At 36.0% G+C, this 72,089-nt stretch overlaps 4 protein-coding genes and 1 long non-coding RNA gene across 5 annotated transcripts; all 5 read left to right on the top strand.

The window, feature by feature from the left end:
• Positions 1-16,985: 16,985 nt before the first annotated feature.
• LOC139125206 (uncharacterized) lies at positions 16,986-18,732 on the top strand. Its single transcript, XR_011550157.1, has 5 exons — positions 16,986-17,130; positions 17,495-17,590; positions 17,906-18,067; positions 18,272-18,394; positions 18,626-18,732. It is a non-coding gene; the product is annotated as an uncharacterized lncRNA (long non-coding RNA).
• Positions 18,733-34,044: 15,312 nt separating this feature from the next.
• Positions 34,045-44,148, top strand: LOC139125502 (kin of IRRE-like protein 1). Its single transcript, XM_070691569.1, has 5 exons — positions 34,045-34,118; positions 35,576-35,938; positions 37,294-37,612; positions 38,339-38,590; positions 43,448-44,148. The coding sequence occupies exons 3-5, from the start codon at positions 37,318-37,320 to the stop codon at positions 43,501-43,503; spliced, it is 603 nt and encodes a 200-aa protein (XP_070547670.1). The 5' UTR covers positions 34,045-34,118; positions 35,576-35,938; positions 37,294-37,317; the 3' UTR covers positions 43,504-44,148.
• A 1,008-nt stretch (positions 44,149-45,156) lies between these two features.
• On the top strand, positions 45,157-50,276 carry LOC139125501 (tyrosine kinase receptor Cad96Ca-like). The gene is made up of 7 exons (XM_070691568.1): positions 45,157-45,408; positions 45,588-45,683; positions 45,959-46,110; positions 46,569-46,691; positions 48,766-48,877; positions 49,293-49,389; positions 49,666-50,276. Exons 1-7 carry the CDS (start codon positions 45,195-45,197, stop codon positions 49,790-49,792), a joined length of 921 nt encoding a protein of 306 aa, XP_070547669.1. The 5' UTR covers positions 45,157-45,194; the 3' UTR covers positions 49,793-50,276.
• A 4,063-nt stretch (positions 50,277-54,339) lies between these two features.
• LOC139125405 (uveal autoantigen with coiled-coil domains and ankyrin repeats protein-like) lies at positions 54,340-66,398 on the top strand. Its single transcript, XM_070691491.1, has 8 exons — positions 54,340-54,464; positions 55,347-55,424; positions 56,802-56,917; positions 58,514-58,565; positions 59,348-59,482; positions 60,832-60,927; positions 62,514-62,807; positions 65,578-66,398. Exons 1-8 carry the CDS (start codon positions 54,407-54,409, stop codon positions 66,123-66,125), a joined length of 1,377 nt encoding a protein of 458 aa, XP_070547592.1. The 5' UTR covers positions 54,340-54,406; the 3' UTR covers positions 66,126-66,398.
• LOC139125403 (uncharacterized) lies at positions 66,182-67,166 on the top strand. Its single transcript, XM_070691490.1, has 2 exons — positions 66,182-66,743; positions 67,069-67,166. The coding sequence occupies exons 1-2, from the start codon at positions 66,182-66,184 to the stop codon at positions 67,164-67,166; spliced, it is 660 nt and encodes a 219-aa protein (XP_070547591.1).
• Positions 67,167-72,089: the final 4,923 nt, after the last annotated feature.

Below are 72,089 nucleotides of genomic sequence, written 5' to 3'. Positions count from 1 at the left end.
CTTACACTCGTGTGTGTGAGATTATCAAAGCACAATTTCGATTCTGCCGAAAGTTCGCATTCGTAAGTAAAGTTTAGGCGGTTCGAAGGACGAGGACAAGATCCCTGTTATCCTACAAGGGTGTCTATCTACTAAACCTGAGAGTTACTGTTCCTGACCTCCGGTCCGGTAGCGCGGCGTAGCGTTGAAGGTGCACAGAAGTTCCATATAGGCTGGTGAGTTCCCATTCGCGCCCAAGCTTCCGGCCTGTCCTTTCACTCGTAGCTACGTCACTCGCCCACACGTGGTCGGGGCTCGATGGATCGTTCTGTCAGAAAATGTCTCTCTTACCACATATGAATGCTCACTAAATGTTCTTGAGTCTCGCCCACACTAAAAGGTTTGATATTGAGTCGGTTCAGACGTTCACAACGTCTGAACGAAAAGCTTGAAAATCAACTGCACTCAAGCCGTGTGCGGCCATGCGGCCCCATGCCGTCTTCTAGCTTCTTCTACGTCACCAGACATGTGACATGTACGTCATAGCCGGCCAATCATTGGCGCATAGCAGCTCAACTTTCTAGGCTAGTGTTCTGTTTGCTGGCTACTGCAAGCCCAGCAATAAGTTCTCGAATTCACCATCTCCATCCAAACGTATGAAGATTTATAGAGTCTGTATCTCCAACATCGCGTATCTTCCGAACAGTCTGATTATTATTGTGTAAGTGTACTGAGTGCACAAAACACATTCACTCAATCATACGTGTAGAAGCCGTCTGACAACATATGAAAGTTACTTTCTCTATTGATAATAAAAATGAGTGAAATCACACATGTGATACATATATAAATATGATTATCATAAATTGATTGCCAAAGTTAAAATCCCGCAAATTAACCATTTAGAACGCATGATGAAAATAATTCAGTACAATTGTTAAAACTTCCTGGGAGGAGAATAGAACCAACCTTTCAGTTGCAGTGTACAGGAAGTTTGTTAATTCTTTTCTTCCATGTTGATGTGCTAGTGATAGATCTGAGAAAAAAATCGCGGAAATTTGAAGCCTTTGCCTGAGTCGCGATCGCCTGTTCGTCACTATTCGACGTCTAGCAAGAACATACAATCATACTGTAAGTCTGTTTACTTAAGTTACCCTGTTTTTAATGATGTTTGTCTGTAACGACTACGCATTTCGCATGAACATTTAAGTCAATATTTACGTCTGCCATTGCGGTAGATCACCGGCCAGATTACAAATCTCGGCTTTCGTTGTTTATTGAATAACACACTTGTTTAGGAAGTTATAAACCAATAATACAAAAGACATAGTGTCGTGTATAGTACATTGGGAGTCTTCGATATAAACTGAGTCCAGAAAGACAATGATTGTCGTCAACTTAACGTACAACGTTTTGTAAATCAATATTTATTTCACTGTAAGATATACCATATTCATGTAGGTTTTGTAGAAGTTTTGCTATACTCTCTATACAACACAGAAAGTTGAAGCCTTAACAAGTGGGGACGTCACCATACCCTGACAGAGAATTAACAAATAGTTTTTGAATTTATCCTGCAGCTGCTGGAAATGCGACATTTTACTATCTTTACTTTTTGTGTGTTAAGTTTATACTTTACTTTTAGTCAAGCATACTTATGCGGTCATCATGGCCTATTATCATGGAAGCGTACATATCGCGGATCCTGCATTTTGTACTTTAACATAGAGAATATCTTGTTAAGATTGAAGTGAACATGTTTTATCAGACAGGATGCAGTGGTTTCATGTTCCAGAGTGTACAGTCACTGATAAGAAATTGCACACACACTGCTCTTTTACTTTCAATAGGTGTATTGTGTAAAGGTTATATGTGTAGGGGTTAAAGGAAATCTTAACAAAAGTTGACATCGCACTGGGAAGTCATGTGTAATACAATAACGTCATACGAGTAATACGACAATAGAGAGAAGATAAAAGTGAGACTCATTGACCTAAGACCAAAGCTCTTTGATGTTGAATAAAGATAAAACATACACAAAATTGAATTTATTTTACAACTATTTAAGCCTGACCATTAATGTGATAATCCTTTTACAATTTTCACCAGCAAACAAACACAATAACTCACTTCAGTATTTTAACGGGAAATTCCTTTGCAAAAGGAAAGGGGTCTTCCAGTACCTTCCCTGGACCATTGTATGGTTTGTTAACACTGTCAATGAACAAGCCGACAATTAGATCACTTCATAACCCGGGTTGAGATTTTATTCCGTCCAGGCCTAATTTTTTGGTCGTCGGTAGCTGACTGCCTGACAAAGTGTCACATTTGGTGCTTTTGGAAGAAGAAAGTACGTGATTAAGTGGATAGCCTGTCATTGTATAAGAGGTCCAAGATATCCATACAAGCTGATTTTGGTTTTCAGTAATCGAGAACTTACAATTATATATCTCCTATTCTTCCTGTACTCGTGTGAGTTTAGCTTGGACATGGTAGCGACTGACTATTCATACTTTTCCAGATCAGTCGATAAATGAGCGGAATGAATATCGGTGAGTTATTGGCCTCGTGTTTGCTCCCACTAATGGGTAAGTTACGATTAACATTGATATCTTGGCTATATTACTGGGTGCCGTACGTTATGAGTGCGAATCTCATCTAGATTTTACTGAATTGACATCGATGGCGTAGTTTCCTCTATCTGTATCATATCTCATTCAGGGTAGTATGCAGGGTTGTAAACATGCATTGAATTGTATTTTATCTCAACAAAGGCTAAGTGTGCTCCAATCAAGCTGCATTCTTCACATCCGTATTAATACGAAAATGGACGGCCCGAAGCCCGACATGATTTTGGCATCTTTTAATTTGTCATCATGCAGCATGTATTAACTATGGAATTAAAATTCAGGGGAAATGCGATGATTTACCAAGAGCTTTCAATAAAACTATACCAGGCATTGATTTGAGAAAATGTTGCGATATTACCTTTGTTTTCAAACTGCCTATAGCGAGCTAACTACTAGGAATAACGTTGCGTTATAACTATTACAAATGGTCAACTGCCAAAGCTATTCCAATCGATTGACGATTCTGTGTGGTAAGGACATGTATATGATGGTAAAGGAGTGACGAGATTGAGAAGTAAGCCAATGGAAAACGTATTCCACTTCCGTAGATTCATGAAGATAGTGATCCAGTTTGTCAAGTACTTGGTGGCTTTCATCAATTTAAATATATCTTCTTTTTTTTCTATTTGTATATCCCAGTCTGTACAAATGGTAATTTTTGTTTATCTGAAACTTGAATACTTTCCTATTTTAAAACAAATTGCTTCGTGTTTTCAGAAAGGTGACCTGTTGAATACTTGCTATGCTTGTTTGAAACGTAAAAACCAACAGGACAATGTAGCATGTACACTAGTCTATAAAATATTATAATTCAGCCCAGATTTTCCATAGAAGTAAATGAGGAAAGTGCGTGGGTCTGACCTGGGATGGGGCGTGGTTAGTTTGTATTTGCTCACAGGACTGGTTTGTTGTTGTTATCGCAGGACGGAGAAACATCAATTATCGTTACAAATCCAGTGCTCAGTACAAGGAGTCAAAAGTTTAAATGCTCATTCAATGAAATACCACAGCCAAATTATTAAGATAAAATGAACAATGTAAGATAAGTTTATCACTATACTCAGTCTCCTTAAATAGTCTGATAAATTTGATACTCTAAGGCATCAAAACCAGGAGTAGGTTACTAATCTGTGAAAGCTTTCACCTGATTATCTTAGTATTATTTTTTGACAAGGTCAACGACGAACGCCGAGCAAAGTCTTTCTGTTGTATACTCGCAACTACATGACTTCTTGTTGTTACAGTCTTTTCACAGGATGCTCAGTTTATCAGCCATCCTGTTGACACACTTGTAAAAGTCGGGAATGAGGTTATCTTTGACTGTGTGTTGGAAAATGTGGGCGATGGAGCAGTGTCATGGCTCAAAGGCGAAGAAGACCTCTACAGGGGCATAGCAACAACTCCTGACCTATACGAATCTGATGCGTTCAAGGAATGCTGTGAGCTCACTGGAGATACAGCAAGCGGTGATTTTTCCATGAAAATCAAAAGCGCAAAATACGAGGACGCTGCTGCTTGGCATTGTAAATACAGTGGTGGTGGAGTTATCTTGGAGGAACACGGCAGCCTTTCTGTGCTTGGTAAGCTGTCACTCCTGTAGTCAATACCATGAAAATGTGATGAAATTTTTTATGCCTTCGTTTGATATGATGCTTTACCTTGGAGTGTAATCAGAGATATTGACATTGAAAGAATGCTGACGAACAGGGTCAGTCTAGTTCAAGTCGAACGTTTTTATCTTTTGTTCAATCTAATGTAGTCCACCACAGACTCAGAAACAGATACTCAGCGACGCGCTGCTTTTTGTAAACTCCCTGGTTTTGATCACTTAATTAAGAGCGAATTACTAAAATTAGATTTACTGAAGAATTGTTTTTGGGGAATCGTATGTCTCTCCCAATTTCTATCTAGATCAACATCTAAATTATGAACAGTGCAGTCTCATTGAAGTCGAAAAAAAGACCCAAAATTTGTCCTTTTTGTATATATCGCCTCCTGTAGCATTCACTTATCTTATCTGAAATAGGTTCCTCCTTTTCACAGATAATACCTATGCTGTTACGACTCAAAATGTTTCTTAATTTTACTGTAAGTGTTTTCAGTAAGTCTTAGACTTCAATTTGTTAACGTTTGACTTGCACGGAAATTCGCTTACTGGACGAGATTGAGTGATCAAGTCATTGGTAACCTTGACAAACAAAGTGGAGCGAAGTATCAAATTCTTTCCATCAATATTAGTTAAAGTTTCAAATCTTGATTAAAATCGACACCTTCGTTCCAGCAATACTAACACACACATTTTTAATACGATATTTCTTGCAATATAATTTTCATTTATAAATTCTAATATGACGTAACTTTCGATTCACTGATTATCAACTCATCGAAACAACAGTAACGGCAGTCCTCGTATCAATTAGTGCTGAAGTACTATGATTCATTATGATAACATCTACAGCATTGAAATCTTGTATACCATTGTCGTCGATATTGAAACCGAGTATATTAGCTGTACAATTATTTCATGTATCCGGCCGTAAGCGGCCACTTTTTCGCTAATGATACTCTCTTGTCAATACCTACCAGCTCATGCTACATCGTTTATTTAATATTCTTGCCCCTGCCAAACAATGGTGCCATTATTTTTATTCGAACAACGACATTAATGTGCCGGCTACCCCAGAACTATAACCACTATGTCTTACATTAGAATTAACTTGAAGATAGTAACTGTGTCACTATGTTGAAATTCATCCTTCCGATCACCCATGCAAGCTCCCCATGTTTTACTCTTTGACAGTACTGTCCTAACGTACAGGGGAAAGGAGCTGGAACTGGCGACGATTGCTGATGTATACGTATGACCGTAACTTATTTATTGAATACGGAACCATGACTGGGCCTACCGGTTCAGCCGCTGATACATGAGTCTTAGTTGGTCCTAGTTCCTTGTTTCGGTCACTCCACTAGAGAGTGACCATGGTCCAAAGTTCTAGTTTCGGTCAAAGTTCTAGTTTCTCAGTTTCTGTGTTGGTTCTCCTTCCTCGTTTCGGTCACTCCACCAGAGAGTGACCGTGGTTATCCGTCCTCCAGTTCTAGTTCTTTCTCTGAGTTAGTGTGTCCATTGATACAGTACTTGGCTATGTCGGATGCCGACGCCAAAAAGAATATAAAAAGACAATACATTGATTTACCGACATTAGGAAAGATTACAAAAGTAGAAATTATCACTTGCCAGTGCGTGCTTGCTTGCTACAATTCTTTTGTTTCAAACCCATGTCATGAATAAATTAAAATGATAGCAACGGCTCAATATTACTATTGGTTGAAACACACTAGAACATGGGGGTACTACGCAGAACCTCCTTGAGAAAATAAGTTACTGGGTAATTTTTTCAAATGTGTAAATGAGCGATATTATGTTGTCGATACTGTGCTGGTATTTCGTGGCTCCAGCATTGTTAGAGTCCAAACAAGTAAAAGTTGCAGCTTGATCAATCGCGTCCAAGAACGCTAATGTATTGTGAGCGTGGAATATTACTATTCTGTGCGCCAATTTGGAAGATTATGACAGTACGGTCGTGTTTTTTACCTTCTACCAGTTGGTATCGTTAACCAAAGAGTATTTGTTGGCTGTGGGTCATAAGTCTATGGTATCGCGAAGGAGATTTATTGTCGTGCAATGCTGTTAGAGTCGACGAATGTTAACGAAACATTAAAATGTGAATTTTTTTCCTGTGAAAATAACAGAAACACACGGTGATTTGGCCTGTTCTGGTAAAGATAAGGGTATGTGTAAACATGCAGAGCAGAGCGTTTACTCCGGTATTCGTGGCCCTTCTATCATTAAACTCCAGCCATTTTGTTCTTGTTATGAGTTTCCGTTCGGTCTGCGACTTATCGGCGATTAATTCTAGAGGATCTTAAGATTTATGGTCGCACTGCTTCAATTACATAATAGACTTCATCTAATAATTAGTTGTTGTAATGGCTGGAGTATAAACGCTTTCAATAAGTGAAACTCATGCCAGGCTGTTGACCATGAGATCTGTTTACAGAGCGGGATCAAAGAAAGTAGCACAAGGTCCCCCAGCTAGAAATTATACAATTCAAATAATTTTAAATCTGCATATTTCAAAGAATAATTCGACTCACAACTTTCTTTAAATACAGATTTTGAATTTTTACTATGTGTAACGACAGGCATATCCTCCATATCCATATTGATATCAGCAAGTTGATCGTGTGAAGTGTCAAATAACACTGTATAGATGTGTGTGATTTACGTTAGCCAAACCAGTTTGCTGATTATAAATTGGTGTTATTGATGGAAATTTAAAAGCTTGAAGGTTACGAACGCGGGAAGCAGACATGATTTAAATCAAACTGTATCATATAATTTTATAAACATAAAATACCAAAAGTGTCAAGCTAAGCCTGAATAAAGTGATTAAAAGTTACTACCAAACAATCACTATAAATGTGCAATGCTTTTCCGAAATGATAACCTCACTTTCTATCGTTCACATATCTCTAATAAAAGATTTACGGTGCTAAATGCAGACGATGTCATTTCTTGAAAACAAAACCAGCTCGTAATTGAGAATTAATATATTTAGGTTTCAGATAAGAAGAATAAGCATTGCATCATATGAGGGATAATGACGTCTGTCAACAAAGACTCAGTTTAGTTATTTCTTTGTCTCCAGACAACCTTGACTGTTCGGTAGAAGATGGCACTAAGAATGAAGGTTTTTATCAAGTTATTGAAGGCAACACCAAGAAACTAAATTGCCTTTCTGACGGAGCTCCACCTGGTTCTCTGACCTGGATCAGAGATGGCGTAGATTCTGAGTCGACGGGGGATTCACCACTTGTATGGGAGCCAACCTTTGCTGATGCAGATTCTAACCTTGTCTACGATTGTGAACTTCGTCACGAGACACTTGCAGAACCGATATCATGTGGAAACGCCATCGCATTTGATGTACAATGTAAGAACAATTTTCGCTAAACTGTCTTTTAATAGGATGATGGCTGCCGCTTTTTCTGGATAATATTCTGAGGGCAATGTTTGAAGATCTAGTTCAGTTTCAACTAGGTGTAAGGCGTGCTTGTATGGATAGATTTTCAGACTCTACTTCTTATTCAAGATATCATAGAAAGTTGGTGTAATATTTCTATGGGGTCAAGTTATTTCTCAGAGCTATAGCCCCTCCCTCCAAAATGATTCTTTTTTGTGATAGGGCAACCTTTTTTTTGTATGTGCACATTACAATGTATCATTTTTTAAACATGGAGCAGACTACTAAATTGCGCTCTCCAAATCACCAAACATTTGGTGAAAAAGCTATTCTCCAATATGTTTCAAGTCTATTCTCATACGCACAACCTAATCTTACTGATTCTAATCGCCATATTTAAACCAAGGAAATTGAATGTAGACTCGGTGCTTGGACTTTGAGAAGGTTGTCAGCTAGACTTTACTACCATTAAAATTGCCACTTTTTCATATTTTTATCACGTGCGCTTTTAATTGTTTGACAGTGTGCTGCTCGAATTTAATAAATTTATTTTAAATTGTCACTTTTTGTAATTGTTTGCACTACCGCAATAGTAATTACAAAGACAGGGGTTATGAAGAATAATGATTGCTTTATCGATTGATTGATTGATTTATACTTCAAAACAACTTTGAGATTTGTTAAACTTTTATGTAGAAAGGGGACCTCTGCTTTTATCATCATTGAGTTGTAACTTGCTGAGTGTCATGTTTTGTCAGAGATCTGAAGTAGGCTTCAGGTAAACTGATATCAGGCGATAAAATTTTTTGTCGAGCTATATACCATCATCTCTAGCTTATGGTGTGTATATTTCACAACTCCTCAGATACAGTAGAGCATGCATTTCATATGAAGACTTTCGAGTTAGACACAGCCTATTAGCTCAAAAGTTAGTGAGGCAAGGATTTTCAGAAAGTAGCTCAGTGAAATCATTTAAGAAGTTCTACGGTAGATACGGAGATATCGTATCAAAATATGACCGGTCTGTTTCTCAATGATGAGTGACAGCATACCAAATTTTGACTCACAAAAGTAATTTGGTGAATTCACCAAATAACAATGGAATTTTCGCTTTGAATCAATCTTGACGGGTGCAGCTAGCTGGCAGGACATCTGGTACCACCACTATTTCGTGGTTTAAGATGACCCCATTGTCTTTGTCATCATCGATATGTTCCTTGAACCTGGTAAATTTCATGGAGTCCTTGAATGATAACGATTATTGGACCTGATTTGATGTCTATTGTAAAGAAAACAATTCTTCTGAAAGGTTTGACGTACAATATTCGTACATCTTTGAAATTTGCATGTCTCAAGTAGAATTACGGATAAGGATGAAAACATGGTTGTTGTAGAGTTCGGAGCCACAGCTGAACTCACTTGCAAGGTTGAAGCCGTACCCAATCCAAACTTCAGCTGGTTCAATGCAACTGGAGCCGAGATTAAAAACGACAAGAGCAAATATACCATTGTACAACAATTTGAAGATGGTGTCTTCATCAACACATTGATGATTAGTGATGTCATTCTGGCAGATATCGCCACGTACATTTGTTATGTTGTAAACGATATCAGAAGAGATCTTTACACGGTACAATTATCTCTGCAAAGTGAGTATTAATATTGATGTCACCTTCTTAAACGTGCTGAAACGTTTGTGAAGTCAAAATAATTTGATAAAACAGCATTGTTAAAGCAAGGCAAAAATGAATAAGACAAGCAAAGAATGATACGTTTAACTTGGAATCACCTCACTTCAATGGAGTGTTTAGATATTATGGCTGCGTGTTGGTCTGCAAGTTCATTAAGCACTTGGCCATAATCACGTGTCCCTCTACCACTATAACATTACCTCCTACCTACCCCTTAAGTATTTATAATTGATAGTTTAAGAGATTCTTTGTGCAGTCTCTGTGAGTTGGGTCAGTCGTGTCTTAGGCACAATATCTCGATTTTTTGTGTACCTCGATGTTCCGTTCTCGGACCAATTTTATTCAGTCTGTACACTGCACCCTTGGAGGATATCATTTTAAACCATAAAGTAGATTACATAATGTATGCCGATGACACGCAATCGTATATAACTTGCGAGGCAGATCGAATTCCGACAACTTCAATTGAGCTATGTGTTATTGAAATCAGGGGATAGATGCGAGACAATATGCTCGCTCTAAATGATGGAAAAACCGAAGTCATTCATTTTCTTTTAAATTTACAAGGCGTAGGCTCGGTTCCTCTTTGTGATATTAAAATAGGTGATGTCATTGTTCACCCATCTGACACTGTTCGCAATCTTGGGATTCTAGTGGCAGTATGTCAGCACATGTTGTCAATGTGTGTAAATCGGCCTCTCATGCTCTTTGGAAGATTGGTAAAATCCGTAATATACTTGATCAGCCATCAACTGAGAAACTCATGCATACTTTTATTACATCTCGCTTCGATTATTGCAACAGTTTACTTTTTTTTTTTTTTTTTTTTTTTTATATTTTGCCATGTTTTATTGGGTGTGCATTAATTATTCACATAACATACATGGAATTGTTTTCTTTTTCTCCGTACAATAAATAAATAGATGTATAAATAAAGTATAAATACAGTATAAAAAGCGACATTTTGCTGGTTAATATAAGTGATGTAGTAAGGGTTGCCACTTTTTCAAATGAGACTGTAATTTGTTATTTTTCTTTGCAATAAAATATTCAATATGATAGATTCTCTTGACAAAGGAAAGTACACCTCTATAATTCGGTTTGCTTCCCTGCATTTTACAATAGTAAATATGTTTTCTAATAAGTAAACAAATAAAGTTGACTAACAATGTTTCATTTGGATCAGATAAAATTTGGCATAGTCTACTTGGTCTACCAGTAAGGTTCAATGGTTGTCCCCAAACAAAAATTATCTCTCTCCATAAAGCTACAGTATAGAAACACTGGTGAAAAAGATGTTCCAGAGTTTCTGGGACGATACCACAAAAAGTACACAACTCAGATGGAAATTTCTGAGTATTTAGTTTGTGAAGTTTTTGATTAGTAAACAAAATGTTATGAAGAATTTTAGACTGAAATTCTCTTAATTTACAATCAACTGACATTTTGTAAATCAACTTGTATAATTTTTCCCACTGTACATTGTTGACATTGAGGACCTCTTCAGTTTTCTTTGACTCACAGGTACAGTAAAGATCCTCTCTATTAACTCGTGTTTTATTTCAGACTTAGAAATTGAATGTAATGGTGTTGGACAACCAGAAAGAGAAAAACTAAATTCATCAATTGTATTTTCCTTATTCTTTAACTCCTCGGGGATGGCCGATAAAATACCCAGCCACTGTAGTCTATGGATTGGTGAAAAATTTTCATGAACAATTGTTGTCCAGGGAATCACTCCATTCTCATCAAATAAGTCTGAAATATTCATAATACCATTATCTGCAAAGTCTTCCAAATACACTGATTTTCCATCAATGAGTACATTTTCATTATTCCAAATAATTTGATCTATGTTACTCTGGTATTTCTTTGTTTCCTCGGCCCAAGTGTCAAAACAATCTGTGACAAAGTCTGTAAAGTGGACAGGTAAAAGTTTAGTTTTAAAATTACAATTGAAAATGATGTAACCTCCTAAAGACTTGAGTCTATATTCTAGAAAGACTTTCCATGGATGTGAAAATTCAGGGTTTAACAAACGTTTAATCCACAAGATTCTCTGTTGTTTTTTCATAATATGTAAGTTGGGCATGTTTAAGCCGCCTTGGCCCACATCTCCTACCATAGTTTTCCTCGCAACTTTATCTTTCCCTTCCCATAGAAAATCATACAGCAATCTGTGAACGTCTTGAATGATGTTCTTATATAGGCATAGTTGCGTTATTGAGAAAGTAACAAAACTGTGAAATACCCAATGTTTTGATAATTTGAACCTTACCAAATAAAGATAAATTCCTACTTTTCCAAAGGTTGAGCATTTTTTTCATATTTTCTACAGAGTTACTGAAGTTTCTTCTCTTGGCTTCTTCTTTATCGTAAGAAAAGTGCATTCCTACGATTTTTATGGGAGATGTGGGCCATTTTACCCCGAACAGTTCATCTTTTCTGTCTTTCCACTTACCGAGCCATTTGGCTTCGGTTTTGTCAAAATTAACTTTTAAACCTGAACAATTCTCAAAACTATTTAAAACAAGAAAAAGTTCGTCAGCAGACTTAGTATTTGAAAGAAAACACGTCATATCGTCTGCAAATGCAGACTCTTTTATCTCTATGTCCATTATGGAGATACCAGATATATTTGTATTTGACCTAATAGCTAGAAGTAAAGTTTCCAGCACCAGAATAAAAAGCATTGGTGACAATGGATCACCTTGGCGAACACCTCTACCTAACTTAAAATAGCCCTGTACTGAAACCATTATTCATTACACAACATTCAATACCATTATAAAGTGTTTTTATCCAATGTTTGAAAATGGGACCAAAATTAAATTTATCTAAAACTTGAAATAAGTAAAACCAGCTAACAGTATCAAAGGCTTTTTCGAAATCAATTGCCATTAAGAAAGCGGGGATGTTTAACTCTCTAGTGTAATGAAAAATTTCATCAATAAGTCTCACATAGTCGCTAATATTACGCCCCTTGACAAAGGCGACTTGAGTTGGGCCAATTAAACTGGGGAGTACTTTCTCCAAACGTTTTGCAAGGCATTTAGAGAAAATTTTAATATCCACATTCATCAAGGAAATTGGTCTCCAATTTTTTAACAACCTACTATCTCGACCAGGCTTCTCAATCAAAGTAAAATACTTTGTTTTTGTGAAATCGAAAATTCACCACAATCAAAAGCTGAATTCATTGAATCCAAAACCAATTTTCCAACTAACGGCCAAAATCTCCTGTAAAATTCAACAGTTAAGCCATCATTTCCTGGACTTTTGTTATCTTTCATAGCAGACAGTGTGCTGAAAAGCTCCCCTAAACTCAAATGCTGGTCAACAATCTGTTGAGAGGAGTCAGAAAGTTTAGGGATAGAAGGATTTTCCAAGAACTGAGTTGTATCTGCACCCTCATTTAAATTTTCAGCGTACAAATTGCGATAAAAATTCTTTATTTCTAAGAGAATATCATTTGGTTGATCAATAATATTTGCATGCTCCCCCCTTTTTAACTGTTTTATACTTGACTTTCTTTTATTTGACTTTTCCAAACCGAGAAAGAACTTGTTGTTTTTTTCCCCCTTTTCATACCAAGTAGCCCTGGAACGAATAATAGAGCCTTCTGTGATATAATCATAATAACTGTCCAATTCTTTGGTAAGGTCATCCAGGAGTGCCTGATTTGCCTCAGTTGGATTTACAGAGTAAATATACTGGCAATGTTTAACCCTATTTTCTAAAGTGAGTAGATTCTGCTTGCGCTCTTTTGCTTTGGCTTTGCTATAGCCAATAGTAAACTCCCTGATTTTATACTTGATAATGTCCAAAGCAGTCTTTTATCATCAATATCGGTCAGCTCCTGAAGCCATTTTGTGATATTTCCATCTAATAACCTGACATAATTACTATCATTAACTAAAGAGGAGTTAAATCGCCAATGAGAAGGGCCGTGCACACCATTATTGTTTGATAAACATAAAACAACAGCGGAGTGATCGGAGCTAACACCTGGAATAATCTCTGTTTTCTTGGCCATATTCTGTAATTGATCTGAAATTATGAAATAATCCAGACGACTTTGTTGGACAAAGGGTCGTCTCCTACGCCAAGTGTAATGTCTTCTGTTTTCATGTTGGACACGCCAAATGTCAACCAGGTTGAACTGGTTAGTAATGTCATTAAAAACCTCTACGGAGCTTTTCCATGGACGACAGTTACTATCCGACCTATCTAAATTATTGTTGATTGAAAAGTTTAAATCTCCGCCCCAAATAATAGTACAAGTTGGGTCTCGACAGTAATCAGTTAAAACACTCTTAACAGCTTCAAGAAAACCTTTGTGGTCAGACCTCTTATTAGGAGCATATGTATTTAAAATAAAGCAAGGGAATTGTCAAACTCTGTCTGAATTACCAATATCCTTCCATCATTATCATGATAAACAATATCAGTGCTTAAACTATTGTTTCTAATAATAATCATAACTCCTCTACTGTTGTTTGTGCCATGAGAAAACCAACATTTTCCCTTAAAGTGAGAAGACCAAAATCGTTCATCCACTTCATTACTGTGAGTTTCCTGTAGGCATACAATATCATTTTTTATCATTCAGCCAATTCGCAATTTTCTTTCTTTTTTTAAAATCTCTAAACCCCCTGACATTAAGTGTCAAAACAGAAAGTTGTGACGTCATCTGAGCGGGAGATTACATGTAAAACAGAGGGAAAACAAGTCGAAAAATTGTACAAGAGAAAAACCACGGAGTTAACACCCAATTATGACTGAAAAAGCAAAACAAAATTGCACAACGAAACAACATGAAAAAAAAACAAAACTAAACTAAACAAAAACAAATGACTCAAAAAACCCCGAAATCTACGGCGAGTGACGGCTACCACCTTTCAAATAACAACAATATCCTGAGAATAAAGTTAATTATTCATAAAGAAAAAAACAACACTACCTTAAGAATGTGAAAGAACCATGAGACACTAGTGTGTCGAAATAGCTTTGAAGGAAAGTCTTGAAACAGGTACACATGAAATTTACAAATACTGTTCTGCAATAGCAGCAAGCATTCAAGCGACAAGGTCTTTCACAGTCATTGACTTCATATTACCATATTGGTCTTCGTATACACATGTTGCAGGCACCTTCCACGCTATGAAACACTTCTTGGTTGGATGGTCGATGAGGAATTTCTTCCGGAATGCTAACAGCCGTTTTCTTTCAGCAGCCACACGTTTGGTTACATCATCAGTGACAAAGATGTATTTTCCTTTCAAAGGGTTTCCTTTCAGGGTTTTAGGGGCTGCAAAAAGTACCATACGTGCAACACTAGCATCTGCAAAAGCTACTTTAATTGACCTAGGCTTGCCCGAAGGCAATGGTTGGGCTGGTACTCTGTGTGCCCACTGTATAGCGACTCCATTTTCGGCCCCTTTTACTTTCATGTGATTTGAAATAAAATGTCGGATGAAGTCCGCACATGTTTTCTCCGCATTTTCGCTGCCTTCGGGACATTCAAGAAATTCAAGTTCGTTCTCCTACTCCTATTTTCTAAATCTTCGTTTTTATCCGTGGCTTCTGTTACTCTAGACTCAAGTGTTTTTATCTTACTTTTTAGTTCATCCATTTCTTTGTTCTTTGTCACCTGTTCCAGTTCTTCGTTTACTTCGTCTATCTGCCCGTACACGTGTTCAAGGGACTGTTCAATATCAGCTATTTTCTTATTCGTTTCGTTGAGTTGCTTCTGTATAGGGTCAATTCTCGCTGTATCAGCCCGAATGGAGAGAAGAAGCTTCATAATGACTTCCATGCGCTCGTCGGCTGACAGGTGCACAAAGTTGTTCAAGTCGCCATCTTGTATTATTTGTTCTTGAAGCTCTGCTCTCTCTTTCCGTTCTCCAAACATCTCGTCAACTCTTCTTTCCTTCGTTCCACCACTGTTGTTCCTACTTTTACTTGTACTAGTTTGTTTCCGTGGCATTGTTTTGGCTCAGGATGGTCCAAAAGTTGCAAATTTTACGGAGCGTTGGCGGAGCCGTCTTACCACGATGTTACTCCATCTGACGCATGCGTTGAAGATGACCAGTTTACTTTTTGGCCTCCCTGATTTTGAAGTACTCAAACTGCAAACAATTCAAAATTCAGCAGCTCGACTTGTTACCAAGAAGAGAAAAAGTGATCACATTACTTCTATTCTTCGTGACCTTCATTGGCTCCCTGTTGAACAACGTATCCAATTTAAAATTATTTGTATTACTTTCAAAGTTCTCTGTAATCGTGTACCATCTTACCTTGATGACCTTTTGATTAGACGCAGTACGAATCATACATCGCGTACATTTTCAAATGGGGAAATTGAGTTACATCAACCTATTGGTCGCACAGTTTACTATATGATGGTAGGGCGTTTCAATATGTTTGCCTCGTTTGTAGAATTCGTTGCCGTCGCACCTTCGGGCATCTCAGTCACTTGATAATTTTAAAGTCGGGTTAAAACGTACCTTTTTAAGTCATTTTATACATGAGTTTTATACCCTTTTAAATGATTTCATACCTGAGTTTTATTTGTTGACCTATTTTAACCATTTCTTGAGTTTTACAAGCAGTTACTTTTATTGAACATTTTAAAATTACTGTTATCATTTGTCACTCTTTTGTTTGTTTTTAATGTAAAGCGCATTAAGTTATTTAAATATGTAAGCGCTATACAAGAAATAAAAATGATGATTATGATTATGATTATTTTTCATCATTGAGCGTGTCTTCATTTGTAGATATCTCTGGCTTAAGTACTGCTGGCATTCTGGGCATCATATTTGGACTTCTTGTCGCTGTCTTACTCGGGAGTATCTCTGTTGCCTTCTGGCGCTTTTGTCGTAACGAAGGCGATGGGAAAGGTAGGTTTTCTCCCCAAATATTTTGATTGTCCCTATTAGTCATTATGCATTAGTTAAAACAATTTAAATATTCCACACTAGGTCACTTACAAATTTACAGTGAAGGGGAGAGCACATATGGAGACCCAAATACAGCGAACCAGAATGCATGCAAGATTTTATCATTTTCTCCTTAAAGGAATATAGTCACATTAATTCAAGGAAGTCGATACATTACACATTTCGAAAATCATTAATGCTAGTAATGATTTGAAACTTTATAGGAATTATATAAATGTAAGGTAAAATTTAAAATCATAACAGTTGCATTAAATCTTTTTGTGACTTCATAGGTACAAGCTACAAGACAAAAAGGTGAGTTTTGTAATTTGCTTCATATCAGCGTTGACAATGGCCTTTCACAGGACATGATCTATTTTAATGCATTAAGGAAATTTTGTTATATATCTTAACATAAAGGAGTCATGCCAACCAGCATATCTCTGGGACCTTGAAATGACACCAGCCAACATCATGTCCGCCGTCTCATCTGGTGATGTTATAAATGCTGACGTGAATGATGACCCTGGCCTCCGTATTAATGAACCACAACATCGTCTCGAAGGTGACATTGCTGTCGTCCGGGAACCACGCGTGGATGGGAACCACGGGAGTAATGCCGATGCTATGCCTGTGAATTCAACAATGGATATTGAATCCTTATATGCAAGTATTGCAGAAGAAGACTTAGAAGATAACGTCTACTTGAAAACCGGACAGGTTGTTTGGGAGTTTCCAAGAGGTAACATCTTTCTGAGGGAAACTCTTTCTGAGGGACGATTCCGTAAAACTGTGAAAGGAGAAGCATGGTATATTGGCGGGAAAGATGGAACAAGTGAAGTCATTATCAAGGTTGCTATAGGTACGATATTGATGTAATTGAACGTTAATACTTGACTTGAGTTATTTATGTACACATGTTCCATTGCAGTACTTTGTGTCTGTACCGAATTTACATAATCTCAAGCTCGTATATAATTTCAGATTCAAACCTATGGATTTATATATTGTGTTTGCTGTCTTCTATACGACGTGTTATATATATATATATATATATATATATATATATATATATATATATATATATATATATATATATTCTATTGTGGTTATATATATATATATATATATATATATATATATATATATATATATATATATATATATATATATATATATATATATATATATATATATATATATATGTTGCTTTTTTCAATCTCCAGCCGATACCGATGACTTTAAACGGGAAATTCAAGCGATGAAAGTGTTGCCAAAACCTATAGGAGTGGTCCAGATGCTCGGTTGTTGTACAGATCAAGGTATATGAAAATTACAATGCATTCATACAATCTATGACTAAATTGTCCAAAGGGATCAAAGTCTAGTGGCTTTTCTGACGTTAAGCAATGAAATTAACAAAGCAAACATGTGATATAAATAAATAGATAGGTTAAATGAATAGATAGTTAAATAGATAATATATGAATAAATTAATAAATGCTAAAATGCGTAAGTAGCACACAATGATCTGTTTCAATAATCTCCCGTCATCCTCTTTGCAAGATTGCTCAAAGACAATTATGTCGAAGCTTAATATGTGACACTGTATTTTCTATAAATGTATTTTTTTACAGAACCAATTTACCTGATAATGAGTACGCATCGAAGGGGACTTTGCTATCTGTTCTGCACGACATGAAACCAAACCCAACCTTCATCGTAAGAGTAGACGTCAGGACCATTTAAACTTTGCCATGGATGTTGCCAATGCAATGTACCATCTTTCAAATATCAAGGTGTTTTATATTATTAATTTCCAGCAGTAAACAACTGTTTCGCTTTAGAAAGCAAAACCGTGTGACATAATTCGTTCGCGTTTTGGAAATTACTCCACGTAAATACGATGGTTTTTTTTATTTAAAACACTCATATTAAAGAAAAAAATCGCCATACAATCTTTGCATTTAAACATTGACAATTTTCGTTAACTCTGTTTTCAGATCATTCACAGAGAGATCATGGCAAAAAATATCGTTGTTGACAGTCAGTGGAAGTGTAAACTCTCTGGTCTTGGTTCGTCAAGTGCTGTTCTTACAGATCTAAGATACAGACAAAAGGTGAAGGTAATGCCAGATCATTAAATAAGGTGTCGTCATTCAGATACTAGAGATAGTGTCATTTTGCCGAAAATTGCTAAATTTTCAATAATGATTGTAATGACAGTGACGACGATGCATTAACAGCTTATGGGGCTTATTAGCAAAGATTGCTGGAAGCCAAAACATGCAGAATGACGTCATAGCTACATAGATCTGTACAACAAATAATACACCAGTCTCTTTCGCACTACACAGGGACACTTACCTATCGGATGGATGGCACCAGAAGTACTTTCAGGTAACGCATACACAACAGGAAGTGACGTATGGTCTTTTGGTGTTCTTCTCTGGGAAATATTTACTTTAGGTAAGACTTGTGTATTTGCTAATACCACAACATATACTCCGACGTACTGAAGACAAACGACAATATAATGCTGATACTGGCTCAGGGATGGCAATAAACTTCAACTTAATTTCTTATTAACTTTGGGTAATCAAAATGTCGTACATTATTCAATTGATATATTTTTACCACTTTTCAAATTCCTTTCTTTTAGGAAGTGAGCCCTACGGGAAAGTCCCTGAGGAGGGTATAAAGAAATTCATTCACTCTGGCGGGACACTGAAGATCCCGAGACAGTGCCCACAGTCTTTGTAAGTCTATATGATATTCTACTACGAGATTTCTGTTAGGTTTTTGACGAATATTGTATACAGGGGTATACGGATTCAAAATGGTTCATATCATTAATATTCGAATTAAGCAAGACTATCAATAAATTATATTATTTGATTTCTGGTCACAACCGGCAATTTTTTCATACCACACCTTGAACTCGTTGTAGTGAAACTATCACCGGGGATAACGACAATACGACAAGCCTGCATGTTAGATGACAAACAGAAAGGGGGTACAGTGATAATGTTCAAATAAGTGACTCATGTTTGAGCTTCAGCCAAAGTCAGATGTCCGAGCTTAAGTTACGATTCAAACCATAGTTAAACGTGCAAACTCTTAGCCAAGTAATGTTTAAAGTAAGAAGACTTTGCCAAACATAATTTTTGTTAAAATTGTAAAATGGCTTGACAAATGACACAACCCTTGACTGTGTCCTCCCACATAAAATTCTACACGGAACTTATTTTTATTGTAAAACAGATAGCATGAAATAGACAGAAATTTATCATGAAACCAAGAATTTCAAAACTAAGTCCACAAACAGTTTCCCCCGATAAATTTACTCACCATACACTAACCCTAGCATTGAGTCACGGAGAAATTCACTTACGAAGCTTTCATTTATTCTTTACAGTCACAAGCTCATGATACTTTGCTGGTCGACGTCCCCGGATGAAAGACCGAACTTCACTGATCTTTCTTATGCCCTGAAGAACATTAAGTCGGGAAACAAAGTAAGTTGCCTTTTTTTCTGAAGTAATCTACCGAACCCTGGTATTGGTCACAGAGTTCATGTCACCAGTTGTTACTACTGCAATCGAGAATTGCATTTCGATAAACTTATCTCACCGAACTATCGATGGTACAGAGTTCAATTTTCGACTTTTCAGAATCACGTTCTTTTCAAAATCGCAGGATGACATATGATTGCTTTGTCTCACCAATTAACCTTACGGGCTTGTCTCTCTTTATTTTTCAGGATTACATGTTGACCACAGACATAAAATAAGGCATAACAGCAATTAACGTTGATTAAAAAAACAAAGACTTTCAGGCAATATGGGAACTGTTTGTGTGCTCTATTTTATTCAATACTCTTCAGCAATATTTTTAAATAACAAACAGCAAGAAATATGAATCATAGGCATAACAAGTTAATTCCGAACTAGTACTTTTCAATACAGTTTGCGTGAATAAATGCTGCTCAATCGCGCATTTTACACAAATTAAAAACATGTTTGTCGATGAGAAGCGTAGCTCTATAAAGTGTAGCCTAATCCTCTTTTGTATAACAATAAAGATTTTTATTTGTGTAAAACGTACAGTGAAAACATGTATGCAGATACGTATTACTTGGACTCTATATGCAACACATGTATTCAGATACGTATTACTTTGACTCTATATGCAACACATGTATTCAGATACGTATTACTTGGACTCTATATGCAACACATGTATTGAGATACGTATTACTTGGACTCTATATGTAACACATGTATTCAGATACGTATTACTTGGACTCTATATGCAACACATGTATTCAGATACGTATTACTTGGACTCTATATGCAACACACGTATACAGATATGTATTACTTGGACTCTATATGTAACACATGTATTCAGATACGTATTACTTGGACTCTATATGCAACACATGTATTCAGATATGTATTACTTGGACTCTATATGCAACACATGTATTCAGATACGTATTACTTGGACTCTATATGTAACACATGTATTCAGATACGTATTACTTGGACTCCATATGCAACACATGTATTGAGATACGTATTACTTGGACTCTATATGCAACACATGTATTCAGATATGTATTACTTGACTCTATATGCAACACATGTATTCAGATACGTATTACTTGGACCATATATGCAACACACGTATACAGATATGTATTACTTGGACTCTATATGTAACACATGTATTCAGATACGTATTACTTGGACTCTATATGCAACACATGTATTCAGATACGTATTACTTGGACTCTATATGCAACACATGTATTCAGATATGTATTACGTGGACTCTATATGCAACACACGTATTCAGATATGTATTACTTTGACTCTATATGCAACACACGTATTCAGATACGTATTACTTTGACTCTATATGCAACACACGTATTCAGATACGTATTACTTGGACTCTATATGCAACACATGTATTCAGATATGTATTACTTGGACTCTATATGCAACACATGTGTTCAGATATGTATTACTTGGACTCTATATGCAACACATGTGTTCAGATATGTATTACTTGGACTCTATATGCAACACATGTATTCAGATACGTATTACTTGGACTCTATATGCAACACATGTATTCAGATACGTATTACTTTGACTCTATATGCAACGCATGTATTAAGATATGTATTACTTGGACTCTATATGCAACACATAAGATACGTATACTTGGACTCTATATGCAACACATGTATTCAGATTCGTATTACTTGGACTCTATATGCAACACATGTATTGAGATACGTATTACTTGGACTCTATGTGCAACACATGTATTCAGATACGTATTACTTGGACTCTATATCACTGTAGGGAAAAAGTGCGTGACTAGAGCGAGAAACTGACGCCTTCTCGCAAACGGTGAGAATCTGTTCTTATTCTCACCGCTGTCGGTGAGAAAATTTTAATCTCTACTGGAGATTGGTGAGAAATGCACTCCTTGGCGAGGATCAAGTGTGAGAACAAATTCTCACCGGTGAGAATGGAAATTCACACTAAGTACAGCGAGAATTGAAATTCACTGGCGAGAATCATCAAGACTTGCCGTTCATTGGCGAGAATCATAAAGACTCCGAACGGCGAGTCTTGATGATTCTTGCCAGTGAATTTCAATTCTCGCTGTACTTAGTGAGAATTTCCATTCTCACCGGTGAGAATTTGTTCTCACACTTGATTCTCGCCAAGGAGTGCATTTCTCACCAATCTCCAGTGGAGATTAAAATTTTCTCACCGACAGCGGTGAGAATAAGAACAGATTCTCACTGATTGCGAGAAAGCGTCAGTTTCTCGCTCTAGTCACGCGCTTTTTCCCTATAGTGTATGCAACACATGTATTCAGATATGTATTATTTGGACTCTATATGCAACACATGTATTGAGATTCGTATTACTTGGACTCTATATGCAACACATGTATTCAGATACGTATTACTTGGACTCTATATGCAACACATGTATTCAGATACGTATTACTTGGACTCTATATGCAACACATGTATTCAGATATGTATTACCTGGACTCTATATGCAACACATGTATTCAGATACGTATTACTTTGACTCTATATGTAACACATGTGTTCAGATATGTATTACTTGGACTCTATATGCAACACATGTATTGAGATACGTATTACTTGGACTCTATATGCAACACATGTATACAGATATGTATTATTTGGACTCTATATGCAACACACGTATTGAGATACGTATTACTTGGACTCTATGTGCAACACATGTATTGAGATACGTATTACTTGGACTCTATATGCAACACATGTATTAAGATTTGTATTACTTGGACTATGTATGCAACACATGTATTCAGATACGTATTACTTGGACTCTATATGCAACACATGTATTGAGATACGTATTACTTGGACTCTATATGCAACACATGTATTAAGATTTGTATTACTTGGACTATGTATGCAACACATGTATTCAGATACGTATTACTTGGACTCTATATGCAAACACATGTATTGAGATTCGTATTACTTGGACTCTATATGCAACACATGTATTGAGATACGTATTACTTGGACTCTATGTGCAACACATGTATTGAGATACGTATTACTTGGACTCTATATGCAACACATGTATTAAGATATGTATTACTTGGACTATGTATGCAACACATGTATTCAGATACGTATTACTTGGACTCTATATGCAACACATGTATTGAGATTCGTATTACTTGGACTCTATATGCAACACATGTATTGAGATACGTATTACTTGGACTCTATGTGCAACACATGTATTGAGATACGTATTACTTGGACTCTATATGCAACACATGTATTGAGATACGTATTACTTGGACTCTATGTGCAACACATACATTCAGATACGTATTACTTGGACTCTATATGCAACACATGTATTCAGATACGTATTATTTGGACTCTATATGCAACACATGTATTGAGATACGTATTACTTGGACTCGATATGCAACACATGTATTAAGATACGTATTACTTGGACTCTATATGTAACACATTGTTAAATGCAGAGAAAACGAACAAAAAGGGTGAACTCAGCAGTTTCCGTTTTAAACAAAATTTATCACGAAAAAAAAACTAATTGCTAAGTCAGGGATAGAGTACAAGCTTTAAAAGTGTACAGACTATTTATCTCAGCTGGGACGGCAAAGCTCCAGTCTCAGAGTTGTAACAGTCTGTCGGATGAATGAACAGTCCTTTGGCTTGCAGGCTTGAAGTTGCACAAAGTCCACAGAGTAAATCCAGCGTTGGCAGTGAAGGTCTTGAGAAGTCTTGAAAATTACTACGGCTGGAGTTTAGTAACACACAAGAGACACGATCCCAAAAGTCTGACTGGAAGCTGTGCACGTCCCTTTTATACCCATGTGCTTACATAAAGGCATATAAGAACAATCTAGAACTTTTATTGACATGTTAATTACTGTTCTAAAATTATCTCTCTTACACAACTAATTACATTTCCAGAACATTCCAAACATGACTAATTGAATTCAAGGTTGTGAGGTCATTAAGGGCAGTGACCTTGAGAATGTTCTAGACTAATTGAACTCAGGTCATGAGATGTGTGTGAAAATGACCTACATAACAACATGTATTATCAGACGTATACCATTTAGGACATAAGTTTGTGTCCTAAACCCCAGCGTCGCTCACGTTGATTGGTAGGTCTTATGTCCCTATGTCCCATCTGCGTTCATTCATTGGCTGCCTATATGTCCTCAAGTCTCATTAATATTTACTGTTCCGAATCCACTTCATTCATTGGCCGCCTTATGTTCTTGTCCCTGCCTCACTTACGAGTGTTACTTGTCTCGCTCTGCCATGTGCTTATTACTGTAATGTACAAATGTATCTGCGCGTTTAGAAAGCAGTCCAAGACTCCAGGTGTTATTTCATTCATCACTTTCGGACAATGACTGACAGTAACCTTTGTGAAGCCGGCAATTATGATGGATTCAACACAACGTATCACCATGACACTCTTCGGTCAAATACGCACCCTCTTTACGATTACTAAATGGTCATTTAATCCACCCCCGTCTTTGTTTGTCTCTGTGTTTACCGCAGCTCCTCTACGAAAAGCACAGTCAACATAACGAAAAAAAGAAAATCGTATTACTGCATGACCTCTATAATACCAATTTCTGTTTGTGCGCGCTCACACCCCCCCCCCCCCCACACACACACACAATGTCGGCGTAGTTGCTTACTTCAATAGTACAAAACACACGGAAAATGTGTCATTATTTATTTCAAAGGCCTTCGCTTGTATATTTGCGTCAGAAGTCAACGCAAGACACGATACAATCTGATATGTCGTTGGGCTAGGAATGTGCATACTTTAAGCATAATAGGCATAAACCAACGTGGTTAGAACATAAGTATCAACAATAATATAACAGGGGCAGCAACATTCGCCAGAAATTAAAAGAATCCTCCGTTGAAGGTATCGTGTTCTTTTTCAAAGTCTCAAGTTTATTTGGGAAACGCGCGGCATCTAGTAGGGTTGTTTCTGATTGCCCGGAGTTTTGTCAAAGTAACTTCAAACAGGTGCACAACAGGCGCATGAATTGCCCTCCACAGCTAATGTCTTGTAATCTTTGTTTCGCATCGAACGGATCACAAGCAGATTTACCTTGCTCATTTCGATGATATATGTACACCAACATTGGATCTGTAGACGATTGCGAAAATAATCATCAACAGACGTGAATGTCTGAACAAACTAATGAGCTGGTCTAATTAAAGATGCTGACTACGTTATACATGTACATGGATCATCTGGAATCAATGATGCAGTCCTTTATTGTTAATTCGGAATTACAGGGACATGAGCTGTAACTTTTGACTATTTTTCAGTATTTTAGTTCTGTAAATCTACTATAGTTTCTCATCCTAATACCTGTGCTATGCTAATTTAAAGTGTCCATTACTCTGCTTGTCAACACACCCAGTACATGTGTAATGACCATTGTTATTGTTGATAAATGATTCTAGTCCGGACTTGAATACAGCATTCAACAATAATGCCTGATTATATCCATTTAGACTGCATCGACAAGGTATGCACTTGGTATTTATTTCATCATAGCCCAGGGATTAACACCAGAAACTGGAGTCAAAACGGAGAAAAATACCGGAAAAAGCTAAATGGGGCAGCCAATGGAGCTTTAATACACAATCCGTTGGCAAGCATTTTGTTTTACAAATGAACCTGTAGCTGAAGAGTGTAACTACAAAGTTGTATATTTTTCATATGGTAAGAAGCAGCGTATTTTTACTGACAGAAATATTTACAGCTAATAAGACCAATATTTTCACGTGTCACATGTCAACGTGTCAGGGAATGCAGACAACTTTGATGCCGGAGCTTCCTGACAATGAGATTAAGTGAAGCGCAGGTGCAAAGAAAAATTTGTCTTCACAAACGTTGTGCCTACGCTCTAGCTGTCTGGTAATGATTGGCTAGGCTCGCAGATGCGTTACAGTAATAAGCACATGGCCGAACGAGACAAGAAACACTCGAAAGTGAGGCAGGGACAAGAACATATGGCGGCCAATGAATGAGTTGCATTCGGAACAGTAAATATTAATGAGACTTGAGGACATAAAGGCAGCCAATGAATGAACGCAAATGGGACATAGGGACATAAGACCTACCAATCAACGTGAGCGACGCTGGGGTTTAGGACACAAACTTATGTCCTAAATGATATACGTCTAGTTGGACTCTATATGCTGCACATGTATTCAGATATGTATTACTTGGACTCTATATGCTGCACATGTATTCAGATACGTATTTCCTGGACTCTATATGTAACACATGTATTCAGATACGTATTACTTTGACTCTATATGTAACACATGTATTCAGATACGTATTACCACAGGGAACAGATGAAAGAACCATGGGATGGGGAAGAGGTTTTTTGTGCAACGGTTTACCTTATTTGATTTTATTAATTTTGCTCCGAATATATGTGTTGCAAAAAGAGTCCAAGTAATACGTACCTGAATACACGTATTCAGATTAAAACATTTAAAGGAAGAGCTTTATGAAAACCTTTTCTGTGCTTGTTTATTAAGAAACTTTAACTTTCAATATGTTTGCATTGAATTGTAAGATGCTCTTACATATGGATGCTTTTTCACGCTATATATAAAGTTAACTTTACTATACTATTGTATATTAACGGAAACGTCTTGTCGTTTGTAAAGTTTTTAAATTCAGAGGCTGATACTTCTGTATACACTCATTTTCGCCAGGACTGTTTTAAGGAAGAAAAGGAATGATTTTAAAGAGTGTAGGTGCAGTACAGAGTATCGTTATTAAAATTTGTAGTTACAATTTCCCTTGTGCTCTCTCTTGTCCCGTTTCTCATGTTTTGTGTTGATACATTGTTTTTAAATTTAGTCAAGAGTTCGGCTGGCGTACGACAGCACACACATAGTCCGTTGTGAAATGACATTATAGTATGCGGAAAAGACACAGATGATTTCTAGCTCTCCACACGCAAAATAGCATAAGAAACACCAAATGTACAAAGTCGTTTTTGTCCTTAGTAGCGATGTGTTATCAATATTGCCCATTAGTCTACACTTCTCGCATTGTTTACATGAATTCTCATACGTCTTGACTTCCCTTCAAAGTTGAACAACCTCTATCTCTTTATTTGGCAGGAAAAACATTACCTTCTTTACAGGATGCAAAATTCGTAAATACGATGTCAGTAGGTCCGAATCTATTCGGGCGCTTATCGTGTGCAGTGTTTGTTTCGTTGATACAATTTTGTTCTACGCCTGTGTGTACAACGGAAACCGTAACTGGCGTATTTCGAGCCATTGTGACGGGAGGTATATTCTAAATAATTTCGAATAAAAAATCAGCTTAAATGGGAAACTAAAGCAAACTTTCCGCTATAACCCTTTCCCCAATGGCAATAAAAATACAACCCTGCCGTTCCTATTCAATGATCAGTAACTTTGGATAATGAAGAAAAAGATAGTCGGGGCGGTCAGTTGAAATTAGCTTTTTAAATCTAGAAAGAGGGAGTCCTGAATTGAATTTCTTAAAATGAAGTAATGTGAAGTAAAGCGAATTTTATACACCAGAAACATGTAGACATAATATGAGAAAGACAAGACAAAAAGTCATCTCAGATGTGGTAAGCGGAATAACGGAAATACTTCTCAGAGAACAAGTTGAGTCAGTGTTCCTGAAAAACAGAAGACAGGCAGTTATACATAACGACACAAATAATAAGTTAAAGAAACCGCACGTGTTTTGAATACATTATTGTAAGAAGTACTTTTGATATTTGATGGGAGCAAATTCCACTGGAAGGTAGCTGCGTATTTTACGCCATGTTCCCTTTGTGTCAGATTTACCCTAGGTAGATAAAAATTGTTTTGTTTAGTAAAGCGAGTTGGGAAACGTTGGGTATTGAATCTAAATAGAGATTTACCTAATGGGCAAACAGGCCATGTAATAATATGACACAACCCCATGCATGGCCTGTTAGTGCAAACGCGCCGTGCAAATACTGCAAATACTTCACTTGAAAACTTTAAATCATATTTTATCTCAGCTACAACCTCACACAAAAAACATCATCTCTAGTGACCTTTCTGTCTACAGTTTATTGTTGCGAGAGAGTCGGCTATTCAGGCTTTCAGCATGATGGTTGTAGTTTAGGCAAAATTCTATGGACGGCTGAGTACCAGTGCAGTAGTCTTGTATTGTTAGATTTACAAAGGGCTTTTACCAGAAGAAAGTTTTTCTCGAGGGTCTATGGTTCACTGAACAAAGGTTTTTTGTTACACGATTGGCCTGAGTAGAGCTAGTCTTAATAAAGCCATGCTGGAGTTACATATATGCTGTTTAACATGGTGAAATATATAATCAAGAGTCACTTTCTCAAAAGTTTTACTTATTACTGCAAAACGGAGTAAGCCTTGACTCTCTCTTGTGCCGCGCAACAAAATAAACCGCCGATGTTTTTTACAGACAAAACACATAGACAATGTAGTGAATGTCATCTTTTTATTGAAATAGCGTGGCGTTACCAGGACTTACTTTTTGAACGTGTTGTTTTCATCATGGATGTGTTGGACAAATATATCCATGTTGTGTGTGTGGGATGGGGGTGGGGCAAAGGAGTAGCTCACACAGTCGATGACGGTGTGCTCACTGTCGTCAGAATTTCACCTGGACGTTTATAATACGTTTGGTGATGACGGTGGCATCAAAAATTGTATTGGTAAGGTGTATAATACTGGCAATACGATGATAACAATCTATATTAAGCTGCTTGCTGCGGTGTTTGTTCGGTTGATGCTGTCCTATCCCTGCGTACGATGCTGCGTGTTCCCGGCCACCACAGCCCTGCTAAGGTCCACAGACAAAATTTGCGACGTGCGGTCCCAATTCTGACTGCACACGAAAAATGACTTTTGCGACTATTTTCAGCCGAAATGAACTCGGTTCTGATCTACGCCTATCCTTTTAGCAAAGGGCAAAAATGCAGCTAACTAATTTGATTTTTTTCAGGTTATTCAATAAGTGAGGAGAATGAATGTTTTGAAGTTAGGGGCTTCGTTTATGCTGACACTTGCGGGTAAGTTATGATTAATATTGGGATCAATGGCGTTGTTTTCTGTAGCGGCAGAGCACGTGAAGAAAATTGGCCATACCAATATGGCAGTATGCAGGTTTGCCCGAGCGTTGAATTTATTTCACCTTAGCATATGCTCAGGGAGCTTCGGTTTTGCCTGTCTGCCACTCTAATGTATGTATAAATACAGAACTGCTCCTGTAGCCTGAATTGATTATGGCATATATGTCTACTAACTGAGATATAGATGTCCGAATAGATTGTGTTCAAAGTGCCTTTTCAAAGACAGATCACTGAAATTTCTTGTTACACGTTAGAAAATGGAAATTACTTATAAATTCAAGGCAATAACCAACGTGAAAATCGCTAGCGACTTAACATCCTTGGCTTAACGATGAAAAATTAGTCGGAGTGTATAGGTAGCCCACTGCTCCGACTTGTTGATGATTCACACTTCGACCGGTGATTCCTAACAGTTGCAATAGTCATAAGACTTTTTTCAACTCTGAATCTGGAAATTGAGCCAAATCCTAATCAACACTATTAAAAAAGTATTCTAACGTTACCGACTTACAATAACTAACGATGCCATGTTTCTTACAATCGATGGCGTAACTTTAATATCCTAAAAAGATAAGTGCACTAAACATCTTTGGGATATCTTAGCTGATTCATTTCAAAACCAGGGATGATACACGTTGCCAACGCATTAGATTTAAAAATAATTCCTGATGTTTATTTAAGCAATAACACCCGCAATCAGAATAGCGCATTGTAACATAATATAATATAATTCTCGTTAATTCGATAATTTCAAATCGCGATCGTTCTTTATTTTTAATGTGGCAGTTTTAAACATCCGAGGGGCCAGCTTATCGAAATGTAATAAAATCAATTACAAATGTGATTAGTCAGTCAACCATGAATGTAACAGCACAGAACCATAAATTTACAATACAGAAACTGACCCAACATATATTTTAAAAACATATATGTAAAAAACTGAAATCAAAACGTCATGGTATATGCTCCAAAATGTTCTCTGGAAATGATAACATTGTAATACGACTACGATGGCCAAGAGAGTTCTTCCAATGCAAAATGCAAAATTCAAAATGCAAAATGCAACTCTCTCGGCCATCGTAAACGACTACTTTGTCATTATTATATACTTCCTGCATTTCAATTTCACTACATTCGGTATCTCAATAATTAAGTCTTTTTTATACACGTAAAGATGCTTATGTCATCTTCCATGCATAATCTGGGATACTAACTTAAACTGAAGTAATTGCAGGGCAAAAATTCGCATAAATTTAAGAAGCCACCGCTTAAGATGAAGCACAGTCCCCTGTGCTGTTTGGATACCAGAGAAGTAAAGATTTACCATCTCTGACAGGCAAAAACTTTCTCGAGTTAATAACAAACAACTACATTTGAAAAAGGAGTGCGTCTGCAAGTAAATGAAAAGCACGAATTATGTGAAACAATAATTTCCCTCACAAACTAAACCCTTTACTAATCGATCCAAGTCGAAAATATCAAACATCATGGTCAAGGACGGGTCAACTTTAACGCCATACAAACACACAGCCAAGTACAAATATTTGATAACACTATTTGCACCATGGCTAACACCAAGCATACAAAATGTAAATACGAAAAATCGAGCGACTGATAAAGGGACCATGCTGATGTTTCCAAACCCGTGTTTAGGCAAATAGTACAGATTGATAACAGTCATATAGCCAAAATCAATACACCATGCAAACTGATACACCACTTCATAGAAATTCAGCTTTTTGTAAATTTGTTTAAAACTGCGATCCACAAACCCTTTGCGATAAATTGAATTTGAAATCTGCTACTCAATGAATTGAATTGAATTGAATATAGTTCATTGACAATAAATTTTAATAATTATATCCAATTCAATTTCGTCGAATGGGAGGTTGTCTTTTCGATGACGAAATCAACAAAGTAGATGATTGTTTAATGCACAGAATATGCAGGAGTGATTTCTTCGTCAATATGTAATTCTGTGACAGTACGTCTAGCTTTAGCCAACAACTCACTAAAATGTAGGTAGTTATCTTTACTTGTAATATGTAAAAACCAATGAAATCACAGATAATTTTTCCTAGAATATCTAAGATTTGCCAGTAGTTGCCTATACGAAAATAAAAAAGCTTCAGGATCAGCATAGTTTAACAAAATGCACCATTCATGATGTCCATATATAACCATGCTTTGCACAATGTGGTGGCATGCTCGTCTGCTCTTTAAGTATTGCAGCCTTGAAACGATAGCAGATATCTGCTCGAGTCTCATTTACGTCATTCGACGTCTACCAAGTTGTGTGCAATCTTACAGTAAGTCTGTTTATCTATAAGTTACCAGTTTTTGTTGGTTTGTAACGACTATAGATATTGTAAGAAAGTTTGACGGGGAACGTTTCTGTGTGAGATATTGAAATAAGTATTCGTCAACATGAAACCTAATATCAAAATAGTGTTTGCATCAGCCATTTCTTTTTATACATCCTAAATTTCATAACGAACGTTTTTCACGTTTAATGTAACCTTTTAAATTAATGTGGTCGTTTGATTTATGTTGTAGACTTAAACAGTTACCGTAATTAATCAATGGTGATATCAAGTGAGATATCCCATGATTCACTGTGAGTGGTAAACACTTGCATCGAACATTGAAATGTGCCCAATTTTTCAGTGCATTAAATCCCATAGGAACACTTTTAAAGGTCAAGAAACATACAGTTGCCACTCATATCTTCAAGAACGTGACATTTATACACCGGTATGTTTAAACTTTGTAATTTCTTCTTAAATGAGATAGCAATTCCTAAACTGCTGAAATGAAATTGTGCAAACAATCTGCAATGTAAAACGCAGATATCCTAGCCAGTAACACCTATCTTGAAAATCATGTAATGATAATTTTTTTTAAATGACTTAAAAAGTTACAGGCTATTAAAACTTGACATGTTGACTATCACAATGGCAGATAACATATTTTACAAGGTAAAAAAAATTTTTGCATGCACTGTAGGGGTTTGCATGCAATTTGCATTTGACACATGCCAGTGTTTTTTTTATTATTTTAATTGACTTGTCACATACAACCTGGAGAGTTTTACACTTAGAGTTGCCATGTCAGTATTTTTGTCGCGCGCGCAAAATAGCTGTCCGGCCACGCGCTCACTTCCTTTTCGGAGGCTGACCGTGCCGTACGACAGGTGAAATATTTGTTAGATATTGTCAAAAAATTACAAGAACTTTAACTTAGAAACCAAGTTTATCACATTATTCCCGTATTTAGCTACATGAAATATCCTTGTTCCTCAAGGCTGTCCAAATTTTTTATGTCGTCAACATCGTATCGTTGGCGAAGAGCGGCAGTCATCTTGTTTGTTTACTTAGCTCACTATCAAATTGGAAAGGTAGTTCGAGAACACTCTAAAACCGATGACGTGTATCGTCCATATCTCGACGTTAACTGTAAACAATCACGGCTTATATTTTACGGTTAACGTTACAAGGAAGGAGATATGATTCCGGGCGAAACTCCCCATATCGCGTTTACCAATTGATCGCGTTCACCCGATTTACATGTTCATACTACACGAGAACACAAATCATTGCGTTTACCCAACTCACACGTTCACAAATAACGGACGTTCACTATGAACTACATACGCACATAGACACCCTTCGAATGAAAGCATGCAATGTCTACAAAATTACGCCAAATTTATCTCAGATCTTCATGGCCGATTGTTGTCTGTGCGCTGTCCAAGATGGTGGATCTATACGAATACTGCGCAGCTTCAATGAAGTATACAGAACGGTACCGCTCAGAGCTTTTTTTTCAGAAACTCAGGCAACATTCAGTAACAGACTAGTTGTGCTTACACATGGCTTTATTTGCAAAAAATACTGGCTGCACAAAGTCTGACTGTCATGCCATGTTCATGCAAAGTCTAGTACACCACATAGATGATGTTGACGATGACTTCCATAACTTTCTGTCTTTACATGATAGTGGTTTCTCATCTTGACAGTCAATGGGGTCAAGTCCATGTGTAGCAATGACGCTGCAACTTAAATCACTACTGAAGATCGTAACTTACAATACCCATACCTTAACCCAAATTACAATACAGCTCAACAACTGAATCTTCATCGTCAAAATGTTGAACACGTTACCAACACTTTACTAAAGTTGCATTTCGAAAGTCATCAAAGTAGTATCTCTGTACAGTCAAAATTACACTGCAGGAAAATTTAGACTGCAAGTAAGTAGGCACAAGTTTGGGAGAACTGCAAATCAAAAGGCACAACCCAACAAGCAACGGTATATTGTCTGCATTCCCATTCAAATTTTGAACCTAAACAACACCCTGACCCCAAAATGAGATCTCCAAATAATACTAAACAAAGCTAAGATTCAACAAAAGTGATATTCCCGACTTTTAAAGCAGGAAAAGTGTGCTGAACTGAAATAATGAGATAATGACCTATGAATAACCTTTTCACTTGCACCATTTTCAAAATATTGCGCCTTAAAACACTTAGAATAGCAAAACGGAATTTCTCACATTATCTGTACGGAAGATACTGTGGCCTACAGAAATACTGTGTTCATTGCTTATCAAATTATAACACAGACAGATAAGCATTGTAATTTCTGAATAAGGGCCACATAAATTGCAGTGTATACTGGTCAAAACTTATCTCCCGGACTATATGTATTGTGTACGAATGATTAACAAAAACAGGAAAACGTGAACTGAAGAGCGCCCTCTTTATTGGGATGCTACAAGTTTGGCAATATAGCAATACACACAAACATATCGAAGTAACCATAGGTTACACGCGCTTGTTCCCTTTCCATGGCGTTTTTGCTTGTGTGTTTTATTGACTTGACACATACTTAATGAAAGTCGAAGATTAAAACAATAATGTCGATCTTTCAAATCACTGCAATCAGGTGACGTTTCACTGAACAGGTCACGAACCCGGAAGACAGTGCTCGCTATACTGGTATTGTCGTGTTGTCGAGGCTTGCATATAATAATGTCGGTCACCGTCACGGTAACATTGTCTGTGATTGTGTTGTGTGGTGAGTACAGATTGTACATCAGTATCGTTTTGACAGGCTGCTGCCTATTCTGCTTGCTTGAATATTGCAAGTCCGCTTGAACATTACAGCCTGGACGTGTACAAGTATACTTGTTAGTTTGAATGTGAGTTATTTTAACAGTAGAGTGCGGTATATGAGTTATAGGATTAAGTTTACAGTACGAGCTCTCACTCTAAGTCGAATTGCTACACTGCAATTGTATATGTAAACTTCGTCGATGAACTAACATTGCATTCCTAAAACTTGTAAGTTAACAATGTCATTTCACCTGACCCGTTGTTGACCTATGGGATTGGAGTACCAGCCGGATATGAATCCTTTCGAGCATCCTTTCGAAGCAGGAAGTCGAATGATTTTGTTTTGCGTTTGTGACCCGCAGTACTATGACATATCAAGTCATTATTTCACATCAAACGCAGATAGTGTTGTGGACGATTCGTTAGCGGTTAACGTTGGTTGATCCAATGCCCTGAGCGAATCTAAATGAGAACACGATATCTGTGTTTAGAATCAAGGAATGATAAGCTGATGCGCTTATTACGCTTAAAACCAACACAGTACACTGGTTGTTATCCATTTTTATTTCAATTCAGTAGTTTACAAAAAGTACCTCAGTCATCACATAGACCATATTTTTATATCTTAACAGATTAAAATGTCTTGTTATTCCTATCAAACTCTGCATTATATATTGATTTGGTTAATTTTTCTCTTTTTTAACGATAGAAGTAATTCTTTTTTAAAGAAAAGCGATGAGGAATGACAAAGAAATGAAAGTAGTAGGCATGATGGAAGAGTCAAGGATTGAGACCATTCTGTTCAGTAGCGTCGGTGCTATACTATGATAGATAGAAAATAAAGTAAGACTTTATTTTCACAAGGATATAGAAGCATGGCGTCACAATAGCCATACATAAACACAATGAAAGTCAGTTGAATTTCTGCGATCACTTTCGTCAAGACTTTGAAAATTCCTTAACAACGAGCATACACCTTAGCTCTTCTTCGAAAGTGATCACTTATGGAAATAACTCACAAACATTCAAATTAGGGAACGGTCAATGTTCAGAATAATAAGAGGAATTGAGCTTTTTCCTTCTCCGACATGTAACGTAAGTTCTCTTGCATGAAGATTTTCATGATATTGTCCTTTTGTCGACAATTGTAATGTATTCCTGCAGTTCTTCTCTCGCACGCCCGGACCAAGTTCATTGCCATGCAGATACATTGTATTTTTATCAAACTAAGTCTACATCATTCCACTTCACTGTCACCTGGGATACAAGTTCCTTGCAATCATTCGTTAGGAAGGAAAAAAAACTTACTTCACCTTTAGAATGTTTATTCTGCCCTTCGTTTTTTATCCCAACCGTTGTACTTTAGATGTAAATGAGTTCAGTGAGTACAAACCATTAACAGTTCAATCACATGTTCAGTTTTCCAGGCATGTCATTCACAGACTACAGTAATCGGACCGACGGATACACTTTACGTAAAACAACTTGAATCTGGGTCATTCAATTGTAGTGTTACTTGGGATTCTTCTCCTATTGTTTGGGGAAGAAGCAGAGATTATGGAGGCTCATGGGAAGAAATTATAGCACAGTGTGGGGATAATGGACAATGTTTGTTTATTGGAGATTTTGACACCATTTATTCCATTGAGAGCAGTGGACAAGCCAATGATTTCTTCAAACTCACTGTAGACTCAGCAACATTGAATGAAGACGCACACTATGACTGCTGGCCTTATACTGATGGGAGACCGACAGCTCCTCATGCAAGACTTATTGTGTTAGGTGAGTACAAGTTTTTTAAAGGGCAAAGTTCACCAAGGCTGCATGATTTTTACACATATCCTAGCTTTGGGGTCGCTTATTCAAAAAAGTAAGTTCTGCCTTTGTAAGTCCCTTGATTTGTTACAAAAAACCGGACGAAAATAGTGGCGGAAGTTGCAGTTTAGGGCTTCATAACTTAATATATTTTTAATCACTGGAAAAAAGAGCAAGCTTGCTTTTTTGCAATGATTGAAAAAACATTACGTTGATGCAACTTCCGCCACTACTTTCGTCCGTTTTCGTAACGAATCAAGGGAGTTACAAGGGGCGGAACTTGATTTTTCGGAAGAAGCGACCCCAAAGCAAGCAAGTACGTAAAATAGATTGGGTGACCTTCCCCTCTAAAGTAGGATAAGAGGGGTAACAATTAATTTACCAGTTTAACAATTCTCTAGTGGTTAATAAGCTGAGAACCCCCTTAAATTATATATTTTCGGAAAGATTTGATATGGGAGAACATTTTGGTTACCATAGTGACACCATTGTTTACATAACTATCATGTGACAGGTAATTTCCATAACCTTTTAAAGACCGGTTTTGTTTCAATGCTTTGAGATATCTGGCTGGAATTTGTGTGAGTGCAAGCTGTCCAAGGATCTTCAAAATTCTCAGAATTTTGAAAAATCTTCTGAAACAATTTTAATGCTAGAAAAACTTGCAGAGCGGTGTCTTTTACCCCAGTTGATTTCTTTAAAGTTGTGCTCCAAAACAAAATAAGAAAAATATAAAAATCTGAGATACACTGTGGAAAAGCGCTGTGACAGCTTGAATTGCAGAAATATTGAGTCAGATATTTTTAAGGTTCCAAATTTAGCAGTTACAATTTCACGAAACAAACAGCAGACGAAATAACAAAGGCGGCATTTAAACATTATGTCTCATATTTGAAATCTTGTCATTCCTTGACCAAGATTTGATAAGACGATATAGAGACATCGATATAAATTGTATCACGGGTGATAATTAGCTGGAGAACAAGAACGCAGATATGATTTTTTTCAATCACTTTTGACGAATATCCTGATGTTATCCACCATATTGAAACACCGATTCAAATCTTCGGAGAGGTTTGTGACGGCTAGAAGGAACAAATGTCTCAATTCTCCATCACTCCAAGACAGCAATAGGTTTCATTTATAGGCTCTAGATATCATAAATATACCGGCAGAACCACAACTTACACGTGTAAATTGTAAGTTGTTTTTATCATTTCGTGAGCTGATCATAGCATTGAAAAAGTATATGAACTTCATTTTGAACCAAGTCTTTCAATTTCAAACGACTCACTCTTTCTACAACCATGCACTATTTTCAGTTGAAGTGAGCAGTGTCATGATTGATGAATCAGAAGATCAAAAAACAGTTTGAAGCAGGTACCGAAGTGATCACTACATGCACAGCAACATCCGGGAACCCTCCAGCTGATCTACTGTGGACAATAGGAGACAAAGACATCACACATTTCAGTGAAAACACAACAACAGAAACTGGAGATGACACCAGACTCCACAACACAGAAAGTCGTCTTATGTATGCATTCAATGCTTCTGATGACCAGCAATATCTGAAATGTGAATCATTTCAACACGACAGCCTGACATCAAGAAGTTCACTGGTTTTGATGAATGTGCAACGTAGGTTGATGTTTGCTTCTTGCATACATTCATGTTTTAAATAAACTCATAGGCAAATTTCATTTCTTATATTCTGAGCAATCGAAAGATATTAAAAAAAACATGTCATGTCGTGAAGTGACAGATTTTGAAGCCCCTAAAATTCTGTGCTGTTCGGTATTTGTACATGTTGATTTTGAGATTCACGTCTTGTCTTTCAGCAATGTAACTTATTGCATATTGATCACCTCTTTTAATATTACATCCGTAACCGGATGCTGACAAATTTTTCACATTGCACTGTGATAATGTATGGAAATCTTATCTGTAGGAGTTTAAGCAAGCTTTGATATAGAATTTCAGCAATCACAGCGAAAAGAGTCATAATCATAATCTAGTATACAGACGCATGTATCACCATTCCTTCATATATAAATAGCAATTCAAAATTTCAGATGCCCCTGTAATCCACGCCATTGGTGTTGAAGGCTTGGAAGTCAACGCAGTAACCGTGGAATGTGATGCAAATGCTAATCCTGATGACGTCACATATTCTTGGGAGAGCGATGATGGTCAGAGTGGACGTCATTCCAGGACATGGACATTGACAGATCAAGATAGTGATGATAAATTCTCTGTTACATAGAACGCGTTTAACGCAAGTGTAACATACATAGTAGTAGAATACATATATCAAGTGTACTTCTTTTTCAAATTGTTTACTTGTATTCCATTGCTGTATTTTAGATGTCCCTGTAATCCAGGCCATAGTTGTGGATAGCTGGGAAGGCAACACAGTTGTAGTGGAATGTCTGGCCACTGCCAATCCTGATGACGTCATATATTCCTGGGAGAGTGATCATGGTCAGACTGGAAATACTGGTACCTCCAACAAGTGGGAATTAATAGATGACGATGATGATGATGAAGTCACTGTGACTTGTAATGCACGTAATTCAATAGATTCAACTTCGCTGACTGAAATCGTGAAAAAACCATGTAAGTACAATAGCCCCTTACATTATTTGTTCGGGGTTTTTTTTTGCGGTATCGAATACTATTTTTAAGTTCCACCAAGCAAACGTGAAATTATCATAAAATTTTAATAATGAACAACATTCGGACAAAAGTCAATTTGTCGTCATAGAATTAGAAAGTATAAGTTACATTAGGGGACGACTGCATTAACTTGCATGGTACCTGAAACCCGAGTCCTTGCCTGAGCAACTCGGGTAACAAACAGAAGACTTTTAATTCCCAAGGTGTGAATGTTCCATTGTTATGTTTATCTAATCCAGCTGGTGCTATTGTAGTGCCATTGTAGGAAAGGCAGGTCTGTGAAATTGATCCTCTAGGGAAGTAGGGTATTCCTAAGTTAATGGAGCCTTCCCGTAATGTATGCGTACGAAATCTTCTCAAACTTACATATAGTTTGATAATTGAATTTATCCGTTCAATGACATCGTTGAGTTTAAAACGCAAATATTTATCATTTCTTTCAATCAGTATTCGGATATATTCGCCGTATGTTATGACTTTTTTCAAAGTCAAATTTGCCAATAGTGAGACGTGTAGTGTCATATTAGCAACCTTGATTCGTGAAAGGGGACATTACAATTTGTTTCTCAAGATTTGTTTAGTCTACAGCAGGCCATTATGAAATTCATCTGATGGGGAGCATACTCTTTTGCAGTATTCAAGTGGTTTGTGTTTTCATTAAAGTATCGGAAGTGTGATTTTCATAATCGATATTATCCAATTATTGCTGTCTTTGTTCACGTCGAACTATGAAATAGACGATTAATATTTATAAATCGTTAAGAGGCAAGGTTTCACGGAAATTACTGAAAAGCCGTTTTGGATAGAATTCGTTCATCCCATGAAATTTTATCCGGTTCATTGAAACGTTCGAAAATATTGGGTCGCATTCGAAGTACTCCTCTTAGATGTACCTTTCATGATAAAGTGCTGCATATAAAACTAAACCTGAACATAAATTGGCTTTCCGTATGGACACTTTTAGTGTATGCAGATGGTATTTCCACAGTTGAAGTAGTTCGAAAATTTTGAAAGTCACATGCGTTACGTGCTAATGAAGATAAGAGATGATTCTACTGATATCTCAATATTTGATGATGACACACGAATGTTGTTGTTTTATCTCTGTACCACGAATTATGCGGTACCATTATTTTTGTCATCTCTCTTCCAGGTTAGACTAGGTACAAACCAAATATTATTAATTTTATTCAGAAACTAACCAATATCATCGATTGGAGTGTTAATGAAGCAATCAAAAGTGCCCTTTCATTGAGAAAAAGTCATTTAATTTTTCTGTTAAACCAAAGACATATTTTATTTACCTCTATGTATTGTTAGGTGTGCATGCTATGGTTGACATACATCACGCAAAGATGTGTTCGTTGTATTCTTAACGAATACGGTTAAACATCAATCTGAAACTCTTATGATAACAATTCAGTTCCTCATTTATCTGACAGAATTTCCTACTAGTATAAAAGTTCGCATCCATATGTTTATACCCATCTGTCTACCTGCCTGTCAACGTGCATGTCTGTCTGTCTGACAGGTATGTCTGTATGTATGTACGTATGTATGTTTGTTTGTTTGTTTGTATATATGTATTATGAGGTGCATGCTACGGTTGACATACATCACGCAAAGATGTTTTCAGCTTTATTCGTAACGAATATACAGTTAAACAACAATCTGAAACTGTACGGGATATTATGATAACAATTGAGTTCCTCATTTGCCTGACGGAATTTCCTACAAGTATAAAAGTTCGCACCAATATGTTTATACCCATCTGTCTGCCTGCCTGTCATTGCATGCATTAATTATGTCTGCCTGTCTGTCTGCCTATCTGTCTGCCTATCTGTCTGTCTGGCTGTCTGCCTGCCTGCCTGTCTGTCTGTCTGTCTGTCTGTCTGTCTGTCTGTCTGTCTGTCTGTCTGTCTGTCTGTATGTATGTATGTATGTATGTATGTATGTATGTATGTATGTATGTATGTATGTATGTATGTATGTATGTATGTATGTATGTATGTATGTATGTTTGTATGTAGTATGTCGCTTAGCTTTTATCCTACAGCAAACTTTATCATACACTTTGTTTAAAATTTCAGTCAATTTTAAAATATGCTTAATTATGAATTTTTCATTCACAACAAATACCTTTATGTATATTTCTCTACCTTCTCGTCTTTATTATGTTATCTTATCCTTCAATAGCCACATCAAAATGCACCACTCATTATATTGTTTACAGATGTGCCGACTGTATTTATATACTACCTCGGATAAGGGACTGGTCAGTTTCTTCGGCCTGGGGGCGGTGGATTCATGGGGGTCACCCTGTTTTTGACTTTGGTGATGGGGGGGGGGGTCACCATGTTTTTGAAATGCCCAATAGGGGGGTCAGTGTGTTTTTGAATTTCGACACAGGCTCATCATTGCCTAAAATGCATCGTGTCAGCCACAAATTTCATCATTCAGTTGCATTTTTCGGCGCGCCCTTCGGGCGCGTAACTTTAATAATCAGACATATTTTTCAGCACGCCCAACTTTAACATATCAGGCATACATATATCAGAGATATCTGTATGTTCAATATTTTTCAGCATGCTCTTCGAGTGCATTACTTTAATATATCAGACATTTTTCAGCACGCCTTTCCTGTGCATGACTTTAATATACTGTTACAAGACATATATATCAGAGATATCAGAATGTTTCATATTTTTCTCCGCGCCCTTCGGGCGCCATACTTTAATAAATAAGAGATATATGCCAGAGATATCTTGATGTTTGCTAAGTGAAAGTGTACCATTATGAAATCTGCATTTCATATGATAAGCACGACAAAATTCCCGATACTTTTCTGTTCTCTCTATGATAATTCAGTATGAGAAAGCAACGTGCACACATATTTCACAATATATATTTGATACAGTGACTTTAATATTTTAGAGATAGAATGATATCTTTCGTTCTCATTGATGCAACTGTTTTCCTTTGTGTCTCAGGTTTTCTGTAGAATGATGCTTTTTAATGACCAAAATAACAGTTAAAAAGGCAGTTTTTGTCATTATTAGCTGTGCTTTTATGGTTTCAATGTTACAAGAAAATGTCATCTCAGACACTGCACACATCAGATTTGGCTAAAATGCCTCTCTATGGCTCCTCAGGAGATTTAATTGGATGGCTGGCAAGTCTTAACACCCATCAAAATTTTTGATTTACTGCTTTTTCCTCTTTGATATTAATGATTGACATCCATTTCTGTACAACAGTTCAGGACATCTGGTTAAGCATAGAAAGTGTGAAATAAATTCACAGCTCATTCAAAATGTACTGTATTCAAACTTTAAGATTGACACTTTGAAATTCCTATCTTACAACTGACATGTCAACAATATATATATATATATATATATATATATATATATATATATATTATATATATATATATATATATATATAATATAATATGTGTCCATCTTTTGTTTTATAGTTGTCGCGTGTGGGCGGTCACCCTGTTTTCAAAATTTGGAATGGGGGGGTCAGCGACTTTTTGACGTCGGCAAAAAATAATCCACCGCCCCCCCCCCCCCAGGCCGAAGAAACTGACCAGTCCCTAATCCATATACGGCAAATGAAGGAGATAAAGTTGAGCTCTCTTGTGAAACTGATGCTTAGCCCCCTTTCCCAGATGGAATAATCTGGGAATGATTAGAACAAGGGCAAGGCGGTTTTTTCTGTTAACACATCTTCTGATAGAAATTACTCCAGAGAGTGGTGATGAAAAAGAAACAACACTAACGATATCTGGTGTCCAAATTATTCATGCCAACACCTACGTCTGCAAGCTTGGAGAGTCGGCTGTAAATATTTCAGTCACTGTTAGAGGTCAGAGTTGTAATTGTAACTGGTTTGGCTTTGGTTAATCGCTTTGCATGGCAGTATTTGAAGCGCCATCCATTTGATTGTTAAACATATTTACGTAAGGCTTACATTTAATTCGGTAATGTAAACACGTCAAAATTCACCCTTGCCACATCCACAGTATGTATGTATGTATGTATGTATGTATGTATGTATGTATGTATGTATGTATGTATGTATGTATGTATGTATGTATGTATGTATGTATGTATGTATGTATGTATGTATGTATGTATGTATGTGTGTGTGTGTGTGTGTGTGTGTGTGTATGTATGTATGTATGTATGTATGTATGTATGTATGTATGTATGTATGTATGTATGTATGTATGTATGTATGTATGTATGTATGTATGTATGTATGTATGTATGTTTGTGTGTATGTGTGTGCGTGCGTGCGTGCGTGTGTGCGTGCATGTATGTATGTATGTATGTATGTATGTATGCATGTATGTATGTATGTAGGTATGTAGGTAGGTAGGTAGGTAGGTAGGTAGGTAGGTATGTAGGTAGGTACTTGCGTACATATGTATGGATATTAATTATCGGTGTAACTGACTTGGTTGTTTGATATTTAAATAACAGCAGATAAACAATCTGGTAAATTATAAAAAAAATTGATTTGTCACATTTAGTTTTTGTCGACCGCAGTTTGCATGTTGCAATACTGCTGCATGCTATATTAAGCTATAATATTATACCATTTATGCAAACGAATGATTGAGAACTATGAATCTGTTGTACTCAAAGCCATGATGCTCATAGCTTAATTGCCTTTTCATTCTAAAAGGAGTGTAGTTTTTTTTCGTAAATTTAATGTTCAATTTTCTGAGATCTTTCAAAACTGCAGTGTATGACAAATATGTATCTCAAACTGTTCTGTTCACAGATATACCAACCGTACCCATTCCGACGGAAAATCTTTATACCAGTAAGAAAAAATAACGCTTAGCCGTCATAACAAGAAAGTTTCCAGAAATGATTTGACCGAGAGCAAGATAGCTTAACAAGTGTGATGTGTATATCATTACTTTGGAGAAAGACATTTTCGAACGTTAAAATTGCGGTATCGCCTGTTTATTTCTCGAATACCGGTCAACCATTTTATTTTACTTGATTTACACCTGAAACTTCTCGAAAATACTTTAAGGCTTATCATTTCGTTTTACTGAAATATGTGCAATCGAAAGTCTACTAGGCTAATGTTCAATTGATATCGACTCAGTATCAAAGTCTGCCTATAGGAAGTTATTGTTCAGAAACCTTTCAATGTCGCTTTACACTTAGGCAAGACAATCGTAGCTGTGACGACTGATTGTCACGTGACCTTGAAAATAGATGAGAGCATATTACTCAACTTTTCGCTGAGTTTGTTTGATACGAGAAGGAGGTGAATCTATCGCCAATCTATATCTCTAAGTAAGGAAGAGATGGTACTCAGTTTTGGCGATTATTCTGAACAGACCAAATGCAATGCTGACAGTCAAATTGTAGCTTTTTATGTGTTTTTTTGTTTGTTTTTTTTTGTTTTTTGTTTTTTTTTTGTTTTTGGTTTGTTTTTTTTTTGTTTTTTTTTTCAATTATGTAGTTACCCCCCAACACCCTTGTGAGTGCAGTAATACGTTGTCAATCATCTTCGGCTGCCTATTTTCTATTGCACTGGTACTACTTATCTTGACATTCAGCTTATTGTTCATTAATGGTTATGGCTTAAAAGTTCTAGTGAAAAAGGTAAGGCTTGAATATGTCAAGTGTATACCACATTCTTAATTGGCAACACATGTACACAATTACTATAGCCTTGTACTTGACATTATTTACACTTTGTGTTTTATTTGCTGCATCTTTATGGCAATTATTTAAAAATAATATAAAAACCTTGAAATTGCCAATATTTGTTTCGTACAAACACATCACCTTCACTACTGATCCTCGAAAATAGCATTAACTCAAAACGGGATATCAAGCATAGGGCTTTTTAGAACACAATTTACATTCTAGTTACACATTTGCACTTCACGTTAAATTATTCAGTCTTTCTTTCCATATATCGAACCAATATTAATATTTTAAATCAGCTTTTACCCACATTAGTTGAACGCTTACAAATAATCTTTTCAAATTGTAACTGTCAATTCAAGTCGACGTAAAGGATTACATTCATGTCCATCTGAAATAGAATCGGTTATAACTGTTTGTGGTCTTTCATTCCAGTGTTCTGTTTTTATATTTCAGAAAGATAAAAAATCAGAAAATTTGCCAGAAAGTACATACCAGGGTCTCCAAAGGGATTTCCAACAGTCGTCATACACACATGTAAGTTTGATTTCTTTAAATGCATAAGTTGACATTTACAGCAATTTACGGAGTAGATATATCCGGGTCACGTTTTGTGCAAAGATTTGCTTTTCTGTAGTCATCAACAATCTCTTCTTTCGACGAGAAATAGTTGTATCTGGCAAAAGAATCTTCCAAACAGAAAGTAAGTTTTAATACAGGGAGACGTTAAGTTTTACTACGGGGAGACAGCAGTGTTTCAAATACTGTGTATAAAATATTTCTATAATTTGATTTCCATGTAGTTACATTGCAGCAATACCAACGTAGCTGAAAGCCCTGAGTATATCGACCTTGACATGGAATCTACGTATGCAAGTCTTGAAGAAGACAACAAGAACAAAGACAATGTGTACTTGAAGTCTGGAGATGTTGTGCGGGAATTTCCTAGAAGTCGTCTTTACTTGAAGGACATTCTTTGTGAGGGACGTTTTAGTAAGACAATGACAGGGGAGGCCTGGTTTATTGGCGGGAAAGATGGAGTCAGTGACGTCATCGTGAAAGTTGACAAAGGTATGTCGTGGAAAGAGGTCTGTTTTTTCTATAAGCTCAATTTGCGAAATGAACGAATGGGATAAGTATATACCAACACAAAAATCGAAAAATCGAAACACACGTGCCAAAGACGTCTCAATAGGATTATATGTCTTAAATTGTAAAATGTATTCTTTGACATCGTTTTCTTTTCGCAGAAGACAAAAGTGACTTCAAACGAGAAGTTGAGGTCATGGGGTCATTGTCCAAGATGAAGGGAGTAGTGGAATATCTTGGATGTAGCATCGCGGAAGGTAAGAAACAAGGATATGCAATACATTTCTAAACGTATTTATCAAGCCTTTTTTTAATTTTAGTTTTTCTCTCCGTAATAAGATGCTTGTGATGACCATATTCTCATAGTGTACTATATACAGTTGAAGATTGGTCATGTTTCAGCGCTATAAGAGTCGTCGAAAGTACATTTTCTTATAGTGGTCAATGTTCCCAGATGTGTATATAAACTAGACTACAGTTAAATTGGCCCTCTCCAGATTTTACCGCTTTTAAAAATAACCTTCCGTTCCAGATCCTATGTATCTGATCACAGAGTACGCCCCCAACGGCACTTTGCTTCAAGTTCTAGAAAACATGAAGGATACCGATAATGGAAAAGGCCCTGACCTATTGACCTTTGCCCTGGATGTGGCTGAGTGTCTGCAGACTCTTTCCAAGAATAAGGTACTATTGAACTATCACATGTCACCAGCATGGTAGCAATTGAAACTATGGTTATTTAGAGTCTATGGATTGTTTTGGTTTGATTTGTTTGGCTGTTGTAGGCTACACAATTGTAATAATAATTTATTTTCAAGGTCAGTATACACCATTAGGCTTTAAATTAAATCGTTATTACTTTTCAATGTTGCTATTTTAGCTGTGTAATCTGCAATGACAACTGTTAACACGATTGGAACTAATTTGGGATAAATGGATCTTCATATTTTTCAAAATTCTCAAACATGTTAGGTGACGTATGGCTGAATGTTGTAATATTGCAAATTACTCATAAAACAAGTTTGTACCGTAAAAAGAAAAGCAGATGAGATTACATTTGCAGATGAAATTGACATTACTTCATTTGTTTGTTGTTTTTAAATAGCCTAAATTTCACAATTGATTTTTTTCTCTACTTTCAGATCATTCACAGAGAGATCATGGCAAAGAATATCGTTGTTGACAGTCAATGGAAGTGTAAACTCTCTGGTCTTGGTTCGTCAAGTGCTGTTCTCACTGATCAAAGATACAGACAAAAGATGAAGGTATCACCATCCAGGATGCCATGATGGATTTATCATCCAACCTACGTTTATTGCAAATTGTTCTTCAGATTCCATATAAATCCATGATTTCAGCGCCGTTCAGCGTGTGTTAATTGTTTTTGCAGATAGTAACGACTTTTCATTTGTTCACCGTTGATACTTCTGATGATAGTTTTAATGACTTGGGGAATACAATCAAAGTCATTAAGGACAAGTCATCGTTGATGACACAGTCCCCGCTTGTTAATGGGTACTTTGATTAAAAGTCCTCAGAGAGGATAGAGTCCTCTTCATTAATTAGGTCTGTGATAAAAATATTTTGATACAGATGGCGCTCAATGGCCAAGAATGAGTTCCATGGTGATGAAAACATAAAACCAATGTAGGCCACCATCCTAAAGTTCATTAAATGAGTCAACTAGGAATTAATCAACAGGATGTTGCAAAACATTTTTGCATACTATCCTAACACTAACAGATTATCACCGGTACCATATTTCATAAAGTTTGATGCAGTATTTACAACACTATGAGATCAACATCTGTATAAAGTTTCATCAAATTTGACATTGTATTTGTGGATACATCACTCTAATTAGGAAAGTTCATTACATATGCAATTACAAATTAATTAAAATGACACTGATAAATGCCTTTTTTAATGTTAAAGCAATGTGAGCTTAACATCTGTACAAAGTTTCATGAAATTTGATGCAGTTTTTCTTGACATATCAGCCTATTTACGAAACTAATGAGTAATTGACATGATACTGCTACATGACGTGAAACAAATTGACGTGCATATGTATGAAATAGGTCAATGTCCTTGTAACAATTTTGAATGATACTGGTGGAAATATATCTGAGTTATGGCACTGTAATTGAAAAATCGTAACAAAATCGCCGCCACGCAGCAATATTTGATCTTCCTGTCTACAAAATCAACATGCATATGTATGACATAAGTCAATGTACCAACTTTGAATAAAATCAGTTGAGACTTGCCAGAGTTATGGCTCTCGATATGAAAAAAAAACCATACCAAACGGCCACCATGTGGCCATATTTGACCATATCGTGAAACAAATCGACGTACATATGTATAACATGAATCAATGTCCTTGTACCAAGTTTGAATAAATTCGCTTGATACATATCTGAGTTATGGTTCTAGACATGAAAAAATCCTAAAAAAATGGCCACACGGCGGCCATATTGGGTGGTATCACAAAACAAATCAATGTGCCTATGTATACTATGACATAGGTCAATGACCTTGTACTAAGTTTGAATACAATTGGTGATATCGGTTGAGATGTGCCCGAGTTTTGGCTAAGGACATGAAAAAATTGTAACAAAATGGCTGCCATGCAGCCATTATTGGATCATATCATGAAGCAAATTGACGTACATATGTATGACATAGATTAATGTCCTTGAATAAAATCGGTTGAGATATGCCTGAGAATTATGGCTCTGTACATGAAAAAAGTGTAACAAAATGGCTGCACAGCAGCCATATTGGATTGTATCACAAGACAAATTGACGTGCATGAAAAAATCGTAACAAAATGGCTGCCTGGCGGTCATATTGGATCATATCAACAAAACAAATTAACATATGTATGACATAGGTCAAAGTCCTTGTACCAACTTTGAATAAAATCGGTTGCAACTTGTCTGAGTTATGGCTCTGTACATGAAAAATCGTAATAAAATGGCCGCCTGGCGGCCATATTGAATCGTATCAAAAACAAATTGACGTGCATATGTATGACATATGAAGGAATCCTTGTACCAAGTTTGAATGAAATCGCTCCAAGCATCTCTGAGATATCTGCGTGAACGGACGGACGCACACACGCACGGACATGACCAAACCTATAAGTCCCCCCGGACGGTGTCCATGGGGATTAAAACATTGCATGTTCTACACTGTTTTATAACAAATATTTTGTGTTAAAACATAATGATCTCTTTAACAAATGAGCGCATGGCCTGCTGGTGACTGATTTTGAAAGGACTGGTATAGTAAGCTATATCACTTGTTCTTTACAAACTCTTCTCTACACAGGGACACTTACCAATCAGATGGATGGCACCGGAAGTACTGTCAGGCAATGGATATACGACAAGAAGTGACGTATGGTCGTTTGGTGTGCTTCTTTGGGAAGTATATTCATTAGGTCAGTTTGCTTTTATCGTCAAATAATTTCAAATCTAGTATGTGATATATTTCCTGAAATCAGTGATTTCCGTAACATAATTAATATGGACACAAACAGCAGAAGTTAAAAACAATATTTTTAAACTCAGCTTAGTGTGAGCGTAAACATTCCGCTTTGAGAATATAATATTCCGTATTATAGGTTGACACATTTGAAAAGGAACCAGAATAGAAGTAGATAATGACCACATCGTTGGTCTTGCCTTTTATTTTGGCATCCATGCTCTATCGTTAATATCTCTCAGGACATGAAATGAATTCCAACGGAAAACTAAAAAAACAGGTCTTAAAAGTACGAGAACCATAGAATTTCCCGCTTTGTGTAGGCCCCCTTAATCCTCATGTGTTCTTGTCAAATTACTATTGTTTTATAGGTTGTACTCCTTATGAAACCCTGCTAGAAGATGACGTCAGAGATTTTATTCAAGGTGGAAAGCGTTTGGACATTCCACCAGGATGCACAGAAACCCTGTAAGTTCAAAGTCAAATGTCATAGTATATTTGTGCAAACAGGGCCATTATATATGTGTGAGATCACTTCTATTGACCATTGGCTCCGGGTGAAATAACGTGTCCAGTGATTAGAAAATTTGACTTTGCTCAATGTATCTATCGCAGGTCATCAAATGGTTATACATACATTACTACGAAAGTGATTACTTGCATTAACATCGCCCAGACAATGCATATCCATTGCTTGCACAACACACTGTAGTATTACAAAAACTGTCTCTGTTCTTTGTACAGTTACCAAATTATGACGTCATGCTGGATTGAGATACCTGTTGAAAGGATAAAAGTCGATGACCTCGTCAGCAGCTTACGACGATTTAAGGCAGAAGGCGGGAAAATATATGGTGAAAGGAATGATTGACGTCGGTATTTATGGAAAAAACATCTGTCTTAATTTCAGAGATAATATTTTCTATAGTATTTTTACTTATCTTATAGAGAAATAATGTTATTTGCCAATATGATAGTTTTATATTTATCCAGCATAATTTTAGGGGAGACATCTTAGCTGTAAGTTAAAACTACTGTTTATATGTGTGTAGAGTATGACTCAATGTGTAGTACTAACGACAATACGTATACAGTATTGTTGTAATGTATTGCCACAGCCTAAAATGATTTACATTGAACTACGTAATGATGGATTATGATATGATAAGAACGAATGCCACTGGTGTAGACGAAAGAGAATTGGCATTTGCATTTTTCACCTTTGCATCAGTACGATAACGATGATAATAAACCACTTTTGAATTCGATTCTTGATTATCTGAGTACAGCTTTCTCAGCTGCTGTTGGAATAGTCCATATTGTTTAGACACCGACGCATTCTCATCGCCCTCTCCTTGTTAGTGTGCCAGCCCAGCGAGATACTCAAAATGTACTTCCATATGACATTACAACGGAAGCTGCTGCTAAAACAAAGGTAGTAGATGTTGATGTAGAAAATTTAACAAATCAGTAGAAATTGATTTTTATCGCACTTGCTGTCATTGTACGCTGCGTTTGTAATCTAATTAGGTTTTGTTGTAAGACATTGCTGTTTTACTCAGTGCTACAATTATTGTCGTATAAACACTAACAGTGTTAATGTGAGTTTCGCTGTGCATCGACAACAAGTAATAGAATGTCAAGTTGTTAGTATCTAAGTGAGTTTAGTATGAACTTCAAATTTTTTTAATTGGAATGAGGAAGATATAGGCGATGTTTTGTGTGCAGATATGAGTAATAATATTGACAACGGCGTTAATCACCTATATACAATGCAAGATCCGAGGTACATGAATATTCCACATTGATTAAGGGTCATTAGCATAGAATTTAATACCGAAACAATGCTCATTAGTGTAATCTGCATATTTGAATATCATTATACCTCGCATCTTGCACTAATAGATCACCTACCCGAGGGTGAGTAGAGAAGACCTCTATTGCTTTAAGATAACGGACGTCGTCAATGGTACTATTTATGATGACACAAGTGAGTGTAACACGACTTCTAAATGTATTGGATAATACTTGAGTTTATGACATGAACAAAGGACGTGAACAACTCTTACTACATGTACAATGGTGGGTTATTGGCACAAACTGATATCTGTGCAAGATACACGATAATATGTATTAATATACTGTTTTACATTTCTTACATAAACGCTGTACAGATTTGTATGGTTTACGTGATATTTACCTCTTTAGCTCAGTGTTTACACTATAAACAATTATTAGAATAGTATAGACATGGTTGGTCACTCTATGATTGTACAATAAAACAATGTATGATAAAACTGAATTTATTTACTGTTATTGAAGAAATTATTGCAGTTAAAGCTGTTATGGAGAACGGGTTGACGTAGAAGAAATAATAAGCCATTTTGACTTAGGACTTGACAACTTGTTGTCTGTGTTTTTCAATTTATTAAAGTTTGACGTCGATGTTTGCTAGCCATGGCCGATCAATATCGTACCATATTCTACTGACAGAGGACCGTAACCGCATAAGAGAGAGAGAGAGAGAGAGAGAGAGAGAGAGAGAGAGAGAGAGAGAGAGAGAGAGAGAGAGAGAGAGAATAAGCTTGCAAACACTATGAATGACTTTCTCCGGCGCACACGGTGAGGAATTTACATCGCGAGGCAAAAATATCAAACAGGTTGGATATTTTGCTCAACGCCTCGCGAGGACAAAAACTCACGAAAAATCGACCGCACACGAGGGTAAACTAGCTGAGCAAATAGCCTCGAATGAAATTTTGCTCAGCTAATTTCTCTCGTGTGCGGCAGGCTTAACTGAGTCTTTAAAGTCTCAGGTGGTCGGCCATATCTTCAATGGCGGATTTCAACGGGTAAATCTCATAACATTACAAAAGTCAAAAATAAATTGTAGGTTATACATGATTTTAATGCCAAAAATGCCTTAAAAAGAGGAATACATAATTAAGTTTACCTTGTTTCACGACAACCATAACTTTTTCCAACACAGTAATCTCATAAATACCTTCAACATATATCTAACCACTATCTCTCTTGGTACGTGGATTTTTTACCCACAATGCATCTCAATATCATGTAGTTTGTCCCCTCCATCACAAGACAAAAGCTATTTAAGGTAGCGAGAATTCAGTCAGAAGTGAACAATGATGTCGAAAGATAAAGGTTGAGACAATCGTACCAAAATTTGAAATGACACGACATGAAAGCTCATGAGGTAAACAGTTGTCCTTTGAAAATCATGAACTCAAAAGACACACCAAGTTGTCCCACTGTGACCTTAGATCAGGTGACCGTAAAGACCATAAACACAGGCACTTTGTTTGGACTTTGTCCGAACATTGCCACTGAACAGTTTCACTACACTTGCCTTGTGGTCGGACATTTTGGTTTTCACAACCACAGGATACTCCAAGCGGAGGGAAGGAACACGCTATTTTTCACTAACAACCACCGCCGCCACCAGACCACTGCAATTTCTTCACTTTGAGGCTCTGCGATCAGTGTCTTCGGACGACTAAAGTAACGAGTAAGGTAGGGACCACCTAAAGGCTTCATAGCGAACAGGAAGTATAAATCGATCTCTAGAGAAATGCTACCATGTATGACATAGCAGACATAGTAGATTGCTTCGGTTGTAACATGCATAATGCTAATCATGTTGAATTTTACAAAACGGCTCGTAACCATAAAGATAAAATTTCATTTACTAACACTATGACTCGAAAGCTAATCATTTGAAAAGATTTTGACTAGTATAGCTTAGGCCGAAACCTACGATGGGAATCGTCTAACAAAACTACTTATGACATCCAAATAACATTTCCAGAATATTCTCACAACACAGATCATTTCAACTAAATCTTTTTGAATTCTAGCGTTTCCACAACCTCGAAAGCCATATATCAAACTTCACCTCAGCTACATTGTAAAGACTCATAAAGGTTATCCCCAGTGACCTTTCCGTGGACACTCATTTTTGCGTGAGAGTCGGTAATTTATTTGTTCAGCATGACGAGCGTAGTTAAGTTCTCGTTACGGTTAAGCATGGGTGCAGTAAGCTGGCATTATTACAGTTACGTGCTTTTGTCAGAAGACAGTTCTACCGAAAAAGACTTTCTAGCAACATGAAATAAACTTGTGGTGTTATATTGAATAATCATTTATCTTGTTGATAATATGCCACACATTCATTTCAAAACTCATGCTCTACATATTTTGTAGGTGTAACAATTGTTCATTTTTAAATCTCGTCTGAAGAGTATTGATTAGCCTACATTTTTCGATGATAGTGTTTACAGTTGCACGGAATAATTGTCATCAAGATACTTCAGGTTTACCTAAACCACAGGAGAGACGACACAGGAAACCTAGAATCAACATGACAGTGGTATTAAGAAACTAATCAATATTATTGTTGCTACAATCTATTATTGCAGCATGATCAAATAACAGAAAGTAATAGTTTGCTAATAGACCCTACTTATAAAATAATAAAATCAAGACCTCGGCTAGATTAAATGAAACAAAAAATACAATATCCATATATAAAAATCTGACTTTTTGAAAGCCAAGATCGAGCTTTGAACGACCACCACAAAGAGTTATGCTTTTTCTTCTTCAGTACATGAAAGTAAAGCCTATTTAAACTTCGGTATATCAAGTATTGTCCTAAGCTTGTGAACTATGACCTAATGGATACCTCCTTCGACTAACACGATTGGAACTAATTTGGGATAATTGGATAGTGAACTTATGTTGGTTTAATTTGCTAATGCAATCCAATCTTTTCTCTTTAAGCAATGCACTTGTTTTTTATGAGTAATTTGTAATGTTGCAATACATTCAGCAACAGTACGCCAAACCCTTCTGAGAAATGTGAAAAATATAAAGATCTGATTCTTCCAAATTATTTCCAGTCCTGTTGAAATGCCCTGCATCAAGCCATTAATACATATAGAATATGGTAGCTACTCTGTCATTGAATAATAAAAAGTGTTATTGAATGTGACCTTTATATTCATGGAATAGCTATGTTTCCATTGATCAGCAGCCTTGCATTTTGAATCATGATCATGACTTCCCTATTTTTCACCGTATGAAGCTTTGAATGGCGTGGCTAATGTTATCTATAGTACATCAACCTATGAGGGAAGTATAAAACATATTCACATTGTCTACATATTTACATTGTTTTTATGAGGACAATTATTGTTCTTCACTGAAATGTAATGATTTAAATGCAATAATGGAGCATCTATAGTGTGTGTATTATGGTTTCCAATGAAGTATGGCTCTTTATTTATAGCTAGCTTCAAAAATAAATATTAATACTGCACTGTACTTGACGACTCTAGGTGAATATATTGAACCCCCTTCAACAGAAGGTCAGAGATAATACAAACCTTTGTGTTGTTGCAGGAAGGTTTGACACAGAAGTTTCCAAGCCGTTACTACACAGTAGAGTTGCAGCGATACGACAAGAAGAATGAGTGACACAGCATCGAGGAGAAACAATGGGAAGCGGGATGCAAACAGTGGAGAAGGTAAGCATGTAAGACTGTAGCATGAGTTTCAAGATCTTTAGTGGAATACATAAAACTGAAACTTTGATTAAGAGAACCAGCATTTAGGAAAACATCAATGATTTTCCAACCTATATTGTATGCTAACTTTCTTCTTCAAAACATATTGGAGGAACAATACTTCAGCAGTTTTTTTAGCAGTATGTGGTAAAAGTAGTTACCTTAATATTCATTCTAATGGTAATGATTACTATAAAAAAGCAATAAATGATTACGGTTGTAAATTTTTACACTAAAGAGATCACATTAGGCTGAACTTATTCTTATAATTCTAAAGAAAATAAAACTGCAAATGAATTTACGATGTAGGCGTGCCCGATGCTACATCGAGCAAGATGGCTTGCAATGTGTACGTTTTGGGGATGATCCCGTGTGAAATCACTTTAATCCAAAACTTTCAATTTACTTTGGGCTAATTGCTTTGAAAACTGCTTAAAGGTGTCCTGGAAAGTATTAGCATATATGAAAGTTTTGGTACTTACTTACGGAGGCTTTCACTTAAAGGAAAATTTCGCCGCCTCATTAGTTATGTGCACTTACCATCCTATGATTACAATATGTCCGGAGAAGATTTTGTTTTTGTTTCATAGGGTAACTTATAAAAACTTGTTCAAAATGCCGATTGTAAGCCCTTTAGTGACCTTTGACCTTATATATCACAACTACTATTGCAGACTTGTTCGAAATTTAATCTCAGCTCATTTAAGTAAAATATCATATGTACTTACTTCTCTTATACAGGAAGGATTTAAGACCATACATTGGCGCATGTGCTGTAATCTTCTTTTTAGTCGTCATCACTGCTCACGATTTTAATTATACATGTATCTTTGATTTGTTCAGGTGATGTACAACAAGTTTACGAAATTAGTCCCGATAGCTCTAATCAAGCAACGGAGACAACACCGCTTCTTCAGAATGGTAAGTATAGTTTGTTGTATTGATTTGTTATATTTACAAACATGCAAGATGTAGCATTTCCGTGCTTACGCATGCAAAATGCAGATCAACAATATTCCAGAGTTTGACATCAGGACTTATAAGTCGAGATAAGTGTTAAACCCTACCAGGATCAAACTTTGCATTAACGTATTTTAGAATAAGTAACTAAAGATCTGGTGGGTAAGCTTCCACGTACTTCTTGAATTTTCAAGGAAAAAACGGCTATGCCTTAAATCTGTTTAAAACACATTCTGACTAGCAATATTGAATTAACATCATGTTTCCTTCAGCTTGATGAGTTACCCATGATGATCAGCTTCGTTAGCTTAAAATATGGTGTTCTTTGCTCTTACAAATGCATATAAGAAGACTGTGCAAATTGAAAACGTTTGACATGGAACTACTTTTGAGTTCATTACTATGTTTTTTATGAGAAATATCTGTATTCTAAAATCCATCAAACTTAATGAGCGGGTTTACACTAAATATACAAGCTAAAATATGCAAGAAAGCAATGGACTTACATGTTTCCAATAAAAGTCTTCATTGAAATGTATCTGGTCCTTCTATACGTTAACCCCTCATATTGAAGACTCATTATTCAAATTACCCGCAGTATTTCTTTAATAACACGGCAATGCTTCATTTCAATATACGATTACCGGTATATGTCCAAATAAGAAAGTAGTTGACATGAAACTGCTTGTCTTTCACTACTGTAAAAGTCCATTATCTTAAATAGTCAAATGTCATAATGTTTCGTTCCTACATGAACCCCTCACATGAACTTGAATATGAAAACAGTCACATAGTCTTGTGTGGTCAATATCTGAAGCAAAATTCTTCTGATCTGATACAATCATTCTGAGTATGTCTGACCTCTTGACACATAGTGTATGCAAATCATTGTAATGTTTGCAACACTATTTACATTTTATTTTGATGTTAAAAGTACAAAGCAAGACTTTTACACCAAATTCGATTCCATCCTATTAGCAATTCTTTAGATGTCGGGCAATAGGCTGATAGACACACTAAGAGCAGTATGACTGCCTGAAAGATATGTCTTTCGAGGGAGGATAGAGGGCGCCCTCGAGAAACGGATCTTTCAGTCCATACAGCATTGCATGTTCGATTACAAAACTAAAATGCATTGAATTGTAATGTGTGGAAGTGAAATTTACCGTAAGGTTTAAAAAGACTCCGTGTTGGATTTTTTGTGAATTTTACGTTGAATACTCTTTTATTCAATGGTCGACTATTGCCAAGCGTTTTTTATTTATTGGGTGGCAAATTATGTTCACACACCTGATCAAAAATAACCTTACCCATTTACAAAATGTTTTCTGTCCACAGGAAACAAAGAACATGGAAACAGTTGTAGGAGATTACTCTGTTGCTGTTTTCCATGCTGCTACAAAAAGGTGAACAGGAAGCAAATGATGGTTCTGAGGCAAGACCAATTGCTACAGGTAATTAATTACATCAATGGATTCATGTCATCTTTATGCTATAAAAGTTTTTTTATTGCATACAATCATTTAAAAACAAATTCACGTCCTCTTTGAAATACATTTTTCATTATTCAGTCAGTAGAGATCTTTAGTTTAACCATACATTTCTTAACACAATGCATATTTTTAAAACCTGCAAATACTTTGACATAGTTTAATGACAAAGTTTAGTAGTTGTCATGAAAAAAAGGGCTAATCTGACAAATTTTCACGAACGTAGGACACTTCATTATATATATATTTCCATTACCAAACTAATAGGCAACTGCAAAGAATATATCACCACTAACTATGGGAAATCAACTAAACATTACATTCATCTGTTGAAAGATACAGAAGTTTCTGCACTATCGACCAAGGCTTTCTCTGTGAAATTAAAATTAAAAATATGAATCAGATAATTTGTCGCAGACGGTTCCAAATAAATACAGTTAAAGGAACAAAGTCCGTATTTTGATTGTTACCGACAAAACATGTACTTGCATAAAGTCACTCAGTGTACAAAAATGTCAATAATATCCCTTTGTTCAATTCAAATAGCTGGTTTTTACAGTGATCTCTGTACGAATATGATATTTTCCTATTTTGACTTGCTTTCCAATGACTATAAATATTGCAACATACAATGCGAGTTAAAGCTGCTATCAATGTGTATGTAATGAAAGACACTGCAGAATGAAAATCTTTCTAAGGAAACCTGCGTAAGGTCCACCTTTATATATCTAATAGTGTGCACTCCAGCTATAATAATAATAATAATAATAATTTATTTTTCTTAAGCGATTTCCATCAATAAAATATCAAACCGCTTTACAATAAAGTACAAGATGAAAATACAATAATAATAAAAGTACCATAAAATGCTCTGGTTAAAATACAACAAGTACATTAAAATACTATACATGGTGAATTTTATGCTATGAGCTAGAATTTTTGTAAAGACAGTTAAATTATTAATTGAATGTTTACTATTGTGTGGTTAAAACCAGAGTTGAGCTTCACAGTGAACAAGTATTTCAACACGTTGAGCTTCACAGTGGACAAGTATTTCAACACATTTCATGACAGACTAACTTTCATATCAAACAGAGTTTTTGAAAAAAGTTCAAAAAGACCATTTTTTTCCTCTTTACCTGCATTTTTTTTACTTTTTTAAATTTTTTGACTTTTTCATAATTTCTGAATGTATTTGCATATTTTTATGAGCAAACTATTTAGGTTGAACATAATCCCTTCTTCATTTGATTAGCAATCTGAACATGTAACAATGTAGTGATACATATTGCATTTTCTGAATTTTCGCAGGAGAGTTTGGCATGGACATTTACGCAGCATCCAAAGTACATATGTTTACACCTATCTACCTACTCATATACACACATAATTTCATGTATACAATAAACATTTTTGTGCCCTTGACAAATTATAAGCAATCTCTTGCGTAGGTATATCAACCTCTGCACAATCCTGTATTCAATCACCACAAGTGAGAGCAAGCGATTCACCTCCATCGGATGCAGAACGATTGGGTGGCTCTGCCATATCGGATGATAGTACTCCTCTGTTGGTATTACAACTGCGAGCCATGCTACGGTGCCTTCCAATGGTAAGTGTGTAGAAAAGTTTAATCAAAGACTTCAAAACCATTTTGTGTTTCTACCGGTATAAACGTACAGAATTTAAGGAAAGGGGTTTATCATGCTTGGTATTGTCAGATTCGATTGGCTAATATCCGGATTGATTTGAACAGAAGTAGTCTAAGTAAAAATAGTTGAAATAATGAAGGGACCACAGGAATATGCCAGAAGTATAGCAAAGGGATGGAAATAAAAGTAGTCAGGATCATGTTTAACGTGTCTAATTTTCGAATAAATATTATTTTGTACGTATGACACATTTTGCGAATATGCTTGTAATTGTATCGGCCATCGCTGATTTGAAAAACAAAATACTATACTCAAGTATCACCATTAATTCTATAAAGAACAATTAACTTGTAGGGATTCATTGTCTTTTTAGCTAAAAACGTAATGAAGCACTAAAATTAAATTAATGTTAACAATAAAAATTCCGTCAAAAATATTTAGAGCTTAAAAACACCAATTCAAGAAAAGGACGACCTTTTTGTAAGGTCTTTGTACACACTTGCCAGTACTATAAAGAATCCAAGGCCAAATAGTTTGTGATGGAAGTGAGGAAAAACTGTATATTGGTTAATGACAGAATTAATAGTAGCTTCTTAAAGGTACTTAAAATGCTGTTTTTTCCTTCACATTGGATCTTGTCTTTCTTGATCATTTCAAAAGATATCATTAGCGAATTTTGTTTCATGGTGAGCTGATTTTACATCTGATAGTAATATATTGTTACCATTTCTTGCTGGTTCAGCAGATCATCTCGAAAAAGAAAGAATCGTATGTCCAGCAACATCATCAATTGACCCAGAGTTGAACACTCAAGAAAAGTTTAATGAAACAGGGCTTGCAACTGCAGAAGCTGGAAATCTGCAGGAATGCCATAACAGTAAGTCGTTTCCAAAGAAGTAAAAACGAAACAAATATATCAACGTGATAGCATTTTGAAATGAGAATTGCTACGTTTCTGCTCAGTCAGACTTGTCTAAAAACCCTAACCGGCCATCACGTTTTTCACTTTCGAACGCACGACGTCCTTATTAGCATATCAATAGAAGTCAAAAGACGCTGCTGGAGTGAAAATCTTGAGTACTCCTTGGAAAATCAGCCAAATTACGTGAACGAACCAGAGACTTTGTTCACAAAAGGAGTTAGGGAATGAGCAATAATCAGAGTTCAGCAGGTATAGGTTATTTATTAAATTACACTTACTTTGGTTTATTTTGCCATTCAAAGTTCCGACATAAGTTGTATCGTCCTAATAGACCCATTTTCACTGCCAGTTGGTCCAAGGCTATCCGTGGCGGGGTTGACCCCGCATAGCGACGCACGCCACCCCGCCAACAGATAGCTGTGTTTCCTCAGCTACATACACATACATACATACTTAAAAACTCTCTAGAAACAAAGTGTATTTCACAAATTACGTATGCAAATAATCAGAATAAACAAGATTTTGTCAATTCTCATTAATCTTTGAACCAAATGTAATATTTCATAACTTACTACCGCAAAAACAGTTTGACAGATGTTGAACAAAATGTACTCATGGAAATGGTCATCATTTGAATGAATTTGAAAAATTCCTAGTACCAATGGAGTTAGCCTACATTTCCCCTGATTCAAGATGATATTATCGCTTCGGATTGCCAAGCTATATTTCAGAGCTAATTTATCATTTTCTAATTGTTTGAACTCCCTTGCAAGCTTAGATCTTTTGTATTCATTTTATGAAATGTGTATGATAAAAAAGCACCCTATGCTAGACATACTGACATGCTAACACCATGTGTGTATGAAGGATTCATCTACCTGTTGTCTGCCTAGTGATCTTCTACAATCAACAAATTACTTTGTTTATCAGTATAAGATCATTTAATACCCTATCTCGGCCTACTGAATTGCCCAGGGCCATATTGGGCCATATGGAATATTGAATTATAAATGTTCTTAAATTCCTTATTCACTAAGTGGGGTCTTTAAACCCATGTGTAAGTTGAAAAAAATCAGTTTTTCTCCTGTATGCTGACAATTCTGTGTTTGTGATATCTTTAATTAGCATTTACACCAATCAATAATTTTGAAGCATTATAATAGTCACTTTTATAAAAAGAGTTGTAATATTGAGTTAAATCACTGCACAATCTAAATTTGATGAAACACCAAATACAAATGTCTTGGCAGATGGATTAGTCCAATTTTTTTGATTGCTCAATATAACATGTTCTTTGCTTGTAGGTTCTCACCAAAATGACACATCCTCAACAAATATGACAACAGGATTGAATCCATTCAGCAAATATCTCGGCAGTTTAGCAAACAAGATCGGAAAAGGTAAGAGTGTATCATTTGGTTTACCAATGCGGCCAAGCTATGCTTTTTTGATAAATATTCATGCACATATGATTAATTATGACAATCGAGTAAGACATCCCTTCATGATGTAGTACCTGAATGGTGTGCAATCCAGTGTCGCTGGGTCAATGATGCATGAGGATTTTTGAGTATACGATAAGTGCAAAATAATTTTACATTTGTTCTATTTCTAATTACAAAGACATTTCCCACTTTTTGATGCTCATCCTAATGAAAAAAATACCGTCAATGACACTGGGCTCACATTTGTTTCAATGCGGCAGGCCAAAGTGAGTATACTTAACTAAGTTTAACCCCTGGAAATATGCACACTAAGTTTCAAAGCACTCGAATGAACAATTTCAGAGAAAATGATTTTTATGACCAAAAATAGGGAAAATTGCCAAAAAAATGCAAATATGAAAAATTCACCACAATTTGAAGACACTCAACTATGTATGCCTCTAGGTACATGCATACCAAATTTCAATGCAATCAGAATAGGTAATTCAGCCAAAATGATTTTTTTGCCCTAAAATGCAAACATTTGCCCCAAAACACAAATACAAAATTTTCCACAATTTCCACAATTTTTACACATTTACCGTAGAATCAAGAGTATCAAGTTTCAAAGCAATCAAACAGATACTCTGGGAGAAATGATTTTTTTGACCAAAAATGGAAAAAATTGCCCCCAAAAACATGAATATGAACATTTCACCACAAATTGAACAAATCTGACAGGAGACACCCTAGAATCATGCATATTCAATTTCAAGGCAATAGGACGAGAGCTTTCCGAGAAGATTTTATGACAAAAAAAAAAAAACGGGAAAATTGCCCCAAAATTCAACTATCAAAATTTCACCGCAATTTGAAAAATTTAAATAAAAGTCACCATAAAGAACCTGCATACCAAGTTTCACCTTAATCTGACAGTGGTTACAGAGTTTTAGCAATTTGCAGGATTTTTCCTTTTACCTCATTTGCATATTTTTGAAACTTACATGTTCACTGGAACAAAGTCACATCTCCACTCCTGGGTGCATATGTACACCAAATACTAAGATGGTAGGTGCTGCGTTTCAGGAGTTTTTGATATGGACGGACATACATCTGCACATACTAACATGCATATATACAAACATACTGTATAGACACCGCCGACCTACCATATGACCTCTCTTTGGTATATACATATACCAAATGTGAGTTAAAAATCAGCATAACATTGTTGATACTGCCATTACTAATGACAAGTACTAAGTAAAGTGTAATTGTTACATATATTTCATATTGTCCTTGCTCCCATCTTATGATCAGGAACAAATGATTCAGTAATAGCCAGCTAGTTTTGGAGACTCCAAAAACCTTCACATAATGGTAAAGTCTGTATCAGTTTATTGTCTTATCATATAATTTCCATTTCTATTAATGTTGCTTTCAAATGTACAGGTTCAAGCACCTTATTCACGATTTTTGACAGTGAATTTCATTTGAAAAGATAATATGTCAAATACAATAGCTAATACTCAACAACGTTTCTTTCTTACATTTATAACCAGATGATCTTCATGTTATACTCTTTCATGCTGAGAATCTTGACCATCGACCAATCCATAAACGAGAGAGGGAGAACATTAAAGACCCGCTCAGCTTGTTTGCTAAACTTCAAGAAGCTGGCCATATAAATGAGAATCACTGTAACGTCTTGGTGCATCTTCTGCAAGCAGCATACCTTGACAGGTTGGCAATTGAGGTCAGCGTCAGATATGAATTGGGATTTGATGAAGATGTCGATGATAATGATCTTAAGGAAATGGTCAATAAGAAACGTAGACAATTAGAACAAGCAAAAGGTAATTTTTTAAGTTTTCAACAAGTTTACAAAAGTATAAATCATTCCGTTCATGAAATTATAGAAAGGGTGAACTAACAATTGATGTAATTTATCTTCCCAGTACTATGACACACAATCCATATCAAGTAACTTGAATATGCATTAATTCAGATCAGATGGCAGCACAGTATCAAAATCATCACATATTGATATAAATCGATTAACAATTTATTTTACTTTCTCAAAGAAATCGTTATGTCACATAGTTGTGTTACATAAGATTTGTAACCATGTTGGTCAGTAATTGTAATTTTATTATGTACGTTGGAGTGGCTTGCTGTCTTTGGAAGGTAGTCCAAACAGAACAGCATCACAGTGGTCCATTTTAGATTAGATAAAGGTTATGAATGACTTCAATTCGTAAAGTATTGACTTATGTGACCAATTGTCTCAAGGTGATAATGCATACATTTGCATGTGAGGGCAATGTACTTCCTGAACGTGTTTTGATCATTAAAGATCTCACCAATATTATGGGGTGAACTTGCAAGGTGAATAACAGATGGGACAATGCTGATAGAGTCGATGATATGAAGTGTTGTGGTAAACATATAGATCTAATGTGTATTTTGCAATCTTGAAATCAGTGTCAGTATGTCATTGTCGATGGTGTCAAATACACATTTGCCTCCATCGAGTGCTCTGTATAAATCAATGGTGACTGTGACAAGTGCTCTTTCAGCGCAGTGATTTCCCTATATGCTGATTGAAAAGGCTGTAACGGTAACGAATTTTCCTGGTTCCTATAGCATCCTAGGTTTTGATAAGTCGTGCAGTTCTGTGAATGTTTTCTCCTGCACGTATGTCTGTACACCTGTATTGTTCAGTTTCAGGTCTACATTTCAAAGTTTGCCTCCTTCACCTGATGATTCTGAATCGAATTCAGCTTCTTGTAGTAAAGTGACTTACCAACTTTCCAACATGCATCATACATGGTACCTTTCATTGGACAGTTCAGTCTGTTGTGATTTGGTTTGTTTCAACACCATGAACACCTACAGCCAGAATTTTGTTTGTTGCTCAGTGGCGAGTTTGAGTTTTTGATGAGAGTTCATCATTACTTTTAGTTTGTTAAAGCCATCACAGGCCAGATGGTCTTTTACCTGGCTTGACTGCATCACATCATCATCATTACGTACACTGCCGCGGTTTCAAACAGCATGCTGCTTGCTTTTAAGGCTGCATTCACAAACACCTCTGCCGGTGGTGAAAGAATTATGGGGACCTGAAATATCAAGAGTATTTTGGGGGAAATTTAAAGGATTTTGGGACTTAAAGGGGCACCAAAACAAAACTGTCCCTCCATTGATATGAAATATATGTTTAGTTGTTAATGTTGCTAATTTTTGAGTGGTTTTGTTTCGTGTATCCACTGCAGTGTCCTGTTCTACTCCCTGAAGCATGACAAAAAGTCAAACACAGCCATATAGGTACGGTCAACATTGTTATAGAATGAAATTGAATTCGGGTCCAGACTAGAATTTATTGATCATCAATAACAATGATTATGGTTTTGCCAAACAGGATTTTCTTGTTCTTGCATGCTGTGGGGAGTAGAACAAGAAGCTAACAGTACAGTCGATATGGAACAAAACCTTTCTTACGTGATCATAAAGGGCCAATAGCTGTAATATATATTTACCTACATTTGCAGTTTTGCTTGTAATTGACCAGAGAGCACTATTATTATCACGAAACTTAGTACAGCTTAAAATTAACATTTAACAACTCTTTAAGTTATATACATATATATATTTTCATATTACAGATATAGCACGTTTTGTCCTGAAAAATAGAATAGTTTACCTGTAGATTGCCATAGAAGTGAAATAATTTTAGGTGAAATTCCAATATCATTCATGTATTTGTTGTCCACATCTGAACTTTCAAATGACCTATTTGAATCAAGTATCTTTGTTTCAATTGTCAAACATATTTGCCTAATAAACTCTGATGTTATTATTGAAAATTTTTTTGAGAAAGGGGGATTTAAATGCATGCGATGGGAGTTTGTTAAGGGGCATTTGAAAAAATTTGAGAATTTGTTTTGAATCACACCCCACCCCCCACCACCACTGCCACCACAACCAACTCAAGAGGTGTTTGTGAATACAGCCTAACAGCCTCATTTAATGATTTCCTAACAATTTTTTTGGCACAAAGGCCTACAACTATTCAATAAGGAATCGATCATTTCTTCCTGCAGGATGCCATATTTACAAAGCTAACCAGTCCATACACTGTTGTTACAAAGCTCTTCTTGGATTTACCAAATTGTTGAATATTGATGCTAAAAATACACTTGGTGGACTATCAAGTAGTCTCCAAACTTATTCCAAAACACAGAAATTTTTGTTTGAGTCCAAACAGCAGAATTTCATCGGCTTTGTTTTGTTTTCAGTTATGTCAAGGAATTTGTTTATCATGTGAGACCTACATGTATATCCTTTTTCAACACAATTGAACTGGTGCAGAAGTGATCAAAATGTGAGAGCCATTTTGGCCTTCCACTTTGTGAGGAAATTGAAAGTGTCTGTAGCCTGGAATTGAAATGCTGCCAATTCCAACATTTCATTTCTGACACCATTTTAACTTGGCAGCCACTGTAAATCTCAACCTTATAAGCACTCTGGCAGTGCCATGCTTGTTCACATCCATTAATGGGGCTTTTGAGCTGAACCTTCTCATAGAGGCAATACAGCCACAAATAACACATATTTCTTTTACAGGCTGGTCAGGACAATCCCCATTTCGACCTGACGGCTCTCCTCCTGAGAGAGAAATCCCATGTGAAACTTGTCAAAGTCATTTCAAAGAAAGAGAAGAAGAGTTAGAAAGGAAATATGAAAAAACCAAATCTGAATCAAAGCATTACCTCTTTATTGTATTACAAGAAAGAAACAATGCAGAAAAGCAAAATGCAAAAGAACATGACCATTGTGACAAAGAACAAGAAAAGCTCAGAATAGCACTTGCAAAATCAGAGTCTGATTTAAAACAAGTACAAGACAAGCTAGAATTAGCTGAGCAAGAGAGGACAAGGCTAGAAAGACAAAATGAAATGACGAGAAAAGAAGTAGAAAGAGTTCAAGATTTTCATAAGAAAGAAAAGGAAAGCCTGGAAAGTGCTAAATCTAACTCAGAGTCAATATCACAACAAATACAGGATCAGCTAGACAGAGTCATTCAAGAGCGGACAAGATTAGAAACACGCTTTCAGAGACTAAACAAGAAGCAGCTAAAGTTCAAGATTTGCAAACAGAAAATAAAATGTTAAAAATAACACAAACAAAATTAGAGATAGATGTAAAACAGGTGGAGGAAAAGCTAAGCATGATTGTGGAAGAAAGAAATATACTAATTCAACAACTTCAAGAAAAAGAGGACGTAGAAAAGAAACTTACGGAAGCTTGCACAAAATCCAAGTCAGATTTAAAACAAGTACAAGACAAGTTAGATAAAGCCATTCAAGAAAGGGGAACTCTAGAAAGGAAACTGGAAATGACTAACAAAGAAGTCAAAAAAGTTCAAGATTTTCACAACAAAGAAACGGAAAGGCTGAAAATTGCTAAATCTAAATCAGAGTCAGTTTCACAAGAAATACAGGATAAGCTAGATAAAGTCACTGAAGAAAGGAGAAAACTAGAAATGCAGTTAGCAGAAACTAAACAAGAAGAAGATAAAGTTCCAGATTTGCAAAAAGAAAATGAAAAAATTAAGATTGCACACGATAAATTTGAGGACGACATAAAACAGATGGATGAAAAGTTAGGCAGGATAATGCAAGAGAAAATTATACTGGAACAGCGACTTGAAAATACAGAAAAAGAACTGGTATGTGTTCAGGATCTGTACAAGGAAGCAAAAGAAAAGGGTGAGAAGTTAATTGCCAAAGGTAAGTTTGAATGAAAAGAAAGCAAGTGTAGGAAATAGTCATTGAAGAGTCATAGAGTCTTGATATTCAATGGTAAGTTCTATACAATAAAATGTGAAAATTCATTAGCAGAACAATAAACCTGAGTGATGAGCATGGAGGGAAATATAGAATAGCATGAAAGAGAATATAAATTATTGAATTAAGTCACTCTTTTGCATATATTTATGAATTAAAAAATAGTCCATATCTGTTGAGTCTTAAAATAAGTTAAAGACAATTAAAATGTGATAAAATAGGCATAATTCTGCCACCTATGAATAACAACACATTTGTTTTGTTGCAGAGAAGAGCGCATCAAAAGTTGAGGCAAAACCCATTGGTGGTACAAAATACATTGGTAAAAAGGAAAAAATGAAAGGTCGTATAGCAGGTGAGAGTTGAATGTATTATGGTAAGCTGTGGTTAGTTTATCATCAAATACAATTTTTCTGTAATGTATTGAAAAGACCGCTTTCAACTATTGAAACGAAATTTTTCTATTGAAACTTTTCTTTAAACTATTGTATTGAAATTTCTTAAAACCAAATTGGAAAATATGGGAGCCCAATTACCATAATTTGTCAAACTATGTTGTTTCTGTTTGATTATTAAACAGCAGATGACCTGTGAGTCATATTTAATAGTCTTCAGTCATTAAATGTTAGTAGTTTTCCTCACAGAGAAATGACTACTTTGTTGTGTACAGGATTTCTACATTATAAAAAGACTGTTTAAAAAAACCAACCACATACTTGATATATTGTTCGTAAACAGTTTATTATGCAACATTTATCTTGTATGGAAACTGTGTGCATCGAAAAATAGGGTGATAAAATGCTATATTGTAATGAGTTATGAGTTTTACAGGACATTATTCAACTCATTTTACTTTCCTCCATTAAAAATCAATTTTGTTACAGCACAGTAAAAATGCCAGCTCTTAAACTGAAGACAAACAAACAACAGATGTATATGTAATACTATATTCCACTGTTTGAACACATCAGCTCAGATACTCTATGATGGTTACTAACCTAAGGTAGAATACATAAAGGTTTGTCCTAATTAAGTCTCAGAGATGAAGTTGCAACACCTTCAGTTGTCAGGTCTTGTTGTTGTTTCTCTGATCTCAAAGGTAAACATCATTCTTTGGTCAACAGGGCATGAAAGAAAATAAAGAAGATGAGTTTATTGATTATGGCTGAAGGATTGCAATTCTCAGAACATTAATGCAATTGTGCCACTAAGTAAGCTATAAAAGTCTAAGGTGGTCGACCATATTTTCAATAAACAGAATTACTACAGGCAAAACACATAAGACTACAGAAGCAAAAGTAAAATTTTAGCTATAATATATAGGAATTTCATATCAGAATGCCTAACAACTTGCATAAGCTTGGCTACTTTCAATAACAAACAGAACTTTTTGTCATGTTAAGTGTCAGTGTTAAAAGTATTTATTAGATCACTAACTCAAAATTTTGATATGCTGAGAAAATGTCTATTACCCAAATGAATTGCAATATTATGTAGTTTGCCCCTTAATATGAAACAAAAAGCTATTAAAGGTAACAAGAATTGATATTTTAATCTGTTTTAGAGCCCCCTCCCAATCCATTCAAAATATTTAAATCCCACCCCTCAATATTCTGAAAATATTTATTTCCTTCTACTCCTATATTGCTAAACATCTATTACACCAATAACATCAACACGACATTTTAATTTTTGCCTTTATCATGTCCAAATTTTCAGTATTCAGCTTGAAAACAGCCCCAGTGTATTGCACATCTGTATCGTAATACAGGTTATGTTGACAAGTTGAATATTGTGTTCCAGCATGCTTTGTGGAGATTGCAAGAAACTGTATATGCAATGAATAGATATATATTGAAAAATATATTTTGAAAATTATACTTTTTTAGATTCCTTCAAGAGTCATGAATTCTATAAAATGCTTCCAAAATTGTTTTTAAGCAAAATACCCTTTGGTGTACCCAAAGCAAACTGTTCAAATTCCCCACTAACTCCAGAAACTTTAAATGCCCATTAGAATTGCTCCACCTCCCCACTACCCATTATTTGTCAATGCTGCCAAAATAGATGCAGTGAAACAATCAGATTGCTTCATCTCATCGTAATATGATACATACATCTGACAAGTTGAGAATGATCCAGCTCTCTGCCAGCATTACTAGATGTGTCTCAGTAATGAAGGTGTCGTATTTCCAGCAATCAGGCCTTTACACGTCTTGATACACATTTCTCTGATCTGAATGGCATTCTTCAGGCTTTGGTCAACTTGGAGGGAGAAAAAATAAAGAAGACAAGTTTCACATTTATGGATGGCATCCAATAATTATTAATTTTGTGAACAGGGATAAAATATTTAACCGTTTTTCTGCTAAGTTCATATTTCACCATCAGGTCAAGTTAATCAACACTAGTAAAGCAAAACATGTCTAATATGGTGCATTTTAACAAAAACTTGAAGATTTGAAGGTCCCTGAAGACAGAGATACTGTAAACATGATTTGAACAGACTAAAGTTACTATGACATACCAAGTCAAGTGGGTGAAAATACATATAGTTTTGGTTCAATACCACTTTTTAATGACTCGGCAGACGGCAAAGTGATACTATCTGGCAGGAAAAGTCAAGCAATATTGTCAGTGCCACTCTGACATTGGTTGTCAGAGCATGGAATATAATTGTAAATGTCAATTGAGTCTTTCAAAGACTCAAGAGCTACTTGAAATGACACTGTAACATTTGCTGACATATTTTCTCTTTCTTTTCCCTTCACTGGCATTGAAATACAGAGTATTAGCCTTGCAAACACAGCACATTGTGTGCAATGTTATCGTTGACAAATAATTGTAGTCCAGACTAAAATCCACTATTCAACTAGAACAATGGCCATTAGACATAAACATACTGTTTTGACAAGTCAAAGACCAACCACTTCAACATCATTTTGGGAACGAAACAAAAGCTTTGACAAACAGAACAGAAATTACATGATAAATCACAGCTTTTGGATTCATAAAAGATATGTTCCTTTAAGGCTTTTTGTCACAGTGAAACTATGAATCATGAACTGTCCAATGAGAGTTAGCCAGGTAGTTGTGGGTAAAAACTGAATTAGTAAAGTATTGGGCAATGTGATAGCTAAATGAAGCTACTACATGTTGTCAAAGTAAAATTTAAAATGTTGTTTTGTTCATAGCCATGTTTTCAAGCTTAGTGAAAGCTAATGATGAAATATACGACTTGATATCCTGTTTTGGTGTATATTTCATTGATTCTAACCAATTCTTTATTCATTTCCAACTACATTGTCCTCTTTTATGCATTTCTGTTTCCAGTACCTACAGAAAAGTAGAAGCCATGAATCAACTTTTAAAAAGAAAGGCATACTGTACTTCACCACTGAGGGTGCTGTCCAAAGGTCTAGCATTGCTACATAAAACATCAGGGTATTTAAGCATATCCTTCATCTGTCTTTTTAAAGTTGATTCATGGCTTCTACTTTTTCTGTGGGTACTGGAAACAGAAATGCATAAATTCTGCACAGAAAAGACAATAGAGGACAATGTAGTTGGAAATGAATAAAGAACATCAAAGTCTATTTGTAAATAAATCTAAGTATGTGTACATATTCACTGACAATGATTCAAGCTGTAGGAAAAGTGAGTGAAATAAAAGACCAAATGCTAGTCACCAATATTCTACTGATATTGTTAATCTGTGAAACAAACTATTTATTCAGTTCACTTTGTGTTACTAATGTAGCAAACTTTTAAAATAGATAAAAATCAGTATGGTAACTTACATCATCAAATATCGATGACCTTCAGTTTCGTAACCTATCAGCCTTATTGATTGAACTGTCTACCAGCGTCTATCTGGAAAGGAATATTGAAAAAAGTATTCAAGCATATCCTTCACCTTAGCTCAATAATTCAAATCTGATGAGTTTGCAGTGAACTATCTAAATGCTTACAATGACAGTATGTTCCTTTAAGGCTTTGTGTTTAACTACGAATGAGTTTTCTATGGCAGTTCAATTAGCCAGGTAAATTGTCAATAAAAATGAATAGGAAGTGAAGCTACATGTGTCAAAGTACAATTTTAAAATGTTGGTTTGTTCATAGCCATGTTTTCAAGCTTAGTGAAAGCTGGTGATGAAATATAAGACTTGATATCCTGCTTTGGTGTATATTCCATTGATCTGGATCAATGCTTTATTCATTTACAACTGCATTGTCCTCTATTATATTTTCTGTAAACATTTTATTCATTTCTGTTACCTATACCCAGAGAAAAGGGAGTAGCCATGAATCAATTTTAAAAAAGAAAAGCTCCACCGCTGAGGGCGCTGTCCAAAGGTCTACCATTTATACAGAAAACAGCAGGTTAGCAAGTTTGTTTGTAAAAGAACCCAAGTATGAGTGAATTTTCTCTGACAATGATTCATAACCAAGCTGTAGGAAAAGTGAATATGATAAAATACTAACGATTTACAATGTGGAACAATATCAGCAGAGTATCACCATGATAACTTACATCATAGAATATTGATGACCTTCAGTTTCGTAACGTGTCAGGCTTTATTGATTCAGAGCAAGAACTGTCTACCATGTACCAGCATCCATCTGAAAGGAATATTGAAAAAAGTACTTCAGCCTTCACCTTAGCTCAATAAAATCTGATGAATTTGCAATTAACTACACTCACTAAATGCTCACAATTCTGTGTCAGTGTGAAAATAGTAAACTTTGCAGCATTCTTGACTGATGCTTTGTCTTGATGGCATAAATTACTCTCTTCCCAAAACATCACTTGTTAAGTCCCCTAGTATTATTCAGCTATGTTCTCATGGTAAAACAAGAGTAGCACTTCTTCTCAATTACTGCATCAAATATTTTCTAAAATCACTATCAAATTTAGATCTTCAGAGTGCTGTACTCTGATGACAGGACAAACAAATCTTGTATGAAAGTTTACACATGTATTTCTATGCATGTTTGCGAAGGTAGGTTTGTTTTCACAATTGTCCATTCAAATTCCAGGTTTGACCTATTATCAGGCAGGTCTCATTCAGAGTTGTTCGGCATCAGTTGACACGAATATAGATTTATTTGGACATTTCAATTCAGTGTCTGTTTGAAGAGGCTTTACTGACCTTTGACCCCTTTCTAACATGACCACCTAGGTAATACATACTTAACCCTTTTCCTGCCGAGCGCCCCTGTCCGTTATCCTGCCAAGTCGGTCAAAACCGGCCCCCTTTTCCGTGTCTACAGAAGATAGGCTCTCCT

The sequence above is a fragment of the Ptychodera flava genome (assembly GCF_041260155.1).
Source record: "Ptychodera flava strain L36383 chromosome 3 unlocalized genomic scaffold, AS_Pfla_20210202 Scaffold_25__1_contigs__length_14229661_pilon, whole genome shotgun sequence".
NCBI classification, from domain to species: domain Eukaryota; kingdom Metazoa; phylum Hemichordata; class Enteropneusta; family Ptychoderidae; genus Ptychodera; species Ptychodera flava.
This window is presented reverse-complemented; position numbering and strand designations above follow the sequence as displayed.

Coding starts and splice junctions, on each gene's coding strand:
- LOC139125502 (XM_070691569.1), top strand. CDS start 37,318: ATGAATCAGAAGATCAAAAAACAGTTTGAAGCAGGTACCGAAGTGATC. Junction 37,613..38,338: donor GGTTTTGATGAATGTGCAAC/GTAGGTTGATGT, acceptor GCTGTATTTTAG/ATGTCCCTGTAATCCAGGCC. Junction 38,591..43,447: donor TGAAATCGTGAAAAAACCAT/GTAAGTACAATA, acceptor TTCTGTTCACAG/ATATACCAACCGTACCCATT.
- LOC139125501 (XM_070691568.1), top strand. CDS start 45,195: ATGGAATCTACGTATGCAAGTCTTGAAGAAGACAACAAGAACAAAGAC. Junction 48,878..49,292: donor TTGGGAAGTATATTCATTAG/GTCAGTTTGCTT, acceptor ATTGTTTTATAG/GTTGTACTCCTTATGAAACC. Junction 49,390..49,665: donor CCAGGATGCACAGAAACCCT/GTAAGTTCAAAG, acceptor TTCTTTGTACAG/TTACCAAATTATGACGTCAT.
- LOC139125405 (XM_070691491.1), top strand. CDS start 54,407: ATGAGTGACACAGCATCGAGGAGAAACAATGGGAAGCGGGATGCAAAC. Junction 59,483..60,831: donor TCTGCAGGAATGCCATAACA/GTAAGTCGTTTC, acceptor CTTTGCTTGTAG/GTTCTCACCAAAATGACACA. Junction 62,808..65,577: donor ACAATTAGAACAAGCAAAAG/GTAATTTTTTAA, acceptor TTTCTTTTACAG/GCTGGTCAGGACAATCCCCA.
- LOC139125403 (XM_070691490.1), top strand. CDS start 66,182: ATGATTGTGGAAGAAAGAAATATACTAATTCAACAACTTCAAGAAAAA. Junction 66,744..67,068: donor TGAGAAGTTAATTGCCAAAG/GTAAGTTTGAAT, acceptor GTTTTGTTGCAG/AGAAGAGCGCATCAAAAGTT.